Source organism: Lampetra fluviatilis, chromosome 52 (genome assembly GCF_964198595.1).
Source record: "Lampetra fluviatilis chromosome 52, kcLamFluv1.1, whole genome shotgun sequence".
NCBI classification, from domain to species: Eukaryota; Metazoa; Chordata; class Hyperoartia; order Petromyzontiformes; family Petromyzontidae; genus Lampetra; species Lampetra fluviatilis.
In genome coordinates, this window is record NC_136326.1 from 6,461,280 (window position 1) to 6,533,368 (window position 72,089).

The window sequence follows — 72,089 nt, forward strand, 5'->3', positions numbered from 1 at the left end:
GTACTCGAACCAAAGCAATACCGAGCCAGACTTTGAACAGGCACAGGAATGCACAAGCAGCAGCTGCAGAGGCAATCAGACTGCGAGATGGACACTCGAGAGAGATGGAAGGAGACTGACCATTGGACAGATGGAGGGGGAGAAAAGCCAGATTTATGAACAGACAGATAGACAAACGCATGAATGTCCAGGTAAATGGTCAGACAATAAAAGGAGAGACAGGCGGACAGACGATTGATGAATGGATCGATTGAGAGATTGATAGAAAAACTGGCAGGCAGATAGCCATACACATGTCTATAGACTTTGACTTTTAAACAACTTTTATTGCCGCCAGTAGCAAAAAGCACTGGAGGCGATTTCGATATGAAATACACAAAGTCACCAGCAAACAAATGAAAATAAACGCTACAAATCGACGCGCTGTGGCGCTTAAAGCACCGCGCACAACACGAAAGAAAAGTCACGTGGTGGCTGTGATGGTCATCGCGCACGCCACGGTGACGAGCGAGCGCTTCAGAAGGTGAACACCACGAGGGTGCCGTGCACGCTGGTACAGAGAGGGGCTTTTCCGGCTCCCCAGCGTTCGAAGAAGACGTGTACATCACCGACATGTGTGTGGTACATGGCGTGCTCCAGCCGGAGCCGCGCCTTAAGCAGGCCTCTGAACACTGGAAGCACAGAGTAGCCGTCAGTGTATATAGAGGCAGGCAAGGCAAGTGGGTATATAGATAGGCGAACAGAGAGACAGGCACACACAAGCGCATAGACTGAGCAGGAAAAGACAGCCAGAGGTTTTACTACCCCACGCACGGAAGGTGTCTCCGTGCGTGCGCGTGTGTGTTTCCTCCCGGTCATGAAGCCCTCTCTCGTAAACACGCAGGGCTCCCTATGGAGACGAGATGCGTGTGTCGGCGAGTGAGCATGCGTGCCTGCAGGAGGAGGCTCGAAAAGGAGGGGCTCTGCTGCTCTGTGGTGAGGCAGTCGCCCTCCAATAACAACACTGGCGCGGTGCAGGCGAGCGGGGCGAGAATGCAGCAAGTTGGCACGGTAGGGGGGTGCAACTGGCGCGTCTTGCCGGTCATCTCAGTCAGTTAGGGGGCCGTCCATAAATGACGTCACGCGATTTTGGACGATTTTTGACCTCCCCCCATCGTCACACGGCGTCATAAAAAGTCAGACCCCCCCCTCAAATATGACGGCACAAAGCTCTACCCCCCCCCCCCAAAAATAAAACATGCTTCAAATCGCTTTAAACTATTGTCATTGTAGTGCGTGTTTAATGTGGCGCTGCACTTTGATTTTGAAAGGAAAACACATTTATTAAAAGTATATTTCATTAAGTAGAACGTATTGTCTATATTTATTTAAAGTTGCACATTTTGATGTGACGTCACATTTCTCACCCCCCCCCCTCGTCACACATCGTCACAAACGTCTGACCCCCCCCCCCCGAGGTGCGTGACGTCATTTATGGACGGCTCCTTAACCCATTGCACCTGCTCAGTCTGTCCCTTGATCTCATTTCAGGGAGCCTTCGACGCTTCACGTGGCCTGAACGTGCACCTGGCCTGGCACAGGTATTGGCGTCTGTAGGTCGACTCAGCCTCAAATGAGTGGCTGGCGCGGCGTGGGGAGACAAAGGCGGTCGGGCGTGGTGCTGGTCACCCCGCCCTCTCGTGTGTCGTTCCGGAGTTCATAGGTGCTCACTAATAGCACTTGCCCCAAAATAAGAATAAGGCTTCTTCTTGGTTCTTTCGGTAAAGTCACGTAGAAGGGAAATAATAAAATAATAAAAATAAAACATAATAAAATACAATTCTCACGACGTTTCGGCCACAACGCAAGCAGCCGTCCTCAGGTGAAGAACAGGTCTGTAGGAAAGACAGCGTCTGATAGGGCACCACCAGGTTTGACAGACCTGTTCTTCACCTGAGGACGGCTGCTTGCGTTGTGGCCGAAACGTCGTGAGAATTGTATTTTATTATGTTTTATTTTTATTATTTTATTATGTTTTAATATTATTGTATTATGTTTTCTTTTTATTATTGTATTATTTACCTTCTACGTGACTTTACTGAAAGAACCAAGAAGATGAATCACTGCAGTCACGAAAGCTTTAAATCGAAATTTAAGGGTAAGGCTTTATGGGGAATCTTTTTCTTTGTTGTGTCTGAATGTGGGGAGCAGTGGTGCAGCGGTCAGTACGCTGCACCACTAATAAATACGGCGGCTGGAGTTCGATTCCCGCTCACGGCCACCAACACAAGTGACGATTATGTGAGCTGGTCGTGGGCCTCCACTAGGTTGCCTCAGCCTGGTGCAAACATCGGCACGAGGGAGACAAAGGGGGCCTTGCGTGGTGCTGGTCACCCACCTCCTCGTTATGCCGTGCGGCCATTATAGGCACTCGCTAAGAGCACTTGCCCCAAACGTGTGTCAAGGTTATACGGGTCGTCTTTGCCTTTGCATTTTGTACCTCTGTCCTGCCAGCAGCATGCGTCAAAGTCAGACGATGTCAGGTTGCACGTGGTCGGGTAAATTGTGAGTACTCCCAGCTCATACGACGACATCCGGTGCATGTGGAAGAGTAGGCCAACATACCTTCGAAAGGCCCTTCCGCCAGCAGTGGCGTCGACTCAGCCGATCATGCATTCCAGGGTTGCTAAAAGTGGTGAGTACCAACTTGTTGGAAAGCCATAGTGGAATTTATGTAATATATAAACCTTTTTAGTAGGGGAGACAATGGCATCGATACCAGGTCAGTGGAAAATTGGCTACCGCACAGATCCTTTGGATTCATACAAAAACTCTCTCGCTATATATAAAAACAATAATAATGAAAATAAAACACAGGAAGAACTCGTTGAGATTAATCCCCCCCCCCTCGCGAAAAAAATACTTTTTTTTTGCAGAGGGATGTGACTTGGGATGTTTGGACAATAGAACTTTCAAGCGGGTTTATTTTTAAATGTGAAAGGAAATCGGAGTGGCCAGAGACACCAAACGCGTGCGGGGGGGGGGGGCAGACGTCACGTAGACGTGGGCCTACTTTCTGTACTGCCTCCTGCAGCACCGGTCTCCGGTTGCTGAACGAATCCATGAGAAGGTCGCACTCATCGCACGCAACGTGCTTGCCACAACTGACCCGCAATCACCTTGCTGATCTCGTCAAGGTGAATAAAACATCATCTCGCGAACTCCGGCCATCCCCGCAGCAGCTTTTGGCTAACCGTCGAACCGTCGAACAACGACGGTCGCCGCTGCATCGCGCGGCGCTTTGAAATGCGCTTCTGCAGCCGTCTGGAATGTTCCTCCTTCCGATATTAGGAGTCTGCTGGGAGCTATGCACTTGTAAATCTCGACTGAGAACTCACTTCTTTAGAACTTCCTTGTCGTGTTTAGTGTTCATATTCTTAGGTTTTTTCGGTAAAGTCACGTAGGTAAAAAAATAAAATTAATAAAAGTAAAATAAAAATAAAAAATACGACGTTTCGGAGCCAACACAAGCTTCCGTCTTCAGGTGGGACCGTCACAGCACGATAGCTGTATCAAGGTTGACGGTCCCACCTGAAGACGGAAGCTTGTGTTGCCTCCGAAACGCGTGATTTTTTTTTACTTTTATTAATTTTAATTTTTTACTTACGTGACTTTACCGAAACAACCTAAGAATATGAATCCTTGTAGTCACGAAAGCTTCAAATCTAGAAGTGTTTAGTGTTGTTGTCCTTCCCCCGCACCTCCGATCAGCACAGTTGGCCACGTAATAGGGTCACTATGGCGTGGGCGCCATCCAGGGTTTGGGTGTCTCGGTCTCTCTGACACCGGCGTAGGTAGGGCAGGGAAGCGGGCCCCAGAGGACATGGCCCCGTTGACGGGTAGAGAGTTGACACACGAGGACGTGACCTTTGGGTGAACGTGAGAGGGCACGTGACCGGCTCAAGGTAGCAAGGGGGCCCAAAAAGGTGGCTTGAGGGACACGTGACACTGACCCAGAGGACATGGCCCCGTTGACGGGTAGAGAGTTGACACACGAGGACGTGATCTTTGGGTGAACGTGAGAGGGCACGTGACCGGCACAAGGTAGCAAGGGGGCCCAAAAAGGTGGCTTGAGGGACATGTGACACTGACCCAGAGGACATGGCCCCGTTGACGAGTAGAGAGTTGACACACGAGGACGTGACCTTTGGGTGAACGTGAGAGGGCACGTGACTGGCACAGGGTAGCAACGGGGCCCAAAAAGGGGGCTTGAGGGAAACGTGACACTGACCCCAGATCCTTCGGGAAAGATCCAGAGGAGTGCGTGGCAGGAGACAGAGCGAGGCCACGCTCGGGAGGATAAGAGGGATGGTCGGAGAGCAATCGTGGCTGCATTGTGGAATCAACTCGTCGGTCTTCGATCGTCGTTTCGGGATTGAGCTCGCTATCGTGGGTCAGGCAAGGTCCCTGACTGACCCGGTAATGTAGTTAACCCGTTGTGGTTCAGTATAGTGAATCCGTTGTGGTTCAGCATAGTTAACCCATATTCTTATTCTTGATAATAAAAGAATACAAATAAAACATAATTAAATTCTCACGACGTTATTATATTATGTTTTATTTTTATTATTTTATTATTTCCCATCTACATCACTTTACCGAAAGAACCAAGAATATGAATCCTCCCAGTACCGTGTGTGTCTCCATAGATCACACCACACATACAATGACGATGCACATCAGTCTCGATCAGGGTTTCCCAAACTCCAGTCCACGCGGCGGTCCCCCGCCACGCTCCATCTTTCCGCGTTTGCCAATGTGCTCCTCCCCATTCAAAGACCCGACACCCCTACCCACAGTAGTAGCACAGCACGGCGAAGGGAGTGCGGTGCAAAAGAAGTTCAACACACACACACCGCTTCATTGCCCGACAATGCTGGAGGTCTAAAGGTCATTTGCGGCGCAATCTTTGCGTGATCCACCAACCTCACATCCTTAGTCGATGGATTTCAGACGTTTATCCGGCCACGTGGCTTCAGTGGCATGCGAGGGGCTCGCAAATATTGCTCGTGGACGGGTTGACTCAACCCATCATCCCTCCGAGGTCGGTTAAATAAAAAACACTTTGTGGTGAAGTCACCAGTGGGTTGTCCTACTTTAGTTAGACTCGCCCTCGTCATGACACTGCGGGATTCCTATACATGTGTAAAGTGTATTGCAAGGAGATACAATATCGTGGAAGAGAGGCTCTCAGTGCGGGTGAAACGATGGCGAGATGTTAACTACCTCGCCTGGTCTACAGGAGGTCGTGGGTTCCATCCCGACCCTGACGCCTGCTGTATATTTGGAGTTTGCGTGTTTCTTTCATCAGCATCATCATCACCACGGTGGCTAGGAGATGTTAACTACCTCGCCAGGTATACAGGAGGTCGTAGATTCGATCCCGACCCCGACGCTTGCTGCTGTATATTTGGAGTTTACGTTTCTCTCTCCCCGTATTCGCGTGGGTTTTTCTCCGGGTCCTCCGGTTTCCCCACCCTCACCCTCCACATTAAGGAATCAACATCACGCGTTCAGAGTATTTGACTTCGATACATTTCCACGTTGCGAGAAGCCACTTAGTCGGGCTATCATTTGAGTGCCAGGTTGCTTCCGACAAAAGAGCTACTCAGCTCAGCGGGCCGTGTCTGGTAAAGTAAAAACGAGCGAGTCAATTTAACACGTAGGATGTCGCCCGACGAGGCTTTTCATTGCTGGCGAAACGTCGAACTAGAATTGTCTGAATGTCTTTCCGACAAACCTGTTCTTCACCTGAGGACGGCTGCTTGCGTTGTGGCCGAAACGTCGTGAGAATTATTTTATTGTGTTTTATTTGTATTATTTTATTATTTCCCTTCTACGTGACTTTGCCGAAAGAACCAAGAAGATGAATCCCTGCAGTCACGAAAGCTTTAAATCGAGAATTGTAAATGTTATGGGTTTACTCTCCAACACACGACCGGTTAATGCTGAACTTTTTCGATTTAAAGCTTTCGTGACTGCATGGATTCATCTTCTTAGTTCTTTCGGTAAAGTCACGTAGAAGGGAAATAATAAAATAATACAAATAAAATAATATTAAATAAAACATAATAAAATAAAATTCTCTCGACGTTTCGGCCACAACACAAGCAGGAGGACCGCTGCTTGTGTTTAGGCCGAAACGTCGTAAGAATTTTATTTTATTATGTTTTATTGTTATTACTCTTAGGTCTTTTCGGTAAAGTCACGTAGGTAAAAATTTAATAATACAAATCAATAATAAAACTAATAAAAGAAAAAGACCTAAGAGTATGAATCCTTGCAGTCACGAAAGCTTCAAATCTAAAATTATTTTTATTATTTTATTATTTCCTTTCTACGTGACTTTACCGAAACAGCTAAGAAGATAATGCTGAACTGGTAACCAATTTGCACTTTTTGTTTAACATGATAAACCTAACTCATTGGCTGTGTCGGGTGGTGGCGGCGTTCAACGACTCAAATTTACACGATCTAACACAACAGCAACAACAGCAACAACACCCCTCGACTATGCATAATCGAGAGCGTGTTGACACAGCTGGTAGCGCGATGCGAGCCCAGCGTCCGTGCCGGTTAATACTTGCGGCGTGAAACCCGTTAAAATACTTTGCGTTTGCCTGGGTTCACAGTGATTGTTCATAGATCCCGTGAGGTCACACACACACACACGCCAAAATGAATACAAGTAGGCCATTGTGTGCTGTCGTCACGGTCCACATTTCAAATAATTTATTACACCGCAAATGACTCACTCGGGATTACACACACATCAGGAGCAGCAGCAGCAGCAACAATCGCCACCCTCTCAACACCCCCCCCCCCGCTACACACACTGCGAAAACATGGCAGGGCCCTCTTGAAAAAGAGTCAAGGGGCTCGGTAAGGTCACGATAACCTCAAATCTAGAATAAAGTGTTTTTTTGTTCTCTCTGAGCAAACAGGAATTGTTATTCTTATCATAATATTCAGATACTCGCATGCGAATACACTGCCTTTCGTGATGGCCCACACACGATAACAATAGCGCCAATACCAAATGCACTCGGTGATTTCGCATGGATGAGCTCGGCGTTTTCCGAGTTCGATTCCCAGCCACGGCTGACATGAGCGTGCAAAGCGATTTTCGAACCGGTCCTGGGCCCGTCGGTCCGCCCACCCCGCCCCCCCACCTAATGTCACCAAGCTACATCAATCCTGCGATTCACAAATACGAAGTAGGCATCGTCATCATCATCGTCGTCATCCGATCCGTTACTCCTGATGCAATCGTCTAACTCGACCACTTCAATGTAAAATGTGTTGTTTTTTTGCTTTCCATATATTTCAGCCGTATGAAGAAGACTGTGTGAGTCTATGGGTCCCTGTGTGAGTCCATGGGTCTGTGGTGAAGTATGTTGGTCTGTGTGAGTCTATGACTTTCTATGTGAACATTTGGGCCACTGTGTGAGTTTGTGGGTCTCTGTGTGAGTCTATGGGTCTGTGTGAGTCGATGGGTCTCTGTGTTAGTATATGTGTCTCTATGTGAGTCTATGAGCCCTGTGTGAGCCTATGCGTCTCGGTGTGAGTCTCTGGGTCTCTGTGTGAGTCTATGCGTCTCCATGTGAGTATATGGGTCTGTGTGTGAATCTATGGGTCTCTGTGTGCGTCCATGGGTCTCTGTGTGAGTCTACGGGTCTCTGTGTGAGTCTATGGGTCTCTCTGCGAGTTACTGGGTCTCCATGGGCGTCAATGGGTCCCTGTGTTAGTGTATCGGTCCCTGTCTGAGTTTGTGGGTCTGTGTGTGAGTCTATGGGTCTCTGTGTGAGTCTATGAGTCTCCGTGTGAGTCTATGGGTTTCTGAGTGAGTCTATGGGTTTATGTGTGAGTCTATGGATCTCTGTGTGAGTTTATGGGTTTCCGTGTGAGTCTATGGGTTTCTGTGTGAGTCTTTGGATCTCCGTGTGAGTTTATGGGCTTTTGTGTGAGTCTATGGATCTCCGTGTGAATCTATGGATCTCCGTGTGAGTCTATGGGCTTCTGTGTGAGTCTATGGCTCTCCGTGTGAGTCTATGGGTTTCTGTGTGGGTCTATGGGTTTCTGTGTGAGTCTATGGGCTTCTGTGTGAGTCTATGGATCTCCGCGTGAGTCTATGGGTTTCTGTATGAGTATATGGCTCTCCGTGTGAGTCTTTGGGTCTCTGCGTGAGTCTATGGCTCTCCGTGTGAGTCTATGGGTCTTTACGTGAGTCTATGGCTCTCCGTGTGAGTCTTTGGGTCTCTGCGTGAGTCTATTGGCCTTACTGCGCTATCACCAACGCTTCCTGCGGGCGCCACTAATGCACTGCCCGCCCTTACCCGCACCAAAGGAAACGCCGCATGGCTATTGACCCCAGCACTCACAGGCCCCCCCCCCACCACCATCCCTCCGTCTCCTCCTCACCGCCACTCGCACAATTGTCGCGCTCTTAGTGTAAATGCACAAATACACGTGAACATAAATAACCCCCACCCCGTCGCTGCTCCCAGTGTGTCGCTTGTGCAGGGCTGTCGGTGCCAAGTGCTGCGAACGAGCACACATGGCATGCCACTGGGTGGTGGTGGTGGTGGTGTGTGGCCAGCGGCAAAAACGCCCGGCCGCCTTTGTCTCCCCAGTGCGGATGTTTACACGAGGGCATCAATCAGTCATTTGAGGCCGATCCCACTTACCGGAGGCATCACAATTTGATATCATTCGCCAATGATTATTTTGGTCAGCGGCCAGGAAGAGAACGCGCGTTTTCCTGGGTATCAGGCGGTCGTGATTAAATTAGTATTTTTGTTTTTGAAAGTACAACACAAACATTCCTCGATTTGAGAGCCGCGGGCTACCACCCGGCGCCTGAGCCGAAGCGAGGCGTGTTTATTATTCTCACGATTCGATGTACATGAGACTACATCCCGCGCTAAAACACGTGGCTCAGAGCCGTTGGCAAAAGAAAATAGCCCAAAGGATGAGAAGGGCACACAGAAGCTCGAGTCCCATGGGCGATCTCTGGGCCTTCTCTCACGTGGCACCCGCACTGTGGGACTGTCTGGGCCTTCTCTCACGTGGCACCCACACATTGGGACTCTGTGGGCCTTCTCTCACGTGGCACCCACACAGTGGGACTGTCTGGGTCTTCTGTCACGTGGCATTGTGGAACACTCTGGGCCTTCTCTCCCGTGGCACCGCACAGTGGGACTCTCTGGGCCTTCTCTCACGTGGCACCCGCACTGTGGGACTCTCTGGGCCTTCTCAGACATTCTTCTGTCAGAAGGTGTTTGCTATTTTAACTCAGAGCCACTTCTTAGTCCCCCCCACCCTCCACCCATCATCATTGATGTAAAGTGCCTCGAGATTTGTCTGAAAGGTGCTTTGGAAACTGTAATTATCATCACCATTATCAGCATTACTACTACACTGAGAGACGGGAAGAAGAGTTTGTGGCTAAAGAGAACGTGGCACCCAGTTAGAAACAGCACCTTGTCTCTGAATGAAAGTGAGTGGGCTCGGGCATCGGGTCTCGCTAAGTGGATTTGTGGCCTGGTAAACCGAGACTAGTGAAGGATGGACAGCCAAAAGAACAACAATAACCCCCCCCCCCCTCAAATCGTTGCACCTGATGAGTTGATGAGTTAATGATGACGTCACCCTGCTGCTGCTCTATATAAGAGCGGGAGACACAGCACCATTCACCATTCTGGCGAATTGCCCGATGATGCTGGATGCAATTACCAGCGAAACGTCGTACTCAAATTGTAAATGTTGTGGTTTCACGCTTCAACACACCGGTGGGCTAAAGCAGTGAACTATTTGTCTGTTGTCAACGTGACACTTTTTTACTGATTGGCCGTGTCGGGTGGTGGAGGGTTACGACACATTTATAAATAACGCGATCTAAACCCAAAAACGTTGATTATGAGGGATCTATATAGATTGCTGCATCGTTGGTCTGTGAGAGACGATGATGATGGTGGTGGTGATGGCTTGGATAAGGCTTTCATCTAGCAGTGGACTGACCATGGCTGACGAAAGCGCCGAGAATCCGATGCAATGTGCTCAAGAATTATGGGTCGACACCAAGAGAGAGGCACTGATAAACTTATTTTCCAGCGCAATTGGGAAAACCTATTTCAAACTTGATTTGAAAACTTTCGTGACCGCAGGAATCCATACTCTTTGGTTCTTTCGGTAACGTCACGTAAGTAAAAAAAATAATAGATCACACAAGCAATCGTCATCAGGTGGGACCTGAAGACGGCTGCTTGCGTTGTGGCCGAAACGTCGTGAGAATTGTTTTATGTTTTATTTTTATTATTTTATTACTTCCCTTCTACGTGACTTTACCGAAAAAACCAAGAAGAAGAATAAACTGCTGAAGTAAGACAAGAGCGAAAACGTAGTCTGTGGAAGCATCTGCTAAGATGTGTGAGACCTCCAAAAAAAACTGCTACTTCAGCAGTTTTTTTTTATTTCTGTGGTTGTCCCACCTGATGACGATTGCTTGTGTTGCGATCGAAACGTCGTGATCTATTGTTTTTCTACCTACGTGACTTTACCGACAGAACCAAAGGGTACTATTTCAAACTATAAACTAAACGATGTTTTCTATTACCAGGTAAGGCCCGCTGAGCTATATAACTCTTTTCAGAAGCGACCTGGCCACAAATGATAGCTCAATGAAGTGGCTTATCACGTAAAAATTTATAGCAGCCAAATACTCTAAACGCGTGATTCTAAATGTCGAGGTATCTAAACCGGAGGACCCGGAGAAAAATATCACGCGACCACGGGGAGAGAGAGATACCAAAAACTCCAAATAAACAGGCATTGGTTCGGTATCGAACATCACGACCTCCTGTATACCAGGCGAGGTAGTTAACATCTCCTAGCCACCGTGATGATGATGATGAGAGAGAGAGACGCAAACTCCAAATATACAGCAGGGTCCGGGGTCGTACCCACGACCTCCTGTATACCAGGCGAGGTAGTTAACATCTCCTAGCCACCGTGATGATGATGATGATGAGATAGAGAGACGCAGACTCCAAATATACAGCAGGCATCGTCAGGACCGGGATCAAACCCACGACCTCCTGTATACCAGGCGAGGTAGTTAACATCTCATAGCCACCGTGATGATGATGATGATGAGATAGAGAGACGCAAACTCCAAATATACAGCAGGCATCGTCAGGACCGGGATCAAACCCACGACCTCCTGTATACCAGGCGAGGTAGTTAACATCTCATAGCCACCGTGATGATGAGAGAGAGAGACACGCAAACTCCAAATATACAGCAGCAGGCGTAAGGGTCGGGATCGAACCCACGACCTCCTGTATACCAGGCGAGGTAGTTAACATCCCCTAGCCACCGTGATGATGATGAAAAAGAGACACACGCAAACTCCAAATCAACAGGCATCGTCAGGGTCGGGATCGAACCCACTATCGCCTGCATACCAGGCGAGGTAGTTAACATCTCATAGCCACCGTGATGATGATGATGAGAGAGAGAGACACACGCAAACTCCAAATCAACAGGCATCGTCAGGGTCGGGATCGAACCCACGACCTCCTGCATACCAGGCGAGGTAGTTAACATCTCAGCCACCGTGGTGCCCCCCCCCCTCCCCCCAAAGCCAGGCTGTGTGTGGCTGCCTTGTTACTGCGGATAATATGCACGCGCTCGAACAGGATGCAATGAATCAGAGGCAGAGTAAATGATACGTTTTGTTCACGTCCATTCAGTCGGGGATTCATTCAATTATGTTCCAGGGCCCATCCTTTCCTGCAAGCATGACCCGAAAGAAAAACAACTTGCGCACTTAACTAAGCAACGACAAAAAACAACAACCTCGCTTTCAGATGTTCGTTTGACTTAACACGCACGACGATATATATATGTGCCGTGATGCAAACTTCTCGTTGGAAATGTTTCGTATTAAGCCGCGACGTGTATCGTGGGAAAGTGATGATAAATGCACGGGCGCGTGCGTCAATGTGTGTGTCAGTGTGAGTGTCAGTGTGTGTGTGTCAGTGTGTGTGTGTCAGTGTGTCAGTGTGTGCGTCAGTGTGTGTGTCAGTGTGTGTGTGTCAGTGTGTGTGTATGTGTCAGTGTGTGCGTCAGTGTGTGTGTCAGTGTGTGTGTGTGTTGGGTGGAGCGGTGGTGTAGTGGTTAGCGCGACGCTGCGCCACGAACCTGGCGACCCACAGGATGACTCAGTCTCAAATGAGTACCTGGTGCGGTGTGTATCCATCGCAACTAGGGAGACAAAGGCGGCCGGGCGTGGCGGTGGCCACCCACCCCCTCGTGTGCCGTGCTGGCCTTCAAAGGTGCTTGCTAACAGCACTTGCCCCAAACAGTCTGTTAAGGCTACACGGGGGATCTTTGTCTCTAGTGTGGTGCGTGTCTGGTGTGGTGCTTGGTGTGGTGCGTGGTGTGGTGTGTGTGTCTGGTGTGTGGAGCGTGTGTGTTGCGTGTGTGTTGCGTGTGTGTTGCGTGTGTGTTGGTGTGGCGTGTTGCATGGGGTGGTGTGGTGCGTGGTGTCGTGTGTGTGGTGTGGAGCGTGTGTGTGGTGTGTGTGGTGTGGTGTGTGTGGTGCGTGTGTGGTGTGGAGCGTGTGTGTGGTGCGTGTGTGGTGTGGTGCGTGCGTGAGTGTGGTCCATGGCGCACGCCCTTTAATTCTCTGCCTTCTGCGCGGCAGATGTCGAATGAGTAGAATGTCATTCGACATCTGGTCGCGGATCGTTGTGGTGCTTCGGGCCGACTGCAGATCCTCAGCGAGGTCCCGTGTCGCTTGTCAGACCGCCTGCCCCCCCCACCCCCTCGCGCGCTCTGTGCCACTCATCAGCAAGTCGGAGCCGCACCCCAAACTACCGAACCCATCGAGGTATCCGGCCAACGCCAGCCCCAATGTGCCATTGAACAATCGGTAGACTTCCTTGAGAGCGTTTGCGATTATACGCGACGCGATGGGTCCCAAGGCCAGCGCTGAATTATCAAACAATGATGACGACGCCGCCCAACTATGCCTTGATATTTGTGGCTATGTGAGCTTTTAATACATACGGCATACGCGCGTTTGATTTTCGACAGTATATTTTATAAAATTGTTCAAGATATCTCCAATTGCCGGCAACATATACGGCAAAAAACCCTCGAATTATCTTTCTCCCATGCCTCCCGTTCCCTTCCTCCCGATCCCACCACGTCTCTCCCTCCTGTTCCCCGATTTCCTCAGCACGCAACCTTCTGGCGTCATCCGTGACTCTTCCCTCTCCCTCGCCGATCACAACTCCGCCAGCGACCGTGCTTGCCCTTCCCAAAGCCACCGCTCACGACCCTGGACCCTACGAATGCAAGTCTCCACCTGGCAAGCAACGACAAAGATCCCCAGTGTAGCCTTAACAGACTATGATAATAGTTTTTTTACCCTTTTATCTGGCAATAAAACAAGTTGTGCGCTTTTTGGCGTCATCTGGTCCAACACCATGTGAGACTAGGCTCTAAAGAAAGCTGTCTCGGGTGTGGACCAATCAATTTCAACGACAGTGCATGTGAGAATTATTTTATTATGTTTTATTTTTATTAATGTATTACTTCCCTTCTACGTGACTTTACCGAAAGAACCAAGACGATTAATCCCTGCAGTCACGAAAGCTAAAAATCGAAAAATTATCAAAGTTATGTTTTTTGTTTGCATTCCGACTGCAGGTATTGTGGTTAATGCAAACATGACTCCTTGTAAAAAAAGGTGTCAGTTTTGTTGCCAGATAAAAGGGTAAAAAACCAATTATCATATTTTGTTACTGACAAATGAGGTTCCAATAGTGTAAATCCTTCACAGACTGTTGAGGTCAGTGCTCATAATCAACGTTTTTGGGTTTAGATCGCGTTATTTATAAATGTGTCGTAACCCTCCACCACCCGACACGGCCAATCAGTAAAAAGTGTCACGTTGACAAAAGACAAATTAGTTCACTGCTTTAGCCCACCGGTGTGTTGAAGCGCGAAACCACAACATTTACAATTTGAGTACGACGTTTCGCTGGTAATTGCATCCAGCATCATCGGGCAATTCGCCAGAACTAATTTGTCTTTTGTCAACGTGACACTTTTTTACTGATTGGCCGTGTCGGGTGGTGGAGGGTTACGACACATTTATAAATAACGCGATCTAAACCCAAAAACGTTGATTATGAATAATATTGGTCGCGAAAGCCTACGTGTTAAACTGAGGTCAGTGCTGTAAGCGAGCGTCTATAAAGGCCGGCACGGCACACGAGGGGGTGTGTGGCCAACACCATTCGTTCCCATACCTGTCAACCCCTTATCAGTGCTGCCTACTTTATTTACAGACCAATTCAGACCGTATTGGTCGCCCGTTGCCCTTATAAATCTCAACGTTCATCCTCCATCACAAGGGGAGAAACACAAATAGACAATTTGCCCGTATTGAAACGGCTGCACATTGTATGGACCTTCAAACTCAAATTCCCTGTACAAGAATACGGCTAAACTGTATGGGTTGACAGGTATGGTATAGTGTAGTGCATAGTGTATTGCAGTGTAGTGTATAGTGTAGTGTACAGTAGTGTATAATGTCGCGTATAGCGTACCTGTCAACTCCTTATCAGTGCCCTATCTTATCACAGACCAGACCTCATTGCTCCCCCCGTTGCCCTTATTGATCTCAACGTCCATCCTACAAAGTGCCATCACAAGGGAGAAACACAAATAGACGCATTACTTTCTCGCCCGTGTTGAAACGGCTGTACGCCGTATTGCCCTGAAAACTCAAATTCCCTGCGCAAGACTACGGCCTGCAACCGTGTGGGTTAACAGCTGTGCGTTCAACTTTCGCAAAATCAGCCCGCTTATTTCCACCTCTGCTGCAAACCTCCTCGCCCATTCCCTTATCCGTGTCCCCGTCTGGACCAACGCAACTCTCTCAAGCTCGGTCTGACCATGTATTCCTTTGACGCCCCTTAAACAAATACAAAACAACTCTGCCCTGCTCTCATATTCAACCACCACACCCCCCACAGTTCCCATAACCCAACTCTCCTCGTGCAATTGCGCCGGGCTCTCCCTGTCGACTGCCGCTGCCTCTTCGAATTCCTCTCCCTGGTCTACAAATCCCGTCTTCATCATGCCCCACCGTATCTTGCCTCTCTTGTATATTTGTACGTGTCGCTTTCTCGTCCTCTCTACGTGCTCAATCTTTGCTGCTTCTCTCTCTTTCTCTGTCTGTTCCTTCTTCTCCTTGTGCACACATGTTGGTGATGTGCAGAGCGTCTTCTTCGAACGCTGGGGAGCCGGAAAAGCCCCTCTCTGTACCAGCGTGGAGGGCACCCTCGTGTTGTTCATCTTCTAAAGCGCTCGCTCGTCACCGTGGCGTGCGCGATGACCACCACCACCACCACCACGTGGCTTTTCTTTCGTGTTGTGCGCGGTGCATTTAGCGCCACAGCGCGTGGATTTGTAGCGTCTATTTTCATTTGTTTGCTGGTGACTTTGTGTATTTCATATCGGAATCGCCTCCAGTGCTGTTGCTGCTGGTGGCAATAAAAGTTTTTAAAAGTAAAAGTCTCTCTCTCCGTTCCTCCTTCACCTTTTGCTCAATCCACGCGGTCTCTCTCTCTCGTTTTTCTCCCCCCCCCCCACCACTTCATTGGAACAAACTCCCCCCTCCACTCCTCACTCAAAACTCACACTCATTGTTCCCTAGCTGACCCCCAAGACCTCCTTCAACCCCCCCCCCTCATAACCACCACGTGACTGTTCCCTCTTCACATTCTCATTGCGTGGCTATTACTCATTAACCTCATTCATCGTCATCAATTTTGCTTTCACGGTATTCTCGCATCATCATCGTCATCATCACAGATTTGCCCCCATCGCTTCCTCCCATCTCTTTCATTCACGTCATCTCCACCACCACGCTGTCAGGTCGTTGTTGTAACATTGTTAGTTCATGTAAAGCGCCGTGGTTAAGGCGATATATATATAAATGACGTTAAGATGAGATATTTACTGCTGTTTTTATGTTTTATATCGGCAATACTTTCAACACGATGCGTCCTCAACAACATATTAAACACACGCTATTAAATACGTTGCCAAGTAATGCTGTCTGCGTCACGTTTAACACGTGTACACACACCGTAACACGTGTACACACACGGAACACGGAACACGTGTACACACACGGAACATGTGTACACACATGGAACACGTGTACACACACCGTAACACGTGTACACACGCACACGGAACATGTGTACACACGCACACGGAACACGTGTACACACGCACACGGAACACGTGTGCACGAGCAGACACGGAACACGTGTGCACACACGGAACACGTGTACACACACCGTAACACGTGTACACACGCACACGGAACATGTGTACACACGCACACGGAACACGTGTACACACGCACATGGAACACGTGTGCACGAGCAGACACGGAACATGTGTACACACACGGAACACGTGTACACACACCGTAACAAGTGTACACACGCACACGGAACATGTGTACATACGCACACGGAACACGTGTACACACGCACATGGAATACGTGTGCACGAGCAGACACGGAACATGTGTACACACACGGAACACGTGTACACACACCGTAACACGTGTACACACGCACACGGAACACGTGTACACACACGAAACACGTGTGTACACGCACACGGAACACGTGTGCACGAGCAGACACGGAACACGTGTACACACACGGAACACGTGAACACACACCGAAATCTCTAGCTTCTTTTGAATTGTCTCTATTAACGCAAACAGCGTCAATTGTTTAACGCGTCACGTGGGACCCGTTTAACAATCATCAGGCTCATGCAGCGGGTTGGGTGAATTGGTAAAAGCGTGTTGGTGGTGGTGGTGTTGGTGGTGTTGGTGGTGTTGGTGGTGGTGTGAGGTCGCGAAGACTGGACGTTGGGAAACCCCGCCTTAGCCAAATCCACTTCCGAATAAAAGCCTCCCCCAAACCGTGTCGGTCATGCGAGTCGTTTGACCATACTTCACCACGCTCGATGGCTGCAGGTTGGTGCTGGTAGGTGAAGGGAGGTTCAGCGAATCACTCGATTTCTGCCGGGGATCGAACTCATGTGGTAGGCCAGCTCACAGCGCAGTGTGCTGACCACTAGACCAGCAGCAGCAGCACTACGCCCATTGTCTTTAATCCCATGGGAAGTTTCCAACTGGGCCGGACCCGGAGTGGTCTTCACACTGTGTGGGGGGGGAAGGGTCTGGGAAGGGAAGTGGAGAGACACGGCTCCGGTTCCCTGCTGCGATTGGAGTCAACGACTTCGTCATCATCATTGTCATCGTCAGCATCAGTCGGGCATGGTCGATTCACCGTTGTTTGAATGCCCTTCCCAAAGCCACCTCTCACGACCCTGGACCCTACGAATGCTTGTCTCCACCTTGCAAGCAAAGACAAAGATCCCCCGTGTAGCCTTAACAGACTCTTGGGGCAAGTGCTGTTAGCGAGCACCTATGAAGGCCGGCACGGCACACGAGGGGGTGGGTGGCCAACACCACGCCCGGCCGCCTTTGTCTCCCTAGAGGCGATGTTTACACATCGCACCAGGTACTCATTTGAGGCTGAGTCGACCTAGGGGAGGCCCAGGACCGGTTCAAATAATCGTCACCGGTGTTGACCGTGAGCGGGATTCGAACCCGGGTCGCCGGGTTCGTAGCGCAGCGCGCTAACCGCTACACCACCGCTCACCACACACGCACGAACGCACGCACGCACGGCTCCACATCTCTACGCGACAGTGATTATCCTAGAATTGAAGCTTTCGTGACTGCAGAAATTACTATACTCATTGTTTTTTTCGGTAAAGTCACGTTCTCCATGTGCTATGTGCGTGATGTCTCCCTGTGTGTTCCCTCGCTATGTGTTTTACCCCATTTCCACCTGATGATGAGCGCTTGTGTTGCATTCGAAACGTCGTGATTTAATTTTTATTAAATTTAGTTTTATTTTCTTGGTTCTTTCGGGAAAGTCACGTAGAAGGAAAATAATAAAATAATAAAAATAATATTTTATTATTTTCCTTCTACGTGACTTTACCGAAAGAAGCAAGAAGATGAATCCATGCAGTCACGAAAGCTTTAAATCGAAATTTAGTTTTATTTTATTTCTACATAGTGACTTTACCGAAAAAACCAATGAGAATAGTGATTATCCTCTTGGATCTGCGACCTCTCGTTCGTTCGGCTGCCATTCTTTCGCCAGCCTCGACCCGTAGGCTGTGGGGCCCCACGTGACCGCGAAGGCAGTAACCCCCGGGCCTCTCGCGTGAGAGCTTCCCCACTCGCCTGCCACTGGGCCAGCCTCCCCTCTGACAACGCCGCGTCCTGATCACCCCGTGAGTCCCAATGGACTCTTGCCAACAGCGGGGACTCAAGCGGCCAAGAGGAAGAGCGGAGAGCGAGCCAGATGGTGGGGGAGACTGTCAGGTCAGATGCTGGAGGTCTCGCTGCAGATTGCTGGATGTGGCGGACGGTCGAACGCGTCTTTGGTAGCGAGACGGTTTTTGTGGTGGTGATGGTGGTGGTTGTTGCACCATCGGCTCTGGCCACGGTGACATCTTCATCTTGAGGGCCTTCAACCATAGGCACTCGAGGACCCGGTTAAATCACCGGGGCTGCTCAGACGCGGCTGCGAACCCAGCAAGTTTCAACGACGCGTGCCGGGTTCCACGCCCCGGACCTCTGGGTCAAGCGAGCCGCCTCCTGGCGTCTGAGAATCCTCGTTTTGGAGGAGAGACAATGCAGCCATTAGCGAGGGATGTACCGAGTCAGCGTCTCTCCGAGGCGGGCAAGTTTACGGATGGAACGGATGAGACGACGGCTGCAGCGTTTCCTGCGCCAGGAAGGGGCCTCTTGTTGTTCCGCACGGCCTCGGGCGGGCTCAGCGATCGGCATTGGGTGACCGGGTGATGGCAGGGAGACAGGGTGACAGGGAGACAGGGTTACAGGGTGACAGGGAGACAGGGAGACAGGGAGACAGGGTGGCAGGGTGACAGGGTGGCAGGGTGGCAGGGTGACAGGGTGGCAGGGTGACAGGATGACAGTGAGACAGGGTGACAGGGAGACAGGGTGACAGGGTGACAGGGAGACAGAGAGACAGAGAGACAGGGTGACAGGGAGACAGGGTGACAGGGTGACAGGGAGACAGAGAGACAGAGAGACAGGGTGACAGGGAGACAGGGTGACAGGGAGACAGGGTGACAGGGAGACAGGGAGACAGAGAGACAGGGTGACAGGGAGACAGGGTGACAGGGAGACAGGGTGACAGGGAGACAGAGAGACAGAGAGACAGAGTGACGGGGAGACAGGGTGACAGGGTGACAGGGTCACAGGGAGACAGAGAGACAGAGAGACAGGGTGACAGGGAGACAGGGTGACAGGGTGACAGGGTGACAGAGAGACAGAGAGACAGAGAGACAGAGAGACAGTGTGACAGGGTTACAGGGTGACAGGGTGACCGGGTGACGACAGGGAGACAGGGTGACAGGGTGACAGGGAGACAGGGTGACCGGGTGACGACAGGGAGACAGAGAAACAGGGTGACAGGTTGACAGAGAGACAGGGTGACAGGGTGGCAGGGAGACAGGGAGACAGGGCTATGATTCAACGGGACGGACCAAGCTGATTTGACCAGAGGATTTGAATTCATTGTGAGTGCCCACGCGCACCTTGACTCCACCGCACACGCTCTGCCGATGGACTGTGGGCAGAGGTGAAGGGTGAGGGAGTGAGTGAGGGTCGGTGAAGGTGGATTTACTCGGCTGGCGATTTGTCTCAGCTGGCCATGCGAACGCAAGCGGCGACCTCTGCATCGCAATCGTCCAGCGCTGTGGAGGCACCGGCGGGGGGTTGGTGAATCTCCGCACAGATGGGTTGTGGAACTCCCTTCCCCGCGGGCGTCGAGAAGGTGCCGTGACCTGGATGACCGGGAGCAGAGCTGGCCCAGCCACTAAGCGACCCTTGCAATTGCAAAGGGCCCCGTGGCCAGCAGAGGGCCCCCTAGAGTCACTGCTAGCTAGTGGGTGAAAAAAAATCATACATCAAAGGGGCCTCCAACCAAATTTTGCTTAGGGCCCCCAAAGGTCTAGGGCCGGTTCTGACCGGGAGAATGGGGAATCAGCGACGTGCGGACTAATCGCCGTCTGTTCGCATCTATACGGGGCGAGCGCGTTGGCCGCTCACACGCAAGGCGTGGGGTTGTTTTTCCGGTTTACATCTCACACGTGAACAAATGCACACGACTAATCGTTGAATTGTTTTTCCCCGTGAACATCCGGCAAATACAAAGCGCAATGTGGCAGCAGGAGTAGCAGCGGCAACGGGGTCCTCCTGAAAAAAGTTGTGCTGCGACTCGGCGTGGCGCACCTCGCGAGAGATAAATAAATGAAAAGTCAAACCAAAAAAAGCATCGCGTGCTCGTGTTTAATTGCGGGCTTTTTGTGCGGTTGGCGATGCTGCTATTGCCGTATGCTTGCTTTGTCGACACGCACACACACACACAATGATGGCAGGCAGAGGCGAGTGAGCGAGCGAGCGAGCGTGCGAGGGAGGGAAATGCGTGTCAGCCAGATGTTGGGTGACGAATGGCTTGCGTCGTGAGCAGAATATTTACTTGTTTTCATGCAGGAGGAATCCGATGAGCTATGAAGCTCTTTTTTCCACAGATGTCCAGTAAAGGGGCACTGGCTAAGAACGTGACGACATCAGACACAGTACAAAAACACGATAGTAGTGCAAAGTCCAAGAAAGGTAAACAATGATACTCTGATGGTGCATTGTCTTTGAGTTGTGCGCCTTTTGGCGTCATCTGGTCCAACACCATGTGAGACTAGGCTCTAAGGAAAGGTGTCTCGGGTGTGGACTAATCAACTTCAAGGACAGTGCATACATTATCAGAGTTATGTTTTTTGTTTGCATTCCGACTGCAGGTATTGTGGTATTTGCAAACATGAGTCCTTGTAAAAAAAGGTGTCAGTTTTGTTGCCAGATAAAAGGGTAAAAACCAATAATCATATTTTGCTACTTGCAAATGAGGTTCCAATGGTGTAAAGGTAAACAAATCACACAAACTTTATTAGAAGCTTTTGTGACTGCAGGACTGACTCTTCGGTTCTTTCGGCAAAGTCACGTAGGTAGAAAATAAATTAAATAATAGAGTGCAATTACATTTATGTTCTTTCTACGTGACTTCACCGAAAAAAACACAGAGTAAATCACGCAAAAACATACAAATACAGCAACTAAACCATCCCCATCATACCAGCACGAAGTCCACTGAGGTATGAGCTTATTGTAGTAGCAACGTTGTGAGTCGAGGGGTCGGCTTAGGCCCTCTGAGTCGAGATGAGGAACGACTTCTGGGACCTCCCCCCCCCCCCCCGGGGTTGCGAAGAAAAATGGCACGAAAGTTTGTGGGTTTTTCAAATGGACTGCGTACAGCTTGGATGCATCCATGGATCACGAGGACCTTGGCGAAGAGGCGGTCACCCACCCCACCACGGTGGACAAACAAACAACAACAACAACAGCAGCGTTGGTCGTCGCCGGTTGTAGCTGCTGCACGATGTCCGACATTTCGCATCAGCGTGCTGGCTTCTTCAGCAACTGGATTCGGTACGCCAGCGAAACGTCGGAGATTGCGCCGAACGACACGGCGTTACGACGAGGAAAATGCACGACCACCACTCACCCACTCACCACTCACCCACTACTCACCCACCCACCCACCACTCACCCACCCACCACTCACTCACCCACGCACCCACCCACACACCCACCCACCATTCACCCACTCACCCACCCACCACTCACCCACCCACCCATACACCCACACACTCACCACTCACCCACCCACTCACCCACCACTCACCCACCCACCACTCACCCACACACACATCCACCCACCCACCACTCACCCACCCACCACTCACCCACGCACCTTCCACCACTCACACACCGACCCACACACCCACCCACCCACACACCCACCCACACACCCACCACTCACTCACTCACCCACCCACCACTCACCCACCCACCAACTCTGTCGGCAAAGATCTGCACATTATTGAATTACTGGTGTAATTGGGGCAGTGGTCACAGTTGGGTTCGTGCAAACATCATTTAACGAAAAAGACTCAAATGTAAAGATTGTATTGCATTTATTTCATTTAAAAAATGTCTCTATGTATCACATTCGTCGTAAATTGACGAACATCTGCCGAAAGTTTTCCTTGAGATTAATTTTGTTGAATCGGCACTTCGATGTTGCTTGGATTTCTGCGTCTCGACAAAGAAACGTAATAAATGTATAACTGTGTGCAAAAGGAAATTATAAATTAAAAAAGAGCGGCCCTGGTATTTTTTTTGGAGAAAATTGATTTATTTTGTAACTACTAATTAGTTCCAATATTAATATAAGCCTTTCATGCTTTTTTTTCTAATTGCATGCAAATCCACGTAGTCTACCCGGCGTTACACACAGCATGCAGTCCCAGGCGTTAGGCACACAACTAATGCATCAAATTTATCGACAGTAAAATATAATAAATTCGAGTTGTGCTTTCTACGCGTGTAGATTGCACCCCCTGGTGGTAGAACGATGAAGCTGCTGTGAGCTTGATTCGTAAACACCTTAGCTGCAACGTTTCCCCAAACAGAATATCAGAATATTTTTTATTGGAGAAATCAGAACTCCAGTCAACGCGTCTGCCCACCGCCACGCGACTTCGTCTTACCACGTTCCACGCTGCACGCACCCGATGATTTTTTTCAGGACGGTCCTGCCGTTGCTGCATCGCTTATTTATTTATTTGTAAAACGTTTTAGACAATTGATGATGAGTCGTGTTTATTGTACCACGTGTGGTGGAAATTGGGAGCTCACGGGCTGGGTGGGGAAGGGCTGGGTGGGGAGGGTGGGGCTGGGTGGGCGGTGGGAGGGGTGGGGCTGGGTGGGGAGGGGCTGCTCACCCCGTGGTGCCCTTATGAAACTCAACGTTTAACCTACTCACGCCGGCTTGTGCCCGCCCTCACAGTCGGGCATATTTGCGAAATACACCACGCCGCCGTTGACCCTGGCCATTGACCGAGCAACCCAACGTTCCTACCAGCTCCCTCCGCAGGAATGTGTTTTAGAAGTTCTTTTTTTCTTTGGTTTGTTCTCCTTCCCCCGCACCTCCGATAAACACGGTGGACTATGTACGGTGCGAAAGAAGTTCAACATAATAACATCAATTTTATATATACACACAGCGAGTTTCATCGAGAATTAAAATCGTGAAGAGACGCAAACGAACCACGAGGCGTCGCTATAGCAACACAATCACCAACATCGGGCAGAATAATCTCCCCACTGCGCTGCTACCACAGATGTAGACGTCAAGGCGTTCGCAGCAGGCTGCTCACAAACAATCTCATGATCTTCTTGGTTCTTTCGGTAAAGTCACGTAGAAGGGAAATAATAAAATAATAAAAAATAAAACAATAAAATAATTCTCACGACGTTTCGGCCACAACGCAAGCAGCCGTCCTCGTGTTGTGGCCGAAACGTCGTGAGAATTGTATTTTATTATGTTTTATTTTTATTATTTAATATTTCCCTTCAACGTGACTTCATCAAAAGAACCAAAGAGTATGGATTCCTACAGTCACGAAAGCTTCAAGCCAAGATTTAACTGAATGACAGTGTCTTTCCGACAGACCTGTTCTTCACCTGAGGAAGGCTGCTTGCGTTGTGGCCGAAACGTCGTGAGAATGATTTTATTATGTTTAATTTGCATTATTTTATTATTTCTCTTCTACGTGACTTTACCGAAAGAACCAAGAAGATGAATCCCTGCAGTCACGAAAGCCTTAAATCGAAATCTCATGATCATCATCATCATCATCCGCCTTGATTGATGAAGGACTTCTCCGAGCCGTCGTCATCTGTTACGGTCGCTGCGGTTGCAACGATTCGTCGAGCTTCTGCACGCGAGCTCATTCACGTCTCCATCTCTCAGTTTCAGTTCAGTTTAATTGATTAGGTGTAGCCCTGTGAGCCATGAGGCTCTTGACTCGGGTGCAACAGTAACAAACAAAAACATGAACAAAAGAAACATCTTAAAGTGACAGAAACATCCATAAAAAAAAACAGCAAGGCCTTCCATAAAAAGCACCGTATACCAACGCCGTGTGCAAAAATCCCAGTGGGATGCAAGTCAAACATTAACAACCATAAGACAAATCAGATTAAAGTTATCAGGCTAACTCCGTACTTCAACAAACAAACATGGCTAATCGGGAGGTACAGGGGGGAAGGACAATCAACTAATCACAAAAATCCGTTCTAAGGAAATTCGTTTTTTATTTTTACCAGGGGACCAGGGGTGGGGAACGTCCGGCCCGCGGGCCCTATGAGGCCCGCGAAACCTTTTTATCTGCCAAGGGCGATTTGGACAATTATATCATCATTCGCGGGCCATACAAAATTATCAACTTAAAAATTAGCCCGTTATATTTGGTCAAACATTTAATGAACTCCCCCCTAATGCGATGGCTGGAACTGCTTCTCTTTGCGTGCGATGTTAGCTGGTGTTGATGATGTTGCTACTCGCAACTGCTTTGCCAGGTTTGCTCCTAGATTTATTGAATTTCGAGTCCCGCCTGCGGTTGCCTTGGCAGGGCCAGAGACCAAATGATTTCGCGGGCCTCATACGGCCCACGGGCCGGACGTTCCCTACCCCTGCCATAAACAAAACAACATTTATAATTTTTTCAAGGTCAAAGCCCACTGAGCTGTATAACTCTTTTTCAGAATAGGCCTGCCTACAAATGATCGCTCTACGAAGTGTGTGGAAATTTACAGCAGGCAAATACTCTGACGGAAAAAATTCCACGCGACCACGTGGAGAGACACACATGTGAACTCCGAATATACAGCAGGCGTCAGGGTCGGGATTGAACCCACGAACCTTCTGTATACCAGGCGAGGTAGTGGGTAAGGGGTGTGGTCACGAGTTCAAATCTTGGTTGCTGGGGGTTGACCCAACCCATCATCCCTCCGGGGTCGATAAATTTAGCACTACTTTTCAGGAAAGTCAATAGCGATTGGACAGACTCGCCCCGCCCCCCCCCTCCACGTGTCGACAACGCGTCCCACTTTTAAAACCTCCGAATACACAGCAGGCGTCAGGGGCGTGATCGAATCCACGACCTCCTGTATACCGGGCGAGGTAGTTATCATCTCCTAGCCACCGTGGTGCCCGATTCCCGTTGTCAATTGCCACGTTTCTGACGCACGTGGCACGGCGGGCACCGCACAGCATCCCATCTCTTTATCCCGCATTCAGCACAACAGAGGTGAAGGGTTAGCGTTGGGGCAGTGGTCACGGTTGGAATGAACGTGTTGGTTATAGGTAGCTAATATTTTAATGGTTTAGGGCCCGTCCACAAATAACGTCACGAGATTTTGGACGATTTTTTTACCCCCCCCCACCCTCGTCACACGGCGTCACAAAAAGTCAGAACCCCCCTCAAATATGACGTCACAAAGGTCTGCCCCCCCCCCCCCCCCAAAATAAAACATGCTTCAAATCGCTTTAAACTATTGTCATTGTAGTGCGTATTTAATGTGGCGCTGTACTCTGATGTTGTAGAAGTGTTGTTATAACAATTCTATATTTATTTAAAGTTGCGCATTTTGATGCGACGTCACATTTCTGAACCCCCCCCCCTCGTAACACATCGCCACAAATGTCTGACCCCCCCCCCCCTAGGTGCGTGACGTCATTTATGGACGGCCCCTTACTTATAGGGTATGATTACGACTCCCGTTGTAAACACTGTGACGATGTGTGACGAGGGGGTTGAGAAATGTGACGTCACATAAAAATGCGCAACTTTAAATAAATATAGACAACACGTTCTACTTAATTAAATAGACTTTTAATAAATGTTTTCTCCTACAACATCAGAGTGCAGCGCCACATTAAACACGCACTACAATGACAATAGTTTAAAGCGATTTGAAGCATGGAAATATGGTTTTGGGGGGGGTGGCAGAGCTTTGTGACGTCATATTAGAGGGGGGGGTCTGACTTTTATGACGCCGTGTGACGATGGGGGGAGGTAAAAAATCGTCCAAAATCGCGTGACGTCATTTATGGAACGGCCCCTTAGGTCGACTCAGCCTTAATCGAGTACAGTGCCTGGTGCAATGCGCATGCATCAGTTCAAAGTTCAAAGTTCATTTATTAGGTATAGCCCTGTGAGCCATTCGGCTCTTGAATTGGGTGCAACCGCAACAAACAAAAAAACATGAACAAGAAAACATCTTAAAGTGACTAAGTGCAAACAGAAAATCCAAGAAAAGACAGCAAAATATTGCAGAAAAATCACCGTACACCAACACCCTGTGCAAAAATCCCAGTGGGATGCAAGTCAAACAACAACAACAACAACCACAAGACAACTTAGATTAAGGCCAAAATCAGTAGCACTGGGGAGACAAAGGCGACCGGGAGGTGGGTGGTGGTGGTGGTGTTGGCCACCCACCACTCTGCGTGCGCTGCTACCGCTACCCACCGACCACGGAAAGCCGCTGGTTGCGCAGCGTACGACGAACCCGGCGACCAACCGAACCTACAACGGTGGCGCGAATATTTGAACCGGTCCAGCGCCTCCCCCTAGGTCTACTCGGCCGTAAAAATAAATAAATAAAACTACAGCACTTGGGGAGATGAAGGCGAGCGGGCGTGGTGTTGGCGGCCTTCATAGGTGTATCTTCGCGAACAGCACTTGCCCCAACAGCCCTGTTGAAGGCTGGGGGAAGGGGGGGTGTGGGAATCTTTGTCTTTGTTATGTTATTCGTATGCGAGCAGCAGAGAGAGAGAGAGACGCGGGCTGCCGCGTGTTTACAATTCCCATGATCCGCGCGGCTCGCCTCTAGAAAAGGAATCGAGCTCCAATCAAAGACCCCCCCCCCCTGCTCCACCACCACCACACTCCACACACAAGCCAAAGGTCTCCCGTATAGCCTCCACGGACTCGAGAGGCAAGTGCTGTTTGTGTGCAACATACGAAGGCCTGGGCGGTTACACGAGGGGGGTGGGTGGACAGCAACACGCCCGACCGCCTTTGTCTCCCCAGTGGCGATGTTTACACCCCGCGCCAGGTACTCATTTGAGGCTGAGTCGACCACACGCATATAAACGCACGCGCATACAAAGACAAAGCTCCCCCCCCCCATGTAGCCTGAACAGACTGTTGGGGCAAGTGCTGTTAGCGTGCACCGATGAAGGCCGGCACGGCACACGAGGAGAGTGTGGCCAACACTTTGCCCGGCCGCCTTTGTCTCCCCAGTGCTGACGTTTACACAACTCTTTTGAGGCTGAGCCGATCTCCTCCACAGAGACACACGCGCGCACACAAAGACAAAGGCCTCCCACCCCCCCCCCCCCCGAGTGTAGCTTGCATGGGCTGTCGGGGCAAGTGCTGTTAGCGCGCGCGAGACGGTGACATGGCCAAGCCGCGCGCCCGTTCGCCCTCGCCTCCCCCTTAGCGGTGACGATTACACGCCGAATCAGTTGTCCATTTGGGGCTAAAGGTATTCTTCGCAGAGGACCAGGGCTGGTTCATATGTTCGCCACTCTGAACTCTGGTTAGGACGGTTGGCTACGTACGGTGCGAAAGAAGTTCAACACACACGCACGCACGCACGCTCTCCCCACAAGATACGCAACAACAACAACCGCCGCTCGCCACAGAGGGGCGAAGACTTCACCCACGGCGTTTGTGCCAGGCTAGGTGCCCTTTTGAGGCCACGTGAAGCGTCACCGGCAGGAGGTCACGGGGTCACGGCAAAGATCCATGTGCGGTGGGTTGATCGACTGGGATGACTGACAGGCCGCATCAGCTGTGTGTGCACCACCACTGCCAACACGGAGATTTTGCAGCAGCAGCAGCAGGAGCACCAGTTGGTGGATTTTGACAGCGATGCCTGCGACTCATTGAACATCGCCGAGTGAGCCGCTTGCGTGTGAGTAGGCGGAGCGGTGGCGCAGCGGTTAGCGCACTGCCCTGGCAATCCTGGGGTCGATCCCCCCCCCCCCCCCGTGGCTATCGTCGGTAGCGAGCGATGATCTCGCCCGGTACGCAGGACGACGTGGGAGCGATCCAGACCCTGACGCCGTGTATATTTGGGGTGTCTGCGTGTCTCTCTCCCCCATGGTTGTGTGGATTTATCTCCGTGATTTCCCCTCCACACTTAGCAGCAACATCACCGCGTTTCGAGTATTTGGCTGCTACAGTGTGTAGTAGTAGCTACATGTGTAGTAGTAGCTACATGTGTAGTAGTAGCTACATGTGTAGTAGGTACATGTGTAGTAGTAGCTACATGTGTAGTAGTAGCTACATGTGTAGTAGTAGCTACATGTGTAGTAGCTACATGTGTAGTAGTAGCTACATGTGTAGTAGTAGCTACATGTGTAGTAGCTACATGTGTAGTAGTAGCTACATGTGTAGTAGTAGCTACATGTGTAGTAGTAGCTACGGGCCCCGCACTTTCAAGGGCATCGCGCTAAATGCTTTCAAGCTATCAATTCCGGTTCAGTGATTCTGAACTTGCTCTATTACTATAGTACTATAACGCCTTCAACATTTATGAGCGACCGTGTGTTTAAGGTTAGCGATTTGTCGTATTATCTGGCTGTATAGCAAATGGAAAAAAATCCAATTACTTTACTATGCGAGTATAAAATGTGTGTTTTAATATGTACGTGTTTTTTTTTAATCTAGGGCCCCCTTTGTAAGAAATGCTACAGGCCCCGCACTATCTTATTGCGGCACTGACGCTACATACACGCGACAATTATCATTGTTTCGAGCCACACGCCACAGAGCAGCAGGGCGGTGATGACAGCGACGAGACGCCTCCTCTTGAGAGGAGCTCTCGCCGAACAACGAACCCGCATTGGTGCACAGACACACACGGTATATATGTCGCGCTCAGCTCACGTAGCCAGCGGCTCATAGCCAGCGCTCAGCTCACGTAGCCAGCGCTCAGCTCACATAGCCAGCGCTCAGCTCACATAGCTAGCACTCAGCTCACATAGCCAGTGCTCAGCTCACATAGTCAGCGCTGAGCTGACAGAGCCAGTGCTCAGCTCACATAGCCAGCGCTGATCTCACATAGCCAGCTACTCAGCTCACATAGCCAGCGCTGAGTTCACATAGCCGGTGACTCAGCTCACATAACCAGCGCTCAGCTCACATAGCCGTTGACTCAGCTCACATAGCCAGCGCTCAGCTCACGTAGCCAGCGACTCAGCTCACACAGCCAGCGCTCAGCTCACATAGCCAGCGCTGAGCTGACAGAGCCAGTGCTCAGCTCACATAGCCATTGCTGATCTCACATAGCCAGCGACTCAGCTCACATAGCCAGCGCTGAGTTCACATAGCCGGTGACTCAGCTCACATAACCAGCGCTCAGCTCACATAGCCGGCGCCTCAGCTCATAGCCAGCGCTCAGCTCACGTAGCCAGCGCTCAGCTCACACAGCCAGCGATCAGCTCACACAGCCAGCACTCAGCTCACATAGCCAGCGCTCAGCTCACGTAGCCAGCGCTCAGCTCACACAGCCAGCGATCAGCTCACACAGCCAGCACTCAGCTCACACAGCCAGCGCTCAGCTCACGTAGCCAGCGCTCAGCTCACGTAGCCAGCGCTCAGCTCACATAGCCAGCGCTCAGCTCACACAGCCGGTGCTCAGCTCACATAGCCGGTGCTCACGTAGCCTCACGTGGCCTGACACATAGCCTGACACATAGCCTGGCATAGCTGACACGTAACGTGGAACAGCTGGCATAGCTTGCACATAGCCTGAGCCTGACGTAGCCGAGACAGAGACTGGCACAGGCTTTGATTGGCTGCCATAGCCGGATAATTTATTCTGACGTAGCCTGCCAGGTAGCCTGGCATAGCCTACCATAGCCGACACAGACACTGACGGTCTAACATCGAACGAGACGTACACTTGGCACAGCCAATGCAGAGACTGGCAAAGCCTGACGCGTAGCTTGACGACTCACACACAAAGTCCACTGACGGAGCCTGGCACAGATAGGACATGCTTGCTTTGCTATAGCATTCACACAGCCAATTCATAGCCTGACAGCAGCGACATGTAAACCTGACGTGCCGCTCGCTGCACGGAGCATGCAGCCTTCGGGCACGCTCGGTCGCACTTTCCGATGAGCACGTTTTTTTTTATTTTGGCCGCGTACGGTGGGAAAGAAGGTCAACAGATACGCGCACATCACACATCACACACCTACACTCCACACACACATCACACACGCACCTACACTCCACACACACATCACACGCGCCATCAGCGCCGCCTTGAGTCCAAGGGCTGGCTCATAGCCCGCTGTCGGCTCGCACGTTTGGTTTATTGCGGAACGATGTTGCGATAGGGAGTTGTGTCACCTGCAGCGCGCGCGCATACACACCTACACTCTACACACACACACAAATCTACACACACACACACCTACACACACACCTACACACATACACACCTACACTCCACACATACACACACACAGAGGAGTTGAAACAACTGACACACACACAGAGGAGTTGACACAACTGACACACACACAGATGAGTTGACACAACTGACACACACACAGATGAGTTGCCACAACTGACACACACACAGATGAGTTGCCACAACTGACACACACACAGGGGAGTTGACACAACTGACACACACACACAGGGGAGTTGACACAACTGACACACACACACAGGGGAGTTGACACAACTGACACACACACAGAGAGGAGTTGACACAACTGACACACACACAGAGAGGAGTTGACACAACTGACACACACACAGGGGAGTTGACACAACTGACACACACACAGGGGAGTTGACACAACTGACACACACACAGGGGAGTTGACACAACTGACACACACACACAGAGAGGAGTTATCACAACCGACACACTCAGGGGAGTTGACTCAACTGACACACACAGAGGGGTGTTGACACAACTGACACACACAGAGGAGTTGCCACAACTGACACACACACACAGATGAGTTGCCTCAACTGACACACACACAGATGCGTTGCCTCAACTGACACACACACAGAGAAGTTGACACAACTGACACACACACAGGGTAGTTGCCACAACTGACACACACAGAGAGAGAAGTTGCCTCAACTGACACACACACAGCGAAGTTGCCACAACTGACACACACACAGATGAGTTGCCTCAACTGACACACACACACACAGCGAAGTTGACTCAACTGACACACACACACAGAGAAGTTGACACAACTGAAACACACACACAGAAGTTGACACAACTGACACACACACACACAGATGAGTTGCCTCAACTGACACACACACACAGTGAAGTTGCCTCAACTGACACACACACATACAGAGAAGTTGACACAACTGAAACACACACACACAGCGAAGTTGCCTCAACTGACACACACACACACACAGAGAAGTTGACACAACTGAAACACACACACACAGCGAAGTTGCTTCAACTGACACACACACACACAGCGAAGTTGCCTCAACTGACACACACACACAGCGAAGTTGCCACAACTGACACACACACACACAGCGAAGTTGCCTCAACTGACACACACACACAGCGAAGTTGCCACAACTGACACACACACACACAGCGAAGTTGCCTCAACTGACACACACACACACAGAGGAGTTGCCTCAACTGACACGCACACACACACACACAGCGAAGTTGCCTCAACTGACACACACACACACACAGAGGAGTTGCCTCAACTGACACGCACACACACACACAGCGAAGTTGCCTCAACTGACACACACACACACACAGAGGGGAGTTGACGCAACTGACACGCACACACACACACAGCGAAGTTGCCTCAACTGACACACACACACACACACACAGAGGAGTTGCCTCAACTGACACGCACACACACACACAGCGAAGTTGCCTCAACTGACACACACACACACACACACAGAGGAGTTGCCTCAACTGACACGCACACACACACACACAGCGAAGTTGCCTCAACTGACACACACACACACAGAGAAGAGTTGCCTCAACTGACACGCACACACACACACAGCGAAGTTGCCTCAACTGACACACACACACACACAGAGGGGAGTTGACGTAACTGCGCGTGACGCCCACGCCGCGAGGCGCGTCTGTGCACGCGCACGCGCACAGACGCGCGCGTGCACGCGGCGAGCGAGCGGCGATGCTGCGCGTGTCCCCCGCGCACTCGTGCGTGAAGATGGAGGAGCAGGAGAGCGCCGAGTGGGGAGGATTTTACGCGAACCACGCCGAGGTGAGCGACACAGACGGGGGACACGAACGCAGGGAGACACATGGAGACGTAAACGCAGACGCACGCAGACACAAACACGGCGGCATGAATACACAGACGGAGACATAAACGCAGACGCACGCAGACACCAACGCGGCACTAAATGCACAGACGGAGACACAGATACACAAACACAGGGACACAGAGACACAAACACGCAGGCACACGTACACAAACACGGCAACATGAATACACAGACGGAGACACAAACGCACGAACGCACGGGCACAGACACACAAACGCAGGCACGCGTACACAAACACGGCACCATAAATACACAGACAGAGACTCAAACGCAGGCACACGTACACAAACACGGCACCATAAATGCACAATCATCTACACACAACTGTGCGCAGACACGCTTACAAATCTATACACAAACCCATACACGAACATGAAGACACAACCACTCACAGACACATACACAAAGACGTACACAAACATATAGAAGCCCACACACAAACACATACACGCAACCACATACAGACGCACATACACACGTACAAAGTCACACACGAACATATACGCATGCACACACAAACGTTTGCACACACAAACCAACAGTACACACTAACACATATACGGTATACACACAAAAGCAGACACACACTAAACGTTTACACTTAAACGTACACATAGACGTACAAACAACCCCGTATAGACATTTACAGACTGTTGGGGCAAGCGCTGTTAGCGAGCACCTATAAAGGCCGGCACATCGTACGATGGGGTGGGTGGCCATCACCACGCCCGGCCGCCTTTGTCTCCCTCGGGACGATGTTTACTACACACCGCACCAGGTACTCATTTGAGGCTGAGTTGACTTAGGGGAAGCTCAGGACCGGTTCAGATAATCGTCGCTGGTGTTGGCCGTGAGCGGGAATCGAACGCGGGTCGCCGGATTCATAGCGCAGCGTGGCGCTAACCGCTACACTCCACACACGTGTTCACACCCACATACGTGTTCACACACACGCGTGTTCTCACACACACATGTATACACACACATGTGTTTACACACACGCGTGTTCACAAACACACGCGTGTTCACACACACACGCGTGTTCACACACACACACACACACGTGTTTACACACAGGCGTGCACACACACACACACGTGTTCACACGCACACACATGTTCACACACACACGTGTTTACACACACGCGTGCACACACACACGTTTACTCACACATGTTTACACACACACTTGCACACACACGTGTTTACACGCACACACATGTTCACACACACGCGCGTATTTTCACACACACACACACGTGTTTACACACACGCGTGTACACGCACACAAATGTTCACACACACACACGCGTGTTCACCACAGAGGAGCACGATGACTGCACGGTGATTTCAAATCCCCCCGCCAGCCTCTCTCCATCACCACTTAGCAAAATCCCTCATTCGACACAAACACTTCTCCGTATCATCTTGAAGAACACACTGGGGGTGGTGGTGGCGGCGGCGGTGGATGAGATGCGCCTTCATTGTCCAAGCGTCTCACACGCGCCGATAATTCGCTTCGATCACAGAACTTTCGAGTGGCTTAGAGACATTGCGTTATAGAGTGTGCTTCAAAAATATGTGAACACTTCAGAGAAATTTGCAACAGCGCCACGAGAAATTCGCCTCCAGGCTCTGTAGACCACCTGGAGAAGATTCCAGGCACGTGTTGACAATGACGGCGAACAAGTGGGAGATTCTTTGACTTGTTGAAGCTATTAACATTACACTTGTTATCGTGTTACAGTGGATATTATCCTATTCTTTGGGTCTTTCGTTGGCAGAAAAAAAAGTGGAAAACCCTATTAGAATATTTTGGTACTGGCAAAGGAGGTCCCATGATATATTTTATTTCTATTAATTTGAGCCTATTCACGTGACTTTACCGAAAGACCCCAAGAATATGAATTCCTGCGGTCATGAAAGCTTTAAGCCAAGTCTATTTTCCGTTCCTTTTCCATTACAAACGATCTTCCCATATACGTGTAAAAAAAAATAAAGCACCCTGTATAACCATTGCAATGATAATGTCAACTTGTAACGCACCAACACCACCGCCGTAGACTATTTGCTCGTTACCCTCGTAGAGAGCGAGAGAGAGAGACGGGGAGCTCACGACTCAGAGACGCTAGGAGGATGGAGGAACCACGGATACGCAGGAAGGCAGCAACGTGGTCACGCCGTGGCTACGATCACCCAAGCGGCTATCTCCAGACGCCAGGGTGTTGTCGGCCCCGGAGAAAACCCACGCGTGGCGACGGAGGTTGCACGATATCCCCGTGCAGATGGAACAGGTTGAGTCCACTGCTCTGTTTCGATTTAATGCTTTCGTGACTGCAGGGATTCATCTTCTTGGTTCTTTCGGTAAAGTCACTTAGAATTGAAATAATAAAATAATAAAAATAAAACATTAAACACTGCTCTGCTTTACCGCATTCCACCTGGCGAGCCGGGGTACGGCTCTCATCTGTGCGGTGATCGACCAAACCTCGCTGCTGCCTCCTACGCATTGCAGGCCACGTGCCTAGCCACCACCGCCTTGCTTGACCATACTTCACCACGCTGGTCAGCGCGGGTTGATGAAGGGAAGGGGTGGGGCGGGGGGAGTTGCCCACGACCGTTCAGATGTCGCTCGCCGCCGATGTTAGCCGTGGCCCGGACACGAACTTGGGTGACTGGGTTCGTGGGAGCAGTGCGCTAACCACTGCGCCACCGCTCCACCGACACGTATGTGAACTTTACGGTGCATATATGTTGAACTCTCTTGACGAAGCAAACGCGGGAATGGGGAGGGGTTCATCCAGCAGTAGATTTCAAAAGAGCTGCAGGTGATGACAATTACGCATGCATTCATAATGTAGTGTTTTTTTATTGGTTAAATCGCGTAAACATAAATGTGTCGTTAAACCCGCCACCACCCGACACAGCCAATGAGTAAGGTGTTGCCACGTAAACATAACGTGGCCAACTCGTCACTAGTACGGCAACACCGGTGTGTTGGAGAGCCAAGCCACAACATTTACAATCCGAGCACGACGTTTCGCCAGTAATTACAACCGGCATCATCAGGCGGGCAGACAGATTCTACATGCGCGCATGCAGAACTTCTTTCGCACCGTACGTAGGCCAACCGTTGCCAATGGCGTTGCGCGATGTCCCCCCGTTGCATCGCGTCTACCGCGCTCTCGAGAGCGAAGACAGAACGAGAGCGATGTCCTCGGCGTGGCGAGATGCTCCGGGGAAGTAAGACGCACACCCAGCAGCGTTTCCTATCAAACACGGACACGTGAAAGGCTGCGTTCTTATAATGCGAACGGAACGATGCAGAGGCCTATTGCGTTAATTACTCATCGGAATTTAACCAACGTATAATCACCGTCATCATCATCATCACCACCTTGGTTATCATCGCCTCCGATTAGCTGGCTTGGCTACGTACGGTGCGAACGAAGTTCAACGTACACACATCGTCATCGCGACATTCAATGAAGGCCTCCTGTGTTCGTTGCGAATTTCTAGGGCGACGGAGTCGCTTGGTCAATGACATACGGAGACGCACCTCCGATTAGCACGTTTGGCTACGTACGGTGCGAAAGAAGTTCTACGTGGGACGATGCCGTGCCAGCCGCAACCTCCGGCAAGGCTGAGTGACGATAATGAAGTTTGCGAGAGGAGTCTTCATTATGTCTGTGTGCGCGTAGTCACAGGTTTGTGTGACTTAAGCTTTGCCGCGGGATTGACCGCGTGTCGTGCGGACAGAAAGCAATGCAAGGCGCAGCAACGCGGGTGGAAGAAGAAGGTCCATTTCCGAAACGTCGGCGATGTTCGACCATTTTTCGTTTTTTTACTCAACGGCTGTTAACCTGGGGTGCGAGATGCCCTTTGTGGTGGGGGTAGCGAAACATGTCCAGATTTTTTTTTAAATAAGGAAAATCAGCAACAACACAAATGAAAAACGCGGGCACGTTACGTAACAACTTTGTTTCATCAGACCCCGTGTGTTTATTAACATTATAGACATTTCGTGTTTGTTTAAAGGTTAAGAACCCACAGTGTTGTTGACGAGTGTGTTGTGTTGTTGCTATTAATTGCGCACCACTACCAACGCAGTGGTTGCAGCACCACCAACCACTTTGTTAATCATGTTCAGTGCTGCTCGCTAACAGTAGTAGCCCCAACAGTCTATAATGGTCATACGGGGTGGCGGCTGGGGGGGAGGAGGAGAGGTTTACATAATGAGTTATTTCTATATATGTACATATTTGCGATGCGTGAATAATTGAAATAGCATAACAAGCAATGCGCTTACAAACGCGAGATCGCGTTCATCGAGATCAGGGGTCGTCGGAAAAAATCTTCGCCTCCAGCGGCTCACGCGGTGCCTCGAAAAGGAGCCGCTGCTGCTTCATCGTCGACGTCACAGTTATTTATTAAGGAACCACTGTCTCCCTAATCACATTCCATTGCGGCTCTTGAAATATAATTAGAGTTTTTTTTCTTCTTCCGTGTAGCCGAATTTTTTTTTTCTGATTCCATTGCGGCTTTTTAAATATTTAGAGGTTTTTTTTTTTCGTGTGTACAGAACTATTATTTTTTTTTACCTTCTTGTTATTTTGGTTTTCCGACCCTGCTGCCATAGATACAGATCATGCAGTGGGCGCTTTGCCAGTCGGCAATTGAAGGTGTCGATTACGCGAGTCTGGCTTTGAGATTCACAGCAGAGGTCGCAAACGGGTTTTGATTCCTTACCCGTACCCGACCGCACAAGGATCGCGATCGGGTACCCGTACCCTACACGATACCCGGCTACCCGTACCCGGCCGGGTATCGGGGAGGGTACGGGTACCCGATTGCGACCTCTGGGATGAAGCCACGTTGCAGGCGCGGGTGGATTGATTCTAGGAACTTGAATTGTGAGAAGAGACAAGACGTTGGGAAATGAGTGACAAACGGTTACTCACCAGTGACTCACGGCCTACCCGTACCCGTACCCGGCTGGGTACGGGTAGCCGGGTATCGGGTAGGGTACGGGTATCGGGTACCCGGTTGTGACCTCTGATTCACAGTGGCCAATCCAACGCTTCACGTTTCATTCAGTCGCATTTGTTCACTTATCCCGAATGAATTCATGGTGCATCATCTTCATAATCACCAACACCATCATCATAATCACCAACACCACCATCATCATCATTTCAATCACTGGTTCAGACATTACTCGTTACTACCACTGCAGCTACGGACGTTGCTGCTAATCGAACTCAGGCAGTCAGGTTCGTAGTCGTTTAGTATATATGTGTGTGTGCGCGTGTGTCAGTGGACACATCGGGACACCCATCCAGGCAAAATATTTGAATTTAATGAGAAAAAAAAGCGTGCCGTGCGCTAACCGTTGCACCACCGCTCCCCATCGGTGGGATACAAATCACTTCTCTATATTTACTTAATTTGAAGCTTTCGTGACTGCAGGAATCCACACTCTTTGTTTATTTCGGTAAAGTCACGTAGGTATAAAAGAAAATAAATCACGACGTTTCGGGCGCGACACAAGCGTCCATCATCAGACTTTACCGAAAGAACCAGAGGATATTTACTTATTTTATACACTCAATTGTACGGGTCTCGCTTTAGCACGACCAAACTGTGCGTTTGAAGAAGGACCATGAGCCGAAACGTTCCCTAATATATATCATTTCCATTTTGTTGGGGCACAGATGTTTAATTAAGGGACATTATTCACAGTTTTGCATGTATATATATAATCTTGCAAGAGGGTAATTTTTACAACGAAAACAGATGACAACACAGTCATTAATAACCCTGCCCTAACAGCATAACAAATATATTACAGGCGACGTTTCAGGCAATGACCCTTTTTGTCATATATTGCCTAAATGTTATTTCCCTCTGATGGGGCACACCCAGAAAGTTCATTCGACTCAAAACATGCGCCCCTTTTTGTTGTTGCATGCAAATGTGACATTTTCGTTCGATACAACGGCAAATATTCCCGCAGCAAACAATGTTTGCCGCATTTACGTTATCGTTGAAGCAGAACTAAATATTCAACACGCGGTAGGAGTAGTAGTAGTAGTTTATTTGTCTCAACCATTTGTGAAGATTCGCAATGAAACATTTCTTTGAGTCAGACCACTCAGTAACGACTGCTATTGTCAACCCGTTTCGTCGTGTCCTGAAGATGCTTGACGCAGCTGCACATGTCACGTATCTAACCCGCACCAGCGATTAGCACGGTTGGCTACGTACGGTGCGAAAGAAGTTCAACATACATATATATATACACATCCATACGTGTCTTGTACTGCCACTCGATTTGGTTGTGAGAATTTACCCTTCAACTCACTCACCAGCTCACTCGCTCACTCAGCAGCTCGCTCACCAGCTCACTCGCTCGCTCACCAGCTCACTGTCTCACTCACCAGCTCACTCGCTCACTCACTCGCTCACTCACCAGATCCCTTGCTCACTCAGCAGCTCGCTCACCAACTCACTCAATCACCAGCTCACTCACCAGACCACTTGCTCACTCACCAGCTCACTCACCAGCTCACTCACCAGCTCACTCGCTCACTCACCAGCTCACTCACCAGCTCACTCGCTCACTCACCAGCTCACTCGCCAGCTCACTCACCAGCTCACTCGCTCACTCGATCACTCACCAGCTCACTCGCTCAGTCACTCACTCACCAGCTCATTCGCCAGCTCACTGTCTCACTCACCAGCACACTCGCCAGCTCACTCGCCCATTCACCAGCTCACTCGCTCGCTCACCAGCTCACTCACCAGCTCACTCACCAGCTCACTCGCTCACTCACTCACTCACCAGCTCACTCAGCAGCTCACTCGCTCACTCACCAGCTCACTCACCAGCTCACTCACTCACTCACCAGCTCACTCACCATCTCACTCGCTCACTCAGCAGCTCACTCGCTCACTCACCAGCTCACTCGCTCGCTCACCAGCTCACTCACCAGCTCACTCACCAGCCCACTTGCTCACTCACCAGGTCGCTCACTCGCTCACTCACTCGCTCACCAGCTCACTCACCAGCTCACTCGCTCATTCACCAGCTTACTCGCTCGCTCACCAGCTCACTCACCAGCTCACTCCGCAGCTCACTCGCTCATTCACCAGCTCACTCGCTCGCTCACCAGCTCACTCCGCAGCTCACTCACCAGCTCACTCACCAGCTCACTCACCAGCTCACTCGCTCATTCACCAGCTCACTCACCAGCTCACTCCGCAGCTCACTCGCTCATTCACCAGCTCACTCACCAGCTCACTCCGCAGCTCACTCGCTCATTCACCAGCTCGCTCACCAGCTCACTCACCAGCTCACTCGCTCATTCACCAGCTCACTCACCAGCTCACTAACCAGCTCACTCGCTCATTCACCAGCTCACTCACCAGCTCACTCCGCAGCTCACTCGCTCATTCACCAGCTCGCTCACCAGCTCACTCCGCAGCTCACTCGCTCATTCACCAGCTCACTCGCTCGCTCACCAGCTCATTCACCAGCTCACTCAGCAGCTCACTCGCTCATTCACCAGCTCACTCGCCAGCTCACTCACCAGCTCACTCGCTCACTCACCAGCTCACTCACTCACTCACTCACCAGCTCACTCGCCAGCTCACTGTCTCACTCACTAGCACACTCGCTCACTCACCAGCTCGCTCACTCGCTCGCTCACCAGCTCACTCACCAGCTCACTCACCAGCTCACTCGCTCACTCAGCAGCTCACTCGCTCACTCACCAGCTCACTCACCAGCTCACTCGCTCACTCACTCACTCACCAGCTCACTCAGCAGCTCACTCGCTCACTCACCAGCTCACTCACCAGCTCACTCACCAGCTCACTCACTCACTCACCAGCTCACTCACCAGCTCACTCGCTCACTCAGCAGCTCACTCGCTCACTCACCAGCTCACTCACCAGCTCACTCGCTCACTCACTCACTCACCAGCTCACTCAGCAGCTCACTCGCTCACTCACCAGCTCACTCACCAGCTCACTCACTCACTCACCAGCTAACTCACCAGCTCACTCGCTCACTCACCAGCTCACTCAACAGCTCACTCGCTCACTCACCAGCTCACTCACCAGCTCACTCACGTACTCACCAGCTCACTCGCTCATTCGCTCGCTCACCAGCTCACTCCGCAGCTCACTCGCTCACTCACCAGCTCACTCGCTCACTCGCTCACTCACCAGCTCACTCGCTCACTCACCAGCTCACTCGCTCACTCACCAGCTCAGTCACCAGCTCACTCGCTCACTCACCAGCTCACTCACCAGCTCACTCGCTCAGTCACCAGCTCACTGTCTCATTCACCAGCTCACTCACTCACCAGCTCACTCGCTCACTCACCAGCTCACTCACCATCTCACTCGCTCACTCACCAGCTCACACACCAGCTCACCCGCTCGCTCACCAGCTCACTCACCAGCTCACTCACCAGCTCACTCGCTGGCTCACCAGCTCACTCGCCCACTCACCAGCTCACTTGCTCGCTCACCAGCTCACTCACTCACCAGCTGACTCACCAGCTCATTCGCTCACTCCGCAGCTCACTCGCTCTCTCACCAGCTCACTCGCTCACTCACCAGCTCACTCACTCACTCACCAGCTCACTCGCTCGCTCACCAGCTCACTCGCTTTCTCACCAGCTCACTCGCTCACTCACCAGCTTACTCACCAGCTCACTCGCACGCTCACCAGCTCACCAGCTCACTCACCAGCTCACTCGCTCACTCAGCAGCTCACTCGCTTACTCAGCAGCTCACTTGCTCACTCAGCAGCTCACTCGCTCACTCAGCAGCTCACTCGCTCACTCTGCAGCTCACTCGCTCACTCACCAGCTCACTCACCAGCTCACTCGCTCACGCACTTGCTCACTCGCTCACTCACCAGCTCGCTCACCAGCTCACTCGCTCACTCACCAGCTCGCTCACCAGTTCACTCCGCAGCTCACTTACCAGTTTTCTCACCAGCTCATTCACCAGCTCACTCGCTCACTCAGCAGCTCACTCGCTCACTCACCGGCTGACTCACCTGCTCACTCGCTCACTCACCAGCTCACTCGCTTGCTCACCAGCTCACTCACCAGCTCACTCGCTGACTCACCAGCTCACTCGCTCACTCACCAGCTGACTCACCAGCTCACTCGCTCACTCACCAGCTCACTCGCTTGCTCACCAGCTCACTCATCAGCTCACTCCGCAGCTCACTCGCCAGTTCTCTCACCAGCTCATTCACCAGCTCACTCGCTCACTCACCAGCTCACTCACCAGCTCACTCGCTCACTCACCAGCTCACTCGCTTGCTCACCAGCTCACTCACCAGCTCAGTCGCTCACTCACCAGCTCACTCGCTCACTCACCAGCTGACTCACCAGCTCACTCGCTTGCTCACCAGCTCACTCACCAGCTCACTCCGCAGCTCACTCGCTCACCGGTGAGTTAGCTGAACAAATGCAACAACGGCCACTTCGTCATTCCCGTGCTTCTCACGTGGACATTTTCATTCGTTTGGCTTGGTAGGGTGGCGGAGGGTCCCACGACACGAATTCTAACCAGATCGTTACGATGGCTTCACCCCAAAAATAATTTACGCGTTATAAAATGGCATTATTCATATTATTACAAAGTGATAATAATGTTTTATTTTCCAGGGTCAGATCGCATAAATATGAATGCGTCGTTAAAGCTGCAAACCACACGACACAACTGATTCGTAAGGGATGTATCACGTGAACAAAACGTGCCAATTCGTTACTGCTTCAGCCCACCGGTGTGTTGGAGAGTAAACCCACAACATTCACTATCTGAGTACCACGTGTCGCTGGTTATTACATCCAGAATCATCGGGCGATATTTAGCCAGAATTGCAGTATTATCATTATACGTCAGTTATATTACTAGCGCTCCTTACACATTACATTGATAATAATTGTTTTATTCATGGACAGCGTGATAATGAATACCACTTGCAAGGTTTAAAGTTTATTACCTGACATTACTCGCCACCCATCCTCATAGACATACAAAATAAAGATCCCCCAATGTAGCTTCACAGGATAAAGTGATGTTAATGAAAACGGACACATATATATACAGACTGTACATTACATTGACATGCCCGGAAACTCACGTATACCTACAAAGACAAAGATCCCCAGTATAGCCGTAACAGACTGTTGGGGCAAGTGCTGTTAACGAGCACCTACGAACGCCGGCCCGGCTCACAAGAGATTGGGTGGCCAACACTACGCCCGGCCGCCTTTGTCTCCCTAGCGGCGATGTTTACATGCGGCACAATTGACTCATTTGAGTCTGAGTCGACCTAGGCGAGGCCCAGGACCGGTTCAGATAATCGTGATTGGTCTTGGCCTTGAGCCGGAATCGAACTCGGTTTACCGAGTTCGTATAGTGCTAACCACAACACTACCGCTACACGACACATTTGAGACATAAATATAAAGATCCCCCGTATAGCCTTAATAGACTTTAGGGGCAAGTGCTGTTAGCGAGCACCTATGAAGGCCGGAACTGTACACGAGGGGGTGGGTGGCCAGCACCACGCCCGACTACCTTTGTCTCCCCAGTGGCGATGTTTTCACACCGCACCAGGTACTAATTTAAGACTGAGTCGACCTAGGGGAGGCACAGGACCGGTTCAGATAATCGACACTGGTGTTAACCGTGAGCGGGAATCGAACCCGGGTCGCCAGGTTCATAGCGCAGCGCGCTAACCACTACACTACCGCTCCCCATTAAGATTTGAGACATACCTATATACACACACACTCATGTATACTCAGATAACCAACTCATATTCACACGTATACATTTTTCCCCACGTTAATTGTTATGGAATGCGTATGTTGAGGATTTTAAGACTTTTTTTCTCAAGATAATTCGTCACATGTTGTGAAGTTAGATCAATCAGCTCACGCCTCGCTTGCTTGGGTAATTGCGTTAAAATGTAACACTGAGAACACACGGGGGTATCATTGAACTGTTTATTATTTGCGGACTAGTTTGCTAACTTAGGCGGGAGCTTCATAAAAAAAACAATTCCGATGATAATCGTCATTAATAGTCATCATGCTAGCCAGCTGAGAGCGGTGGCGCAGTGGTTAGCACACTGCGCTATCAACATGCCCGACCTTAAGGTTCATTCCCGACCACGGCTAACATCAGCGGCGAGTAAAGCAACCCGAGTCCTCTACCATTCACCATCTCGCGACGATCAGCGGTGGTGAAGTATGGTCACGCAACACGGATGAAGGCGTTGATCCAGCAGTGGATTGAGACTGTCTGCGGATGATGTTTGTTACCAGCAGCAGAGAGGCCGCTGTTGCTCTGCAAGGAAAAATGAGAAGATAGACGTCAAATAATCCGCTTTTTTGCGAAAAAATAACTAAATGCCAAGATGTATGTATGTTGAATTTCTTTTGCACCGTACGTAGCCAACCGTGCTAATCGGAGGTGCCGGGGGAAGGACAACAAACTAAAATAAGTTCTAAAGAATGTAGATGATTTTAAAGTGTCTAGTTCCAGTAGCTTCCTTATATGGGAAGGAAGAACGTTCCAGACGGCCACAGAAGCAGCCCATCTGAAAGCGCGCGATGCAGCAGCGACCGTTTTTGTGGTGGATTGTGATTTTCTTTTCTTTTTAAAGAAGATTCTTGGCGAAATAATTACGTTAATCGGAACACAAATTGTTAAGTTCGAGCAATTTTCAATGAGCCGAGGTCAGTTTTCTGTATTCATGACTCCCACTTATTGGTGTCGCTACCTATGCTTACACTGGTCTACAGCCAAAATGCTTCCGAAATAAAAATGTAGTCCGACTTTACTAATTCTGGGTCACTGAGAATGAAAATGACGCTAAAATGTGTTGATTGGCTCTAGTTTTCAAGATATGCTGCTGTGTCAGTATACACGACCCTTTACTTGGGAATGGCGGAGGATAAGGGAGTTATAAATGGAAGGGCTCTCAATTTAAACCAGAAATGACGAAAATACATCTTTGACTGGATCTATGAATACATCTATGACTGGGTTTGGACAGTACTTGATTTTTTAAGCAAAACAACGTCTTATTTCGCCGTTTCAGTTCAAGCCATGTCCATTTGTTACAGCCAGCAAGAAAACTCGAGGCATGGATTGTTTTGTTTAAAGTAGTATGATTGGGGACGCCGCGTTGGCGAGATGGTAACTACCTCGCCTGGTCTACAGGAGGTCGTGGGTTCGTTCCCGACCCTGATGCCTGCTGTATATTTGGAGTTTGCATGGTGGCGAGATGTTAACTACCTCGCCTGGTGTACAGGAGGTCGTGGGTTCGATCCCGACCCTGATGCCTGCTGTATATTTGGAGTTTGCATGGTGGCGAGATGTTAACTACCTCGCCTGGTGTACAGGAGGTCGTGGGTTCGATCCCGACCCTGATGCCTGCTGTATATTTGGAGTTTGCATGGTGGAGAGATGTTAACTACCTCGCCTGGTATACAGGAGGTCGTGGGTTTGATCCAGACCCTGATGCCTGCTGCGCTATTTGGAGTTTGCGTGTCTCTCTCCCCGTGGTCGCGTTGATTTTTCTCCACTTCCTCTGCTACCCCCTCCCCCCTCCACATTGAGAAATCACAACGCGTTTCAACTATCTGGCCGCTTTAAAATTCCACGCGACGAGAAGCCACTTTGTTGAGCTCTCATTTGTGATGAGCCTGGGTGTCTTCCGCAAAAGAGCTACGTGGCTCAGTGGGACCTTACCTGGTTAAAACAAACTATGATTTACTCTTTTTATTTTTCGATTTAAAGCTTTCGTGACTGCAGGGATTCATCTTCTTGGTTCTTTCGGAAAAGTCATGTAGAATGGAAATAATGAAATAATTTTAAAAAATCATACAAATAAAAACGTAATAAAATAATTCTCACGTTTCGGGCACAACGGCTGCTTGCGTTGTGGCCGAAACGTCGTGAGAATTATTTTATTACGTTTTTTTATTTTTTTTATTTTATTATTTCCATTCTACGTATTATTTACTCGTTTTCATTTAACAGTTTCAACGTGTCTCGCAGGCCTACCCAACCATCGGAAGCATGGGGGCCATGACGTCCTTCAACTCCTACATGGCCATGAACACTGCCGCCGGACTGGTCACCCCTCCGCCCTGCTACGGCGGGGGTCCAGCCGGAGTCTCCCACGGGGGCACCTTCACGACGGGCGGACCCCCGCAGAGTCTCAGAAGCCCCAGCCCCCTCGGCCTGGGGGTGCAGGGCTCTCCTCCCGGCGGCTCGCTCGGAGGGCTGCAGGCCGGCCACTACTCGGCCATCAAGAACGGGGGGCCCTACGGCCTTCACAGCGGTGGCCTCGGTGGCCTCGGTGGCCTCGGCGGCGGAGGCGGCGCTCTGGGAATTCGAACCTCGCGCGAATCTAAGCCGCCTTACAGGAGCAGCTACGCGCACGCCAAACCGCCGTACTCGTACATCTCGCTCATCACCATGGCCATCCAGCAGTCGAGCGGCAAGATGCTGACGCTGTGCGAGATCTACCAGTGGATCACCGACCTGTTCCCCTTCTACCGGCAGAACCAGCAGCGCTGGCAAAACTCCATCCGCCACTCGCTCTCGTTCAACGACTGCTTCATCAAGGTGCCGCGCTCGCCCGACAAGCCGGGCAAGGGCTCCTTCTGGGCCCTCCACCCGGACTCGGGAAACATGTTCGAGAACGGCTGCTACCTGCGGCGGCAGAAGAGGTTCAAGTGTCACAAGAAGGCTCCGGGCAACGGTCTCGCCGGGGCTGCGGCCGCGACGAAGGGCGAGAGGCGGCAGCACGCGGCGAGGGATGAGCGCAGGGAGCGGGAGGGGGAGGAGCGGGAGGAGGAGGAGGAGGAAGGCACCGTGGCCGTGACCGTGGCGAGGCGCGCGGACGTCAAAGGATCGACGCAATCGTCGTCGTCGTCGTCATCGTCTGCGTCGGCGACTTACCGCAACGCGCCTGATTTGTCGGAACAGCAGCTGTGCATGAATGGAGGCGACAGGTCCAATCATCATCACCACCAGCAGTTGCAGCAGCAGCAGGATGCAGCACATCACGGCCATCACAACCACCACGGTCACCACCACAACCACAATCACCACCACCACCACCACAACCATCATCACCACGCCCTGCAAAACCAAGACGCGCTCAAAATCGACCCGCGCTGCAACTTCACCCACCCATTCTCCATCCACAGCCTCATGTCTGCGGCTGAGCAGCAGCAGCAGCATCATCATCATCAGCAGCAGCATCATCATCAGCAGCAACAGCACCATCATCATGAGCACATCGACGGCCCTCGCTACTCGGCGTTCGGAGCCCTGGCCGCGTGCAGCTCTGTCGAGGCGACTCACGCCAAGGATCCCGTCTCGCCGCTCAGCGCCAACGAAGCCACCTACTACTGCTCGCAGGGCCTCTATCAGCGAGCCACCATCCTGCACTCGTCATAACGAGACTCTACACCCCCCACTCCTCTCCACACCCGCCGCTGTCATCCCATTGCCCCCCCCTCTCTCAGCTGCCTAAGCAGTGGAAACTCAATCACGGGGGGGGGGGGGGTGATGATCATTGCATTCAGATCGGGCAGCAGAGTTGGTCACCTGGCTGGGTAGGTGGCGGTGCTGCCGGAGACGGGAGCCTCCGTCACTCGAGGCAGCTCCAACCGAAGAGCCCCCCACACCCAACCCCCCCCCCCCCACCCCGCCCAGCAACGAGTGCGCGAGTTTGTCGCCCTGCTGCTTGCGGGTCGGCCGGACGCACGTGGCGCACGTGACGGGAGAGTTGTCTCGGAGTTTACCCGCGCGACGTTTCACGCCGACGCGACGTGACGGGGACGGTCGCCTTCACAGGCGTGCGGGCGTTGACTCAATTTGATGTCCCCGGGTGGACGTGGAGACGAGGGCGAGGGGGTGAGGGGGGTGAGGGGGGGGTGGATTTGATCAACTTGCAGCGTCGTTTCAACTGCGGCGCCCGGAGATGGATCGCGAACCGACGACTTCTGGATGGCCAGAGCGGTGTGCTGACCATTGCAGCAGCAGCGTCAGGCAGCGCTTGACCGATGACCCTAGCAAGGCCGGACCACACACTCCTCGTCATCTTCGTCGTCGTCGTTGTTACGTTGTTTTGTCTCTCCACGTGGATCCACTTCCTACGGCTGTTTCACACTCACGAGTGGTGATTCGGGGATTACACCCCCCCCCTAGACCCCCCCGAACCCTCTCGACACCCCCCCCCACCGTTTTGGGTGGTCATCCATCGTTTCTCACTTTGGGAACAAATCGCCCTCCCAAGATCCCTGTAAGTGACAACACCATTTGCTCAAAACGAACACGGACACACACACGCACACGAGACGGTGATTATACAGATCAATAACACCACGATCGGATCATGGACAGAGCCGCCAATGCCCACCACCATCGTCACTATCATCATCATCATCACCACCACCTCGCCAGAGATGTCCACCATCCATCAGATCCCTCAACTGCTGCTCAGTGGAGACACAACGAAGCGTCTGACACCATCGTCTGATCAGTTGATATGTTCTTCCCCTTGGACATCCGACTCGTGCAGAGACAACTCCAATGTTACGTTGTCGATACCCATTCCTCAACGCAAACACCGTGTTTATTTGTATAATTTGTATATATATGTGTGTGTGTGAACTCGAGATGCGTTGCTTGTTTTGGTATTCCGAGAACACTCCCCCCCCAAAATCTCCATATTCTTGACTCCCGCTTCCACGCCTCCCCCCAAGTTGGTCCAAATGTGCCGTCAGCGAAATTGTCACGAGCCGAATGATCCGTGAGGAAATGTAACGGAGGGGGGTGGCGCATCAGTTGAACAAAGGTCGTCACTCGGAGACATCCTGCGAGTGGCGTTAGTTTGTGTCAACTTGGTCAAAGCATCGGAATTCATCTTCAGTGTTCGTATCCGCATCTCAATTGTGATTCATATTCATATCTCTCGCGCACGCGCACGTGTGTGTGTGTAATGTATGTATGACTGCATGTGTGTATTCACACGAAATAAAACGGATTGGTTTTTATTTTATATCTAGGGGGATTTTTTTTACTGATTTAAGTGAAAATCGATAGTTGGTTCACTAAAAATATGGACGTGAACGTGGGTTTTTAGATGTTGCATTGTCACCTAGAGAAAATACATATATCGACGTTTTGGTCGACTGGCCGTTTGCAGGGAAAGAAAACACGTAGCGCAGTTTGGTCACTTGGTAAACCTCCAAACACTGCACATCATTGGCTCTGCTCTGAGACAAGAATCATTATTCCATCATCAACACCGTTATCACCATCAGTTTCATCATCATCGTGATCACCAACATTACCACCACCACCACAATCATCATTATCATTTCAATCATAAATTATTATCAACACCACCACTATCATCATCATCGTTTATTTTAGCGCGTTTCACACAGCCTGTGACGACTTTACTGCCTGAACAAGGCAATTCACCCGAAACGTTAGACTCTTTCTTTCATCTCAGTCGCAAAAGCCACATGAATGTAAATGAACGGAGTGTTCCTTTAATGTTGTACAGCGCACGATTTTCATTTAAAGATAAAATCTCACTGGCTGTGTATACGTATACGCATGCATTAGCACAACTTCGCTCACTAATTTCATGCTAATTAATCACAACTAAAATATTTTACAGACCTTGATAAATCCACTGCTGGATGTGATTTCTAGCCGAGCAGGTTAATTAAGCCAGAAGGTCACGCAGGGTTTGGCCACGGGGCTTCGTTTGACCATACTTCACCTCGCTGGTCAGTGTGGGGTTAGTATGGTGAAGTGTGTAGGTCAAGGGTAGCCGTGGCCGGGAATCGAACTCATGTGGCCGAAAATCGCCACCCCTCCAATCAGTAAACACGCGCGTGTGTTGACTTTCGTGTCCGCGATCATATCGATGTTGCTGCAGGCCAATACATAGGACATTTGGCAACCATTATAGTCAATTCTTTGCTCACAAGTAAAATAAATCACCACCAATTTGCCGAACGTCCACTAAAATTTGTTCTCGAAATAATCCGAGGTGAAAAAAAATCATTAAATTTTCATATTTATATTTCCATTTTATTGAAGTGGTGCAAAAGCCAAACTGGGAACAAAAGTTTTGTTTACATCAGAAAAATTCTAATTTTCTAACGTGGCTACGGCAAAATGTCGGGCCCAGGGTTCGTACAACGTTCATTTATGTATTCGAACCTGGCCTTAGGACGCTTAGTCAAAATATAAAATCAGAATTTTCATCACTAAATTTTTCGAGTGTGACATGTGTGTTCTTTGTGTTTTTTAAAGAGTGTGACGGTACAGCCAATAAAAAGCGGCCAAATCTCCCTGCCAGTTTAGCAATACGAAGCTTTTACGCGCAGAATTCAAGGCGCATCCTTGCAGCTGCTGGCGGATATCTTTACATTAAGAGAAAGCTATAAAGAACAGGTCTACAGATGATGTTTGGCCTACTCTTCCACGCTGACCAGATGTACGAAACACGGGACAAACGCCAATTTAAATTGTAAGTTTCGCTAAGAAAGCGTTCGTAATGGTGCATGGGTGACGCTTTGTATATGTATGAGTTTTGTGTGTGTGTGTTTAAACATCGTCACTCGGAAAACAAAGGCGGCCGGGCGTAGTGTTGGCCACCCCACCCCCTCGCGTGCCGTGCCGACCTTCATTGGTGCGAGTCGATAGCTGCACTTGCAGTCTTTTCAGGCGACACGGGGGTGGGGGTCTTTGTCTCTTTGTGGCGGCTGGGAGCGGTGGCGTGAATGGTTGTCACACCGCACGCTATGTACAAATCCCTCCACTTCGAGTTCAATTCCCGACCGCGGCTAACGTCATGGGCGAGTTATTAATCTGAATCGGTCCCGTGGACCGTCCTACATGTCAACTCAAAGTTTAGTGAGTTGTGTAAACATGAGGGCGACAAAGACCGTGGTTCCGTGCCGGCTATAATAGGTGCTCGCTAACAGAAGGTGCCACGATTGGCTACGTACGACGCGAAAGAAGTTCAACATGCGGGATTGGGTGTCGGTGTCCCTGTCGTTAAATTTCGATTTAAAGCTTTCGTGACTGCAGGGATTCATCTTCTTGGTTCTTTCGGTAAAGTCACGTAGAAGGGAAATAATAAAATAATAAAAATAAAACATAATAAAATTTCGATTTAAAGCTTTCGTGACTGCAGGGATTCATCTTCTTGGTTCTTTCGGTAAAGTCACGTAGAAGGGAAATAATAAAATAATAAAAATAAAACATAATAAAATTTCGATTTAAAGCTTTCGTGACTGCAGGGATTCATCTTATTGGTTCTTTCGGTAAAGTCACGTAGAAGGGAAATAATAAAATAATAAAAATAAAACATAATAAAATTTCGATTTAAAGCTTTCGTGACTGCAGGGATTCATCTTCTTGGTTCTTTCGGTAAAGTCACGTAGAAGGGAAATAATAAAATAATAAAAATTTTACATAATAAAATAATTCTCACGACGTTTCGGCCACAACGCTGTTCTTCACCTGAGGACGGCTGCTTGCGTTGTGGCCGAAACGTCGTGAGAATTATTTTATTATGTTTTATTTTGATTATTTTATTATTATTTCCCTTCTACGTGACTTTACCGAAATAACCAAGAAGATGTCTCTGTCGTTTTTGTGTACAATCTTAACGTTGCATAATATTCGTCATCATCTGCCAATTAAGCGTGCGTTTAAATGTGAGATTAGTTACTGGATCGGTCGTTCAACTGCCCGGCAAACGCAAACGCTCTTGGGACAACAGAAATACGCACGAAGAAATGTACCACCAATTAATCTTCAGCCACTTGTCGATAGTTTGCAATTGTATACTGTATATACTGCATGTGCGCGCGTATGTACATAGCGTTCCAAATACATTTAATTCTTTCTAGCGCACACGTCCACGTGTATACTGTGATGTATACTGTGATGTATACTGTCGTGTTCACGCGCGCACTGGGTACGCGTGGTTGGAGCGGTGGCGCAGTGGTTGGAGCGGTGGTGCAGTGGTTGGAGCGGTGGTGCAGTGGTTGGAGCGGTGGTGCAGTGGTTGGAGCGGTGGTGCGCTACTCCACTCGGGGGCTGTCGATTCCACGGCCACGTCTAACGTCAGTGACAAATGATATCCGACCAGCGCGGTGAAGTATGGTTAAACAATCCGCCCTCCTCGCCACTTTATCCAACAGTGGAGTTATTCATTCATCAGATGATGATTGCTTGTGTTGCAGTCGAAACGTCGTGAGAATTGTATTGTTTTATATCTTTATTATTTTATTGTTTCCCTTCTAGGTGACTTTACCGAAAGAACCAATAATATGAATCCCTGCAGTCACGAAAGCTTTAAATAAAAAGTGGAGTTACTGTTTAACACCTAGGCTTCCGCAACCAATATGATTCATAATAGAGGTTTTTTTGGGGGGTTAGATCGCTTAAATTAACCTCTATTAGTGGAGTTACAAATTGCCTGCACGGTATCATGTGATTCTGCACCTTCGATTATCACGGCTGGCTACGTACGGTGCGAAAAAGGTTCAACATAACATACTGTACACGTGCATTTTCTGCGCTGTGTAGACACGCGTGCAGAGGCGTGTATATGCACATACAGGAACTATTGAGAGCCGTACATATAGCATCGATGTGTGTGTGTGTGACAGAGAGCTGTCCTGGGTCTCAACTTGGTCGACTCAGCCTTAAATAAAACGAGACAGATGTCAATCGCCGGGTTCGTAGGGCAGCGTGCTAACCACTCAGCCACCGCTCCCCCGATGCAACATCTGTCACCATGTAGATGATCGCTGCCGCTGTTGTTATTAAATTAGCGCGCTCCAGCCATGGGGATTGGGAAGCAAAGATTCGTTTGCGGGTCTGCGAATGAAAATCAAAGTCGGCAACCAACTCAGTCCACAATCACCCCGGACGGTCGATAAAGTAGGCGCGCCGATTGACTGTGCGAAGCAAACGGGTTTTCATCCCGTGGACAGACTTGGCGCCCGGTGGAATGCGGAATTTCCCCCTTTTTTGCCCATTGGCTTTGGGGCCGTCGGGAATATTGTCCGCTTCATGAAAAGGGGCCGTCCATAAATGACGTCACGCGATTTTGGACGATTTTGACCCCCCCTCCTCGTCGTCACACGGCGTCACAAAAAGTCAGACCCCCTCTCAAATATGACGTCACAAAGCTCTGCCCCCCCCCAAAACCATAAAACATGCTTCAAATCGCTTTAAACTATTGTCATTGTAGTGCGTATTTGATGTGGCGCTGCACTCTGATGTTGTAGGAGTGTTGCTATAACAATTCTATATTTATTTAAAGTTTGCGCATTTTGATGTGACGTCACATTTCTCACACCTCCCCCCCTCGCCGCACATCGTCACAAATGTCTGACCCCCCCCTCCCACCTAGGTGCGTGACGTCATTTATGGACGACCCCAAAGGGGGTACCTGTTGGCCACACTCTGTATACACGACGCTGCGTGTCTTGCATAGTTGATCCATCCTTTAAATTCGAGTGTGCCCTTCGACCGATGCTAGAACGCGTGGCTGAGGAATCTGTGGCTCATGGGCCGCAAATCGACGGCACTGCATTTCACCCGCCACTGCAAACATCCGAGACGCCACCAATCGGGTTCGAGAGGTGGAATGCATTCCACCTGCAAACGACACTGCCGCTCCAACGCTGTGCGGCGGTGGTGATTCGTCGTTTTTTGTCACGTGTCAATTCGATGACGTTCATGAACGAACACGTGTTCCGCTAAAAATTGTCGCCACCTGGACAGGCTTGTCCCGGTGTTGTCCTCGCTTCGAGGAGGCGTTTGTTGTCCTGGGAAATCTCGCAGTCTTCCAGGGGGACATTACAAGTCACGATTTTGTTTTTGTCAATTGCATCGTAACAAGAAAACTACTCGTAATCAACGTTTTTGGGTTTAGATCGTGTTATTTATAATGTGTCGTAACCCTCCACCACCCGACACGGCCAATCAGTAAAAAAGTGTCACGTTGACAAAAGACAAAGAGTTCACTGCTTTAGCCCACCGGTGTGTTGAAGCGTGAAACCACAACATTTACAATTTGAGTAAATAACGCGATCTAAACCCAAAAACGTTGGTTATGAATAATATTCGTCGCGAAAGCCTACGTGTTAAAGAAAACTACTACACCACTCACTCAAGTCGACGCGTTCACATGTAGTTCCCACCTCCACTGGTGCTGTGGGATTTCTCTTCTACTTCGTCCAATTTTTTGGTACATCAGAGGTGGCAACCAAATGCCACCAACAGTACTAGAAAGCCCTATTACGTCCCCCAAGTTCAGCCGCTGCCGCATTCGAGCAAATGCGATTGCATGCAACTCGGATGCGCGCAACCGATATAGCTTACACGCGGACGTCTCCGCAACCAGTTGCACGGTGTGCGATTGGTCGGCGATCTTGCTCGGCGGCGATTGGTCGCGACGTGCGCTCGTCACGCGCGACAACAATGAACGTCGCTACGACCACGAACGCTGCGTGTGCCACGTGCTTGCTGCCCAACCACTCGCTCAGATGCGGGACAAAGCTTTCGGGAAAGGCCTCCCACCCCCCCATCGCCCGCCCCTCCCACCCCGCTCTTTGACACGACGGGAGAGTCGGGAAGCGAACGGGGGGCTGTGTGTGGGTCACTTCTCGCTACCCGAGTGGTGCCCCGCGCTGTATTTATTGCGGAGTTATCGAGCGCGGGGTGTGCCAGAGAGAGAGAGAGAGTGCGAACAACGCATAATTAAAGGTCGTTCAAAAATGAAATGTGGCCGTGCGGTTTGAGTTGCTTAGTATTGACGCCTCTCCGGATTTATACGACACACTTTTTTTTGTATTTCAAAGCAGACGTTAGGGTGCGTCTTATAATCGGGTGCGTGCGTCGCTCAGTGTGTGTATGGCTCACCCTGGGTCTATCAGCCAACCTGTGGCACCTGGGTCTGTCCCTGGACCTCGTGTCAGCGAGCTACCTACATTTCGATTTAAAGCTTTCGTGACTGCAGGGATTCATCTTCTTGGTTCTTTCGGTAAAAGTCACGTAGAAGGGAAGTAAAAAAAATAATAAAACATAATAAAATAATTCTCACGACGTTTCGGCCACAACGCAAGCAGCCGTCATCATGTGAAGACCAGGTCTGTCGGGGAGACAGCGTCTGATTTAATTTTATTATTGTATTACTTCCCTTCTACGTGACTTTACCGAAAGAACCAAGAAGATGAGGTCCCTACACTTCACGTGGCGGCCTCAAAGTGCACCTGGCCTGGCACCAGGCGCCGTGGTGACGTCACCGCCACTGCGTGGCGAATGGCGCGGCTATTGGTGTGGCTCAGCCTCAAATGAGTAACTGGTGCGGTGTGTCAACGTCACCACTGGGGAGACAACGGATGCCGGGCGTGGTGTTGGCCACCCACCCCCTCATGGGGGCTACTTGCTCATAGCACTTGCCCCCAAAAGGCTGTTAAGGCCATACGGGGGAGCTTTGCCTTTGTATGCGCTACGCTACGAACCCCGGCCACCCGAGTTCGATTCCCGCTCACGGCCACCAACACCGCTGACTTTTTACCTGAACCGGTCCTGGGCCCTCCCCTAGGTCGGCTCAGCCTCAAATGAGTACCTGGTGCGGTCAGTAAACATCGCCACTAGGGAGATAAAGGCGGCCGGGCGTGGAAGATATTCTCTCGAGGGGGGCTCTCTCGTGCTCCCTCTTAGTGGAGGCCCGACCCTACGCAGTGGCGCGACCAAGGCAATTGCAGGGCTGCGCCTTTACCTCTCGGATTTATAATTGTGGGGGGGGGGGGGGGTAGAGGGGCGGTCGAGCAGTGGTTAGAGCACTGCGCTATGAACCCGGCCACCTGAGTTCAATTCCTTTTTCCTTCATCAACTCGTAATGATAATCGTGGTGAAGTATGGTCAAACAATCCGCCATAGCCTGCATCTGATAGATGTACTATGAACGGTTTAAAAAGCCATTTATTTTTAAAAACCAATGCGTGTTTCGGCAGTAGTTTCGTTTTCTTTCGTAACGCAGTTGCTTTTGGGCAGATTTCGATTTGCTTCATCGCTGGGCTATGCATCCCCCCTACTGCACCCGTGCTGTGTGCAGGGTGACAGATGGCCGAACAGGTATGGGGGCTTCCCAGCACAATTACGAATCATTATCGACGATGTACAGGTGACACGATGGGTCTAACAGAGGCAATGTGATGCATTATGTATGTGCACATGTACACACACACACGCGCGCACGCACGCGTGCAAGTAAATAAACGCCTTCCCCGTCCACTGCTGTTAAGGGACCTCCTAAATATTTGTAATAACACATTGCATGGCAAAGACTCAGCATGCACGTATAGCCTACACAGGCTGCTGGGGAAAGTGCTGTTAGCAAGCACCGTTAAAGGCTTACAAGAGAAAACCAATGTTATTGAACCTTGACATTGGTGCGGATTGCAAGGGCCCTCTATATATACGAGCTGGCGGTTTTTGGCTTGTAAACTCATTGCAAGATTCGACTAATCGATGTGCGTCAGCCATCACGCCAGGCCAAAAGAAAAGGGAGCCACGGTGGCTATGAGATGTTGACTACCTCGCCTGGTATGCAGGAGGTCGTGGTTTCGATCCCGACCATGACGCCTGCTGCTGTATATTTGGAGTTTGCGTGTTTCTCTCTCATCATCATCATCACGGTGGCTATGAGATGTTAACTACCTCGCCTGGTATGCAGGAGGTCGTGGTTTCGATCCCGACCATGACGCCTGCTGCTGTATATTTGGAGTTTGCGTGTTTCTCTCTCATCATCATCATCACGGTGGCTATGAGATGTTGACTACCTCGCCTGGTATGCAGGAGGTCGTGGTTTCGATCCCGACCATGACGCCTGCTGCTGTATATTTGGAGTTTGCGTGTTTCTCTCTCATCATCATCATCACGGTGGCTATGAGATGTTAACTACCTCGCCTGGTATGCAGGAGGTCGTGGTTTCGATCCCGACCATGACGCCTGCTGCTGTATATTTGGAGTTTGCGTGTTTCTCTCTCATCATCATCATCACGGTGGCTATGAGATGTTAACTACCTCGCCTGGTATGCAGGAGGTCGTGGTTTCGATCCCGACCCTGACGCCTGCTGCTGTATATTTGGAGTTTGCGTGTTTCTCTCTCATCATCATCATCACGGTGGCTATGAGATGTTAACTACCTCGCCTGGTATGCAGGAGGTCGTGGTTTCGATCCCGACCCTGACGCATGCTGCTGTATATTTGGAGTTTGCGTGTTTCTCTCTCATCATCATCATCACGGTGGCTATGAGATGTTAACTACCTCGCCTGGTATGCAGGAGGTCGTGGTTTCGATCCCGACCCTGACGCATGCTGCTGTATATTTGGAGTTTGCGTGTTTCTCTCTCATCATCATCATCACGGTGGCTATGAGATGTTAACTACCTCGCCTGGTATGCAGGAGGTCGTGGTTTCGATCCCGACCCTGACGCATGCTGCTGTATATTTGGAGTTTGCGTGTTTCTCTCTCATCATCATCATCACGGTGGCTATGAGATGTTAACTACCTCGCCTGGTATGCAGGAGGTCGTGGTTTCGATCCCGACCCTGACGCATGCTGCTGTATATTTGGAGTTTGCGTGTTTCTCTCTCATCATCATCATCATCACGGTGGCTATGAGATGTTAACTACCTCGCCTGGTATGCAGGAGGTCGTGGTTTCGATCCCGACCCTGACGCATGCTGCTGTATATTTGGAGTTTGCGTGTTTCTCTCTCATCATCATCATCACGGTGGCTATGAGATGTTAACTACCTCGCCTGGTATGCAGGAGGTCGTGGTTTCGATCCCGACCCTGACGCATGCTGCTGTATATTTGGAGTTTGCGTGTTTCTCTCTCATCATCATCATCACGGTGGCTATGAGATGTTAACTACCTCGCCTGGTATGCAGGAGGTCGTGGTTTCGATCCCGACCCTGACGCATGCTGCTGTATATTTGGAGTTTGCGTGTTTCTCTCTCATCATCATCATCACGGTGGCTATGAGATGTTAACTACCTCGCCTGGTATGCAGGAGGTCGTGGTTTCGATCCCGACCCTGACGCCTGCTGCTGTATATTTGGAGTTTGCGTGTTTCTCTCTCATCATCATCATCACGGTGGCTATGAGATGTTAACTACCTCGCCTGGTATGCAGGAGGTCGTGGTTTCGATCCCGACCATGACGCCTGCTGCTGTATATTTGGAGTTTGCGTGTTTCTCTCTCATCATCATCATCACGGTGGCTATGAGATGTTAACTACCTCGCCTGGTATGCAGGAGGTCGTGGTTTCGATCCCGACCATGACGCCTGCTGCTGTATATTTGGAGTTTGCGTGTTTCTCTCTCATCATCATCATCACGGTGGCTATGAGATGTTAACTACCTCGCCTGGTATGCAGGAGGTCGTGGTTTCGATCCCGACCCTGACGCCTGCTGCTGTATATTTGGAGTTTGCGTGTTTCTCTCTCATCATCATCATCACGGTGGCTATGAGATGTTAACTACCTCGCCTGGTATGCAGGATGTCGTGGTTTCGATCCCGACCATGACGCATGCTGCTGTATATTTGGAGTTTGCGTGTCTCTCTCTCTCTCTCGCCGTGGTCGCGTGGATTTGTCTCCGGGTCCTCCGGGTTTTCTCCCTCCACATTTAGAATAAACGTTATGCGTTTAGAGCATTTGGCTGCGATACATTTGCACAGGATACGGCCTCTCCGTTGAGCTATCGTTCGCGGCCAGGTCACTCCTGAAAAAAAGAGCGACGTAGCTCAGTGGGCCTTGCCTGGTAAGATACAAAAAAACAAAAAGTCGGCAGTTTGATAATTTATAGTTTACACTCAGCGGGCGCGATGCAATGGCAGCGAAAAAATGGTGAGGAAGTTGACATCCACGTCCCAGTTGCGGCGTGGCAAACCACCTCGCGTGGCTCCCGCGTGCCACGTGGCTCCCGCGTGCCACGTGGCCACCGCGTGCCACGGGGCAACCGCGTGCCACGGGGCCACCGACTGGACTGGCGATCGGCGAGCGACGAGGGTGGCGAGGCGCGGTGACACGGCGAGCGCTGCGAAGGAGCAGTGGGTCGAGGTGTCGTCGGGCGATCAGAATATTTGTTTCCATTGGAGGAGTCCGACGCTCAATCAGAACTGGTGGACGGGGGGACGGGGGGACGGGCACACCGGGACCCGGAAAGCTTTTGGCGGTGGCCTCGAACCGTCGAATCGAGAAGTCGTCAATCGGCCACAGGCGACGGCGGCCGTGTCGAACCCCCGGCGCCCTGGCGAGGCTCTTAGGGTCGGCCCACTGATGCTCATGGTGGTGGCCCCGAGTTTGCTGCTGAGCCGTGGTGGTGACTGTTCCGTTCCCGCTCCCCTGCAGGAGAGATGGGTCGGTGTCTCCTCCAGTGACACTGGTTTCCCAGCCCTCTTTTGGGTCCTGTACCATCTTTGTTGAATGTTGTTTCAAACCGAGAACCTTCCCCCCCCGCCCGCCCTCCTCCCTCCCCGCTCACCCCCTTGCCTGACCCCAAGATGGTTCTGAGACGTAAATGTATGAATGATGAAGGTTAACATTTTAACCAATTGTCAATTTTGATGAGAAATCGTGACTGGCTAGTAACTGTGCCATCGAATAATACGTAATATTTAAAATACTTTTTTTTAAAACACACTTTAATTAAATGTACCGTACGAGTAATGGCAGAACTCCACGACTCCAGGATAACGTATGGGACCGTGGCCAATTACAGCCAACGTGAGTTGAGCGTGGACAATTAGACCCAAGGCGAAACATAACATATAAAAAATGGTTTAAAATATATATATTTTTATGATAGAATATAGCATTGTCATCAGTGTGACATAAGTATACGGAGTTTGCAGTCGATACCACACTGGGAAGTGGGTTAAAATTAAGTTACAAAATTTAAGGATACGACAACAACAACAACAGACAGAGTGAGTTAAATAAAAGCGTTTACAAACAAATTGAACGGGCGCTCTGCAACGCGTGACGTAATCTGTTCGTGCTCGCTGGTTACTCTTGGAACCCCGCATTGTTTACGATCGATGAGATTATGAAAGGTATTTACGTCGCTCCATACCACACGGATTAAAATGTCACCGTAGTTATTTTATTGTGGCCGATGCACGCGCGATTACCCACCAACGACTCACACGCGCGACCACGATTTCACACATTTATAAATCAACTCACGGTCTCCCTCCCCCCAAACCCCCCTGCGACTTTGCCACGTGACCCTCAGGGTTCCTATTAGCCCCCTCCCCCACCCCCCCCCGGTTGAGAACCACTGCTCTGGTCCCACATTGAGCCTCGCCTCCAGCCAAGTTAGGGCCGCGTTACGTCACCCCGAGAAAGCCGTGGGCAGTCAGGGGGGGGGGGGGCTGAAGCGGTCGCCCCCACCCCCGTCCCCCCGACGGCGTCGCCGGCTGTCGTCACCTCGGCCGACAGCGGTGGTGGAGGCAGCGGAGTGCTCAAAGGGGCCGTCCATAAATGACGTCACGCGATTTGGGATTTTTTTTTTTTTACCCCCCGTCCCCCTTCGTCACACGGCGTCACAAAAAGTCAGACACCCTCTCAAATATGACGTCACAAAGCTCTGCCCCCCCCCCCCCCCTTCTAAATAAAACATGCTTCAAATCTCGATTTAAAGCTTTCGTGACTGCAGGGATTCATCTTCTTGGTTCTTTCGGTAAAGTCACGTAGAAGGGAAATAATAAAATGATGAAAATTAAACGTAATAAAATACAATTCTCACGACGTTTCGGCCACAACGCACGCAGCCGTCCTCAGGTGAAGAACAGGTCTGTCGGAAATACTTTTTTGTTCTTTAACTCATTCAGACGCTGTCTTTCCGACAGACCTGTTCTTCACCTGAAGACGGCTGCTTGCGTTGTGGCCGAAACGTCGTGAGAATTGCATTTTATTATGTTTTATTTTTATTATTTTATTATTTCCCTTCTACGTGACTTTACCGAAATAACCAAGAAGATGCTTCAAATCGCTTTAGACTATTGTAATTGTAGTGCGTATTTAATGTGGCGCTGCACTCTGATGTTGTAGGAAAGCACATTTATTAAAAAGTCTATTTAATTTATTAGAACGTGTCTTCTAGATTTATTCAAAGTTGCGCATTTTGATGTGACGTCACATTTCTCAAACTCTCCCCCCCCTCGTCACACATCGTCACAAATGTCTGACCCCACCCCCCTAGGTGCGTGACGTCATTTATGGACGGCCCCAAAATGCCACCCCCGCTGCCGCCGGACGATGTTACCGCCTCAGGGTGAAGAGAGCGGAGGCCGTCGGACTGCGAGAAGGGCTGCGTGCAGAACGAGAGAGAGCGAGAGAGTGAGCGAGAGAGTGAGCGAGAGAGTGAGCGAGAGAGTGAGCGAGAGAGTGAGCGAGAGGTGGGGGTTTACATAAAGCAAAGTTTAAAAATGTAAAAAAAAAAAATTTACGAAATGATGAACGAAGCAAAGTGCCGACTACACCGAGCATCTTCTTGTTTCCACTGCTCGTAAAAAAAAGAGAGAGAAGAGAGAGCGGCACACGCGGCTGAGGTTGCTGTTTTAAAACGGCTGCTTATTGACGATGCAGCAATAGGCACAAAGCACGCGAGATCGCGAGCGGTCACGTGGCTGACAGCGTGGGAGGGGGGGGCAAAGTTACGAGTTGCAGGGCTCCCTTTGACAGCCACCATGAGATAGGTTTTCAACAACGGTGTTAAAGAACCAAAAGTTATTCAATTTACGTGTTTCGGCGAGAGGAGCCGCGATGCACGTTGTCCCTCGGCGAACGTTTTTAATCTGTTACGCGGGAACTGCTATTGGCCGAAATAATTGTTCATCGAAATCACTTATAAGTTGAAAAATAAGTAAAAATCACTGAGTCGTTAATACTACCAGGTCAGTCGATAAAGCAGATTTTTTGGGGTTAGATTGCGTAAACCCAAAAACCCTCTTTTATGGATGATTGTGGTCGCGAAAGCCGACGTGTTAAAATGGCCGCTCGAAGTTTAAAACGCTCATAAATGGGCGTCGCTGATTGGCCGAGGGCATGGCCCAGCCGCACGCGAGAGCGCGCGGATTGGCCAAAATCGGCGACCGCGTGCGACACGTCAACGTGGCGATCGTCAAAATGTTAACGTCAGTCGTAGCAATCGAGGTTCTGTGGGAGGGGAGACGTTAACCAAAAAACCGTTCATCGATGTCACTGTTAACCGAGAGGACTGCTTTATATTCTTGGGTTTTTTCGGTAAAGTCACGTAGGTAAAAAAAGTAAAATTAAAATTAATAAAAGTAAAATAAAAATCACGACGTTTCGGAGGCAACACAAGCCTCCGTCTTCAGGTGGAACCGTCACAGCACGCTCGCTGACACAGCGAGACGGAGGCTTGTGTTGCCTCCGAAACGTCGTGATTTTTAATTTATTTTCATTTTACTTTCATTAATTTTAATGTTAATGTTTTACCTACGTGACTTTACCGAAAAAACCCAAGAATATGAATCCTTGCAGTCACGAAAGCTTCAAATCTAGAATTCAGGACTGCTTTAGATAACAGCCTAAACCAGGGGTCGGCAACCTACGGCTCCGGAGCCGCATGCGGCTCTTTACGGGCAGCTTCTTGACGATATGTACGTATGTACAGTATGTACTCAGATGCATTGCGGCTCTTGAAATACTGAATTTTGTACCGAATTGGAAAGAAATGGCTCTTCTTGTTATTTTGGTTGCCGACCCCTGGCCTAGACTGTGTGAGACAAATCAAATATTTGGTGGGGGGGGGCCCACCTGACCGATTGCCGGTACCCCCAAAGCTGATAATGTATTTACTACGCCACTGACCCCAACTAACGACTACCAGGAGCTTACACCCTCCCCCCCGCCCCAATTATCGACCCTTTTAACCTCTGCCGGTTGCCCAACCCCTACCCCCGCCTTCACATCACGCTGCCTTTTTTTACCAATTCGAAATCCGCGGCCAATTCGGCTGGCAGCCGTTTCTCGATCCAGCCCTTCGATTCTATTTGCCAGCCGTGGTGCTGCTCAGCCGATCGGGGCTTAACCTCACGTCGTGTTTTAATAATGACGAGGCGGGCGATGCCATCGTGTTTGAGGCTGCATCTGCTTTATAATTACTATGGCAGATTTAAATAACCTTCTTGGTTCTTTCGGTAAAGTCACGTAGAAGGGAAGTAATAAAATAATAAAAATAAAACATAATAAAATAATTGTATTTGTATTCTTTTATTATTTCCCTTCTACGTGACTTTACCGAAAGAACCAAGAAGATGAATCCCTGCAGTCACGAAAGCTTTAAATCGAGATTTAAATTAGTATTTTTTTAGATACAGCGTGCTATTTGATAGTTATAATCTATATATAAATAACATTTTCTTTAAAAAAATTATATTGCGATTACGATTTGCTAGCAATTTTTTTTTAAATAAGCGCTGATGAAACTCGATTTAAGAGCCTCTTGGCTCACAGGGTTATTAAAAATAACCTGAAACTGATGTCGTGAAGTGCCATGTGCTCGGCTTCCTTTTTGCAAACAACCGTGATGCTCCAAGGGGAAAGTTTCCAATCGTTCTAGATTTGAAGTTTTCGTGACTGCAAGGATTCATATTCTTAGGTTTTTTTCGGTAAAGTCACGTAGGTGAAAACATTAAAATTAATAAAATAAAAACAAAATAAAAATCACGACGTTTCGGAGGCAACACAAGCTTCCGTCTTCAGGTGGAACCGTCACAGCCAACCATTATATAAACGGAGTGGTAGCTCCTGCAATCTCTCATTTACTTGATACAGCTGTCGTGGCTGTGACGGTTCCACCTGAAGACGGAAGCTTGTGTTTCCTCCGAAACGTCGTGATTTTTATTTTATTTTACTTTCATTAATTTTAATGTTTTTACCTACGTGACTTTACCGAAAAACCCTAAGAATAAGTTTCCAATCGGTGCACGGTTGCCAGCCGTGTGGCGTGTAGGGCATCGGAAACGTGAACTTCGACGAGTGTGGAACAGAAGTTGGAGGCGTTCGCAAAGTTTGGAAATGCACGCGTGGAATTTGGCATCGGGAAGTGCCGGCAGTAAGAGGAGCACATGGATCAGAGAGAAAACGCAAGTTAGAGACAACAACAACAACATCAGTTAGAAACTTGCACAAAATGGACTCGGCCTTTGTGCATTATGCAAACACCATCAGCACCTGATTTGTTTTTGCGCAAAAGGTTGTGTTTTTGAGTACATTTTTCATTGTGTTGTTAAGACAGCTTTATAATAATTCACTTGACGTCGGTTTTTGGTCGCTGAATGTATACAGAAGACGGCAACGTCAGGGTGAGTGGGCATGGGTAATTAACACCATCGTCGTCGTTACGAGGGGTGATGAACGTTGCTGGTCAAGACGAACGGTGCAGTGGCATCCAAATCGGGGGGCCGTGCTCTCTCTCTCGAGACCCACGGCCACCGTGGAGACGGAGCGATGACTTCAACTCGTGCACGCCAACGGCTCGGACGCGTCACCTGTCGGCATGGGCAGCGCTCTCGGCTTTGAGACTCAGCGCTCGCCTGAGCCGAGCCTCCAGCCCCAAGCGCTCGGAGAGGGCCTGCTCCAGACGAGAGGACAGACTGTGGCTCCTACGCCAGGCCTCGCTGGAGGGGTCAGGCGGCCCTGCTGCCTCGATCGCGGCCGTCCCTTCTGCCCCCAGGGCGCTCCGAGCGTGGTTCTGGGAAGCGGAGCTGCAGAAGCTGCTGGTGCGAGCGAGACAGCGACAATTAGTTCTCGATTTGAAGCTTTCGTGACTGCAAGGATTCATATTCTTAGGTTTTTTCGGTAAAGTCACGTAGGTAAAACAATTTAAATTAAACTTCTTGGTTCTTTCGGTAAAGTCACGTAGAATGAAAGAACCAAGAAGATGAATCCCTGCAGTCACGAAAGCTTTACATCGAAAATAAAAATAAAAATGCATAAAAGTAAAATAAAATTAAAATAAAATAAAAATCACGACGTTTCGGAGGCAACACAAGTTTCCGTCTTCAGGTGAAGACGGAAGCTTGTGTTGCCTCCTCAAGACGGAAGCTTGTGTTGCCTCCTGAAGACGGAAGCTTGTGTTGCCTCCGAAACGTCGTGATTTTTTTTATTTTTTATTTTACTTTAATTAATTTTAAAATTTTACCTACGTGACTTTACCGAAAAAAACCTAAGAATAAGCGCCAATTAGGTTTCGGACGAGATGGACATCGTACCTGGTAGCCGGCCCCGAGACGTCGTTGAGCCTTTAGTCGTAAGTGGGCTTCTTGTTGTTGTGGTCATTTGACTGGGAACCAGGCCTTTGAGCCGATGCGTGTTTACTATTTTAAACTATATTTGTTTATCAGACAAGGCTTCCGATGAGCAATACAGCTCGTTTTCAGATGCGACCTGGCCACAAATGGTAGCTCAGCCCAGTGGCTTATAATAACGCGGATATCTGAAACGCGTGACGTTGATCCTAAATGTGGAGGGGAAAACCGGAGGACCCGGCGAAAAATCCACGCCACCACAGGGAGAGCGAGAGAGACACCTCAAACTCCAAATATACAGCAGGGTCGGTGTCGGGATCGAACCCACGAACTCCTGTAGACCAGGCGAGGTACTTAACATTGACCACACAAACAGCATCGTCGCTTCTGTCTTTTCACTTAGCCTCCAACACGGAGCAGGCGAAGTTAAACAATGGAAATCCATTCACGTTCGTCTCGGGCCAGTTTGAACAATGATGACAAATACGTCCTCACAAGTTAAACGTCTCATTTGAAGTGTATTATGAGCGGTGTCGAGAGAGAAAGAAATTGGAAGATTTATGGGGACAAGTCGACGGTTTGACGCGTACGCCAAAGCCCAATGAACCATCACCAGTCCACCACGACCACCACCACCACCAGTCCACCACGACCACCACCACCACAACCACCACTACGATCACCACCACGGCCACCACCACCACCACCACGACCACCACGACCACCACCACCACCACGACCACCACCACGACCACCACGACCAGAATGGGTAAAACCTAGTCTTATCTTAATATGCAATCTGTTGCAATTCTCAAAAATGCCATGCGAAAGAGGAAAAAGAAGATTTGGAAATTAAAGAGCGACTTCAGCTCCCCTCGCTTCCGCGAGCGTTATCTGCAGGGGACGCACACTCCATAGGTTGGCCTCATTACGTTTTTTTTTTAATAAAATAGGGTCAAATAGTGCAAACTTAAACGCCCCCCTCGGTTTTTTTTTCTCTCTCTCTCTCCTGTCCATTATATTGTTCATTTACGTATTTTCGGGGTACAAATGCCTCTGTTGCGTGGTTGTTAGCCATTTGGGAGAGGAAAAATAAAGGCACCAGGCCTCTGTGCAGTGCGTTCTGATCGCAGAGCTTGACAGCCTCCGAAGTTGTTTGGCTACGAGATTACCACCGCCCAACCACCACCCCCCCCGTTCCTCTCTCCCTGCGCACAGCTCCCAGCGTTTGCCGTAATCATCGTCCGGCTCATAGAGCCCCCCCTTCCAACCACACAGCCAACCACCCTCTCCCACCGAACAAAGACAAAGGTCCCCAGTATAGTCTTAACAGACTGTTGGGGCAAGTGCCGTAAGCAGAATCGGAATATTTATTTAAACTGCTGGAGGAATCCGATGAGTTAATAAGATCTTTTTTCACAGATGTCCAGCAACAAAATGTAATACAAACAATACAATAGGAGTGCAAATTATAGGCAAGGTAAACGAATAACTTTAATGCATATACATATAAAACTCAACTATGGAGGCCAGCAAAGCAAACCAGGGGGTGGGTGGACAGCACCACGCGCGGCCGCCTTTGTCTCCCCAGTGGTCATGTTTGCACACCACACCGGGTACCCATTTGAGGCTGAGTCTACCCAGGTGAGGCCCAGAACCGGTTCAAATGACCGTCACTGTTTTTTGGCCGTGAGCGAGAATCTAACTCGGCTTGCGCCGGGTTCTTTACTGACCCGGCTGCACCATCGCTGCCCTAACCGCTGCACCACCGCCCCCCCCCCACTACCCAACACACACACAGAGACGAGACGGGTAGATCCCCCCCCCCCCCCACTGCACAAACGCCAAACCCAGCAGATGGTCCGGCAAAGATACCGGTAACAACACCACTGGAATCTTAGACCGCGCGCGCTCAGGCAAGCGCATCTGCCATCCTCGGGGGCCGCTTAAACTTCTACGCAAACAGCCATTTCTTGAGGGGGGGGGGGCTTTATGTGAAAGAAAAAAAAATAGAAGGGGGGAAAAAAAATCCGTGCCCTTTTTTTTTGAGTAAAGATGAAAATCTGTGGGCAAATACAATCTGCGCAACGTGCAAGAGGTGGGGGGCGGGGGGGGGGGGGCACGTGGCAGTCAGCAGCAGCAGCAGCTGTGCCCCCGTCTTAGCGCTTATTAATCGGAGCCGCGAGGATGTATCCGAGCAAACGACTTGCGGAGAGGCTTTAAATTGGCTTAAAAGGTTTAAAGGGGCGATTCTTTTTGACGCGGAATTTTTTTTTATTTTCACTGCACGGGGGGGGGGGGGGGGGGGGCGCATCAACGAAACGGAGACTGTGAAACGTGGCGTGGTGCAGCGGTTACGATCGGAGACTGTGACACGTGGTGGTGTGGTGCGGTGGTTAGCGCAGCGCAAAAATTAATCTGGCGAACTGGGGTAGGGAGAAAGACGGGAGGCGGCGGGGGGGTGGCAGATAACCACACCCGGTCGCCTTTGTCTCCCCTGCGCTGATGTTTACACACTGCGCCGCGTATTTTGGCTGAGTCGACCTATGGGTAGCCCAGAACCGGGTTGATATAAACGGCCACTGAACCTGGGTTGTCCGGGTCGTGGAGCAGTGTGGAAGCTACTGCACCACTGCTCCCTCACACACACAGACACACGACCACGTCTACACACGCACGCAACTCTACGCAGAGCTGATTGAATGATTCAGGGAATGAATATATTCATATTTTGCATATCTGAGCGTCAAATATCTGCCGTGATCAATTAACGTCCTAAACCTAGTGCATGAGTTGTGCATCGTGTAACTGTTGTTTTTAAAAATAGAGATGTTCACATATCTGCCATTTTTACATATCCGGCTATCTCCAATTCCTCATCGTAAAGTCGCAAACCCCTCGTGAAATATCCGTGAAAGATCCTGGACACGTGACGAGAGCCCTGGCTTCGTTGCTTCGATCGTCCACGAAGCTTCTGGCGCAGTAACCCCTGAACCCCATCGAATGCACAAACTATGGCATCAGCAGCAGCAGCGTATACTCGATGATGATGACAGTGATGATGACAATGATGATGACAATGATGATGACAATGACGATGATGATGACAATGATGATGATGCAATGATGATGACAGTGATGACGATGATGAGGATGACGATGATGATGATGACAATGATGAGGATGACGATGATGATAATGACAGTGATGATGATGACAATGATGATGAAAGTGATGACGATGATGATGATGATGACGATGATGATGATGATGATGACAATGATGATGACAATGGTGATGATGATGACAATGATGATGACAATGATGATGACAATGATGATGATGACAGTGATGACGATGATGATGACAATGATGATGATGACAATGATGATGATGACAATGATGATGACAGTGATGACGATGATGACGATGACAATGATGATGATGACAATGATGATGATGATGATGACAATGATGATGATGCAATGATGATGACAGTGATGACGATGATGAGGATGACGATGATGACAATGATGAGGATGACGATGATGATAATGACAGTGATGATGATGACAATGATGATGAAAGTGATGACGATGATGATGATGATGATGACGATGATGATGATGACAATGATGATGACAATGGTGATGATGATGACAATGATGATGACAATGATGATGATGACAGTGATGACGATGATGATGACAATGATGATGATGACAATGATGATGATGACAATGATGATGACAGTGATGACGATGATGACGATGACAATGATGATGATGACAATGATGATGATGATGACAATGATGATGACAACGATGATCACAACGATGATGGTGATCATGACGATGATGATGATGCACAAATGGAAAACTAAAAACTCCCAGGCGGTGCGCCATACAGAGGGAGAGGAGGAGGAGAGGGAGGCATTATCACAGCGATGACGCACCACTGCGCTACCCCTGACGCACACATCTAGCGCATTAACCACCCCGACGAAACATGACAGCGCTTGCTCTCCATCAATATCAGCCGTATAAAGAATCAGACAGATCCATAGACTCACTGAAACCCGTAGACTCACATCGAGACCCATAGGCTCACACAGACATCTATAGATTCACACTGAGACCCACATAATCACACAGAGATCTGTAAATTCAGATAGAGAACCATAGACTCACATAGAGATCCGCAGACACACACAGAGATCTGTATATTCCGATGAAGAACCATAGACTCACATAGAGACCCACAGACACACACACAGATCTGTATATTCCGATGAAGAACCATAGACTCACATAGAGACCCACAGACACACACAGAGATCTGTATATTCCGATGAAGAACCAGAGACTCACATAGAGACCCACAGACACACACAGAGATCTGTATATTCCAATGAAGAACCATAGACTCACATAGAGACCCATAGACACACAGAGATCTGTATATTCCGATGAAGAACCAGAGACTCACATAGAGACCCACAGACACACACAGAGATCTGTATATTCCGATGAAGAACCAGAGACTCACATAGAGACCCACAGACACACACAGAGATCTGTATATTCCAATGAAGAACCATAGACTCACATAGAGACCCATAGACACACAGAGATCTGTATATTCCGATGAAGAACCAGAGACTCACATAGAGACCCACAGACACACACAGAGGTCTGTATATTCCGATGAAGAACCATAGACTCACATAGAGACCCACAGACACACACAAAGATCTGTATATTCCGATGAAGAACCATAGACTCACATAGAGACCCACAGACACACACAGAGATCTGTATATTCCGATGAAGAACCAGAGACTCACATAGAGACCCACAGACACACACAGAGATCTGTATATTCCAATGAAGAACCATAGACTCACATAGAGACCCATAGACACACAGAGATCTGTATATTCCGATGAAGAACCAGAGACTCACATAGAGACCCACAGACACACACAGAGATCTGTATATTCCAATGAAGAACCATAGACTCACATATAGACCCATAGACACACAGAGATCTGTATATTCCGATGAAGAACCAGAGACTCACATAGAGACCCACAGACACACACAGAGATCTGTATATTCCAATGAAGAACCATAGACTCACATAGAGACCCATAGACACACAGAGATCTGTATTTTCCGATGAAGAACCAGAGACTCACATAGAGACCCACAGACACACACAGAGTTCTGTATATTCCAATGAAGAACCATAGACTCACATAGAGACCATAGACACACAGAGATCTGTATATTCCGATGAAGAACCAGACACTCACATAGAGACCCACAGACACACACAAAGATCTGTATATTCCGATGAAGAACCATAGACTCACAGAGAGACCCATAGACACACACACAGATCTGTATATGCCGATGAAGAACCAGACACTCACATAGAGACCCACAGACACACACAGAGATCTGTATATTCCGATGAAGAACCATATACTCACATAGAGACCCACAGAGATCTGTATATTCCGATGAAGAACCAGACACTCACATAGAGACACACAGACACACAGACAGATCTGTATATTCCGATGAAGAACCAGACACTCACATAGAGACCCACAGACACACACAGAGATCTGTATATTCCGCTGAAGAAACAGACACCCACATAGAGAGCCACAGACACACACAGAGATCTGTATATTCCGCTGAAGAACCAGAGACTCACATAGAGACCCACAGACACACAGAGATCTGTATATTCCGCTGAAGAAACAGACACTCACATAGAGACCCACAGACACACACAGAGATCTGTATATTCCGCTGAAGAACCAGAGACTCACATAGAGACCCACAGACACACAGAGATCTGTATATTCCGCTGAAGAAACAGACATTCACATAGAGACCCACAGACACACACAGAGATCTGTATATTCCGCTGAAGAACCAGAGACTCACATAGAGACCCACAGACACACAGAGATCTGTATATTCCGCTGAAGAAACAGACACTCACATAGAGACCCACAGACACACACCCAGATCTGTATATTCCGCTGAAGAACCAGACACTCACATAGAGACACACAGAGACACAGAGATCTGTATATTCCGCTGAAGAAACAGACACTCACATAGAGACACACAGAGAAGGAGGCATCGTCGCCGCTCCACTCCTCCTGACGCACTCATCTGGCGCATTAACCACCTCGATTTAAAATCACCGCTCCTGCTCTCGACGTCAACACGAGCGGCCAGGTGAAGACAAAGACAAAGAAGAAGGGGTCCCCCAGGGAGTGGGATGGTGCGGAGTTGCGCTGCGCGCGTGTGTGACGGTTGCACCTGGAGTAGGTGTGGAGCTGCTGCAGTTCTTTCTGCAGCTTGTGGCAGCGTTTGAGGGCAGCGTCTCTCTCCCTCTGAGCAGTCGTTAGCGCAATCTGACGAAGCAAAACAAGTACTCTTTTTATATATATATATATTTTTTTAAATATATTTTTTACTGTTTAACAAACATCACTACTTTAAAAAATAACAATTTTTTTTTAGCTGCATCTTGTTTTACTATATATTTTACATGAAATAAAAATAAATCACGACGTTTCGGGCACAACACAAGCGTCCGTCATCAGGTGGGAAAGCATGGTCTGCTGCTGAAGCAGACTGTTTTAAAAGGTTTGAAATGGGTGTAGCCCAAGGGTCATGAAGAAGTGGTCGGTCCTAGTGTTGCGCCCGAAACGTCGTGATTTATTTTTATTGTATTTTATACCAACGTGACTTTACCGAAAGAACCAAAGAGTATCGATTCCTGCAGTTACGAAAGCTTCAAATCAAGATTTTTCTTTTTAAGAACTATATTTAAAAAAAATTGCTACGTAAATGTATGGTTTTGCTATATATATATTTATACCAGGTATGACCCCACTGAGCTACGTAGTTTCTTTTTTTCAGAAGCGACCTGACTATCACAAATAATAGCTCAAAGAAGCGACTCATCATCTTCGTGGACATTTATAGCAGCCAAATACTCGAAACGCGTG

At 49.7% G+C, this 72,089-nt stretch overlaps 1 protein-coding gene across 1 annotated transcript; it reads left to right on the forward strand.

Annotated features, from left to right (window-relative positions):
* The first annotated feature begins 32,423 nt into the window (after positions 1–32,423).
* On the forward strand, positions 32,424–47,097 carry LOC144949016 (forkhead box protein A2-A-like). The gene is made up of 3 exons (XM_078878801.1): positions 32,424–32,513; positions 45,685–46,639; positions 46,790–47,097. Exons 1-3 carry the CDS (start codon positions 32,424–32,426, stop codon positions 47,095–47,097), a joined length of 1,353 nt encoding a protein of 450 aa, XP_078734927.1.
* Positions 47,098–72,089: the final 24,992 nt, after the last annotated feature.

What these genes read in the sequence shown, in the direction of transcription:
- LOC144949016 (XM_078878801.1), top strand. Translation starts at nt 32,424, where the DNA reads ATGCTGCGCGTGTCCCCCGCGCACTCGTGCGTGAAGATGGAGGAGCAG. An exon ending in TTTACGCGAACCACGCCGAG is followed by an intron (nt 32,514 to 45,684) that starts GTGAGCGACACA and finishes CGTGTCTCGCAG; the next exon opens with GCCTACCCAACCATCGGAAG. An exon ending in GCAGCTGTGCATGAATGGAG is followed by an intron (nt 46,640 to 46,789) that starts GCGACAGGTCCA and finishes TGCAAAACCAAG; the next exon opens with ACGCGCTCAAAATCGACCCG.